General features: G+C 34.8%; 2 protein-coding genes, 2 long non-coding RNA genes, 1 other non-coding gene and 2 pseudogenes across 5 annotated transcripts; 6 read left to right on the top strand and 1 right to left on the bottom strand.

Annotated features, from left to right (window-relative positions):
• Positions 1-20,157: 20,157 nt before the first annotated feature.
• Positions 20,158-23,042, top strand: LOC120143351 (G-type lectin S-receptor-like serine/threonine-protein kinase At4g27290). The gene is made up of 7 exons (XM_039157695.1): positions 20,158-21,388; positions 21,472-21,600; positions 21,664-21,788; positions 21,883-22,093; positions 22,164-22,401; positions 22,493-22,643; positions 22,728-23,042. Exons 1-7 carry the CDS (start codon positions 20,434-20,436, stop codon positions 23,040-23,042), a joined length of 2,124 nt encoding a protein of 707 aa, XP_039013626.1. The 5' UTR covers positions 20,158-20,433.
• Positions 23,043-24,867: 1,825 nt separating this feature from the next.
• On the top strand, positions 24,868-24,946 carry LOC120143472. Its single transcript, XR_005517941.1, has one exon. It is a non-coding gene; the product is annotated as a small nucleolar RNA R11/Z151 (small nucleolar RNA).
• A 2,449-nt stretch (positions 24,947-27,395) lies between these two features.
• LOC120143411 lies at positions 27,396-29,334 on the top strand. Its single transcript, XR_005517932.1, has 3 exons — positions 27,396-27,549; positions 27,703-27,756; positions 28,889-29,334. It is a non-coding gene; the product is annotated as an uncharacterized LOC120143411 (long non-coding RNA).
• A 6,676-nt stretch (positions 29,335-36,010) lies between these two features.
• LOC120143349 (G-type lectin S-receptor-like serine/threonine-protein kinase SD1-1) lies at positions 36,011-44,044 on the top strand. Its single transcript, XM_039157694.1, has 10 exons — positions 36,011-36,440; positions 36,528-36,656; positions 36,721-36,845; positions 36,940-37,003; positions 41,631-41,780; positions 41,851-42,058; positions 42,150-42,300; positions 42,385-42,691; positions 43,614-43,843; positions 43,949-44,044. The coding sequence occupies exons 1-10, from the start codon at positions 36,011-36,013 to the stop codon at positions 44,042-44,044; spliced, it is 1,890 nt and encodes a 629-aa protein (XP_039013625.1).
• Positions 43,185-46,689, top strand: LOC120143410 (annotated as a pseudogene).
• Positions 46,690-49,229: 2,540 nt separating this feature from the next.
• On the bottom strand, positions 49,230-52,902 carry LOC120143444 (annotated as a pseudogene).
• A 4,490-nt stretch (positions 52,903-57,392) lies between these two features.
• LOC120143441 lies at positions 57,393-59,197 on the top strand. The gene is made up of 3 exons (XR_005517936.1): positions 57,393-57,655; positions 58,337-58,478; positions 58,988-59,197. It is a non-coding gene; the product is annotated as an uncharacterized LOC120143441 (long non-coding RNA).
• Positions 59,198-72,089: the final 12,892 nt, after the last annotated feature.

Genomic DNA, 72,089 nt, shown 5'->3' with positions numbered 1-72,089 from the left:
GTTGTTATGTATTTGAGGAATCATTGGAAGTTGATTTCAAGATCGAGGTCGTTCGAATGGAGTTTAAATAGTCGATTAGTATGGCACGAAAATTGAGGTAATACATTAATACCTTTTCATGCTTTATGAAACATGTTGGCATTGGTAAATGCATGAATGAATATGTTTGGTCTCATCTGGGTAGTTAATTAATTCCTACACTCGATCCGAATTCGGTAACTGAATATGGTTCAGATGACTAATATAAGATAGTGGAAGACCGTTAGAATTAAATTACAAGTTCTGTGATTAAGTGATAAAGCAATTAGCTCGTGTATCTATAAATTATAATTTATCTCATTAAAGGTTAAATACCAAAGGTCATTGGATGAGAAATTATGAGAATACTTCAGTTAGGTAAAATTACAAAAATACCCTTATAGCCTAGAATAAGTAAATATCTTGGATTAATTAAGGAATCCAAATAAACATGGATATTGTACTACCACTAAAAGTTATGGAACACATATTAAGTAAGACGACCAACCCTAATGCTATATCATTACGTAAATGACATAGATACCACTTGAATGCTTGTTCGTCTCCTCAAGTTTCGATTGATGATAATTCTGGAAGTACTCAGCTCAACTCAATTTTAGAGTGCATTCGGTACTAAGAAGTGGATATTTGTGAGATAAATAAACCACGAATACCAAAATGACTTTATTATATGAACAAAGTGAACTGAACAGAAGTACAACATGTATCCGAAACTCAGAAGCGCCTGAATTACTCGGGAAGACTCTGAAGTAACTGGGATAGACTTGACTACTAAAAGAACTAAGAAACCTTAATGACTGAAGGTTTAGTAAGTGATTTGGATGAGTCTGTGAACAACAATGAACTTCCATGATGCACTGTCCTTATGGATTATGAACCAAAAATTGATTACGTCGACAATTCCTGATGTTGTTGCAATGTGGAAATAAAATAAAGACCATCAGAATATTTGTTAGTTTCCTTAAGATCTATTCAGCGATGATTCTGAAGATGATATATGGATAAGAATTCTTAGTATTAAAGAGTGAATACCCTGGGGCAATGAATTGACCAGTCGACAGACATCAGTTATGGGAGTTGTTCAGCTTAAGTTGTTCGATAATCTAATCAATCGATATGGATTGTAAATGTCACAAATCTCTGTTTCTCCCTTATCAACTCAAATCTCTCTGGTCATATCCGAGCACGCAGGTAACTTAGATGTAAATGATTCTAAATACCCCATCTGGTTCAATTGGGCTGAAATCCTATGAATTCAATGTATACCCCTGAATACCCCTAATTGTTTGGGTAATAAAATCACTCTCAGTAAATCTGAATCTAGAATTATTCTGTATAAAGGTTCCTGAACACTTTCCTGGTGCACATGAATCATAGTGGGATTCTAAAGTATCAACCTTAAATGTCTGATTAGATCAGTTAGTAATTGATTCCCTTCAATAGAACCTCGTTCCTGGAATCTGATCAAATTACATCAGTTTTATGTTATCCATTCTAATAACTACCTAGTGTCTCAAAGAAATATTTGGATCTCTAGTGTGTTCCACGTGTACTACATGATGGTTTTATATGTTTTGAAATGAGTTTTAACGAAAGTATTGATTTACTGGTTTATGAATCATGGCAAATGGTATGTGATATCTCATTTCAGTTTTCATCGAAAACTGTGAATTGTTCATGATGTATGGAATCATGGAATTTACTGGTTTATGAATTATGGTACTTGGAATGTGTTATCGAGTTTCCTGTTTTCACTGGAAAATATGAATTGGTCCTGATTTATGGAATCATGGAATTTACGGGTTTATGAACCATGGTTTTATGTTTTCACTGGTTATACTCGAACAGTTTTATTGGGATATTATATGGGTAGACTGGAGGTATATTTCTGATCAAGCTGGTAAATATTTACGGACCTAAGGTGATCCTTGGGTAGGCTTTCAGGCCCCAAGGCACTCCCTTGGGTTAATCATGGAACTATTTATGGTGTACATGGGGAAATCAATCGTACGGTTGATTTCATTATCACGGTTATGACATATTACTGGATCACTATCCAGGTATTACGATTTACGGCTAAAACTGATTTCTATTGGATTTTTATATGGGTAGGATTCTGGAGTATGGAGGCACAGCCCTGATCCAGCTGGTAAGTCCTTACGGACCTAAGGATACCCTTGGGTAGGCCCATAGGCCCCAAGGCATATCCTTAGGTTGGTTCCATTTGTTGTGTGCTTAGGGTAACCTTGCGGACCTAAGGATACCCTTGGGTAGGCCCATAGGTCCCAAGTAATATCCTTAGGTTGGCTCCCTTTGCTGGGTGCATAGGGTAAGCCTTACGGACGCAGTTCTGGGGAACAACATAATGTAGTTTGGATGGAGGTTTCTGCTATGGTTTTAAAAGATTTATATCTTTTCACTAGTTTTGATTGGAACTCACTAGACATCCTATTCGACCTCATGAAAACGTGAAACTATGAATGCTTACTATGAATTGAGATCTTCATGGCTTCTACTCGATGAACTACCAGTGGAACCCCAGATTATTCCGAAAACCGGTATACGTCTGATTCAACAAGGAAATTATATAGTTTTCCATTTATATGTATGTCATGTAGCATCAATTGGTAGTATTGTATTACCGAGCTTTCCAATGCTCACTCTGTTACTCACCTTTTCCAGTTAAAAGAATCGTACATGTGCATCTATCGACATAAGTATGAGAGTTTTCCGGCGTTGCTTGCAGAGTATGGTACATATGATTATGGGGCATATAGGTTGTATTTTGTTTTTATATCTGAGTCTGGAAATCTATTTTATTTTTTAATATTGGAAAATTTTACCTTTTTATTTATAAATGATTTTATGATTTTACATGTTTTAATAAAAACATTAATTTTTCTGAGATTTTACGATAGGTCACTCCGGTGGCCCTAATGTGACACCCGAATCGGAACGGGTTGGGGGTGTTACAAATTTACATAATGATTTATAGTAGTTCGACTTCTCAACTAAATCTACATCTACTAGCTAAGCTCCTCACTTATGATTTTTCAACAAATCCACTAATTTGTTCTTTCTTTTTTCAAGGATCAAAGTAACCTTTACAACTCCCTATCTTTTCAATTGACTAAGATAGAACCAAAACCCCTTTTTCAGAAGAAAAAAGATGTAAACAAGAAAAACCCTTACAAGGTAGGTGTTTACAAATTTAAACTCACAAAAAAACTATTTACAAGAGAAAGGAAATAAAGCGTGAAAAGCTCTTCTCTTGTGTTTGATTTCTTGGATAGGTGTTGTTACCCTTCTTCAAGTGTCCTCAACTTGTTTTTATAGGTTGGAATGTGTTTGTGGCCATTTATAGCCATTAGAGATGATTTGGAGACGTTAGGGATAATTTTTCTACAAAATAAAACTGCTCAGGACATGGAGTATCAATACTCTTTCAATGAGTATCGGTACTTCTTTTATAATATTTAAATAAACTAATTGTTACTAGCCGTTGGGCCTGACCAGTATCGATACTATGATCATGGAATCGATACTACTTGTAAAGTAGAATTGATACTATGATCATGGTATGGACACTACTGTGTAAAGTAGTGTCGATACCCCTTTGGGTATCGATACATTTTTGCATTCTGGAATTTGAGCTATTTGGAAAACACATGGTAGTATCAATACTACCTTTAGAGTATCGATATTTCTCTTACATTTGGTATAGGTAACACATGAACAGTATCAGTACTATTCATGCAGTATCAATACTGTAAGAACATTATTAGTACTACTTACCCAGAAAAATAGTTTTTTGCTCAAATTCTATTTTAATGGACTTTGAATTATTTTTGAAAACTTTGAACAAATTCAATTTAAGTCAAAAAAACATTGTCATAATTTGTTATATCAAAACATTATAAAACATGGTTCAACACAGTTAAAGCAGGTTATGGTACTCTTAGAGTTCATTTGGATGGATGGATGGACGGTGAGATTAAAAACAATACAATTAATTTTTATAACGGTTATATTAGATAATTTAATGGTGATATTAAAATTAGTTGTAAAGTGTACCTTTAAATTTAAAGTTGAGTTCTCTCAAGTGCCGCTTTTTTTTCTTCTTGTTCTTTTTATTTTTGTTGGAGGACGACGACACTAATTTTAGTGTTGGTTACCAACTGTCAATATTCATTTTCTTCATTTATTTTTTGCCTTAAATATACAAAAGGTACCCAACGTATGTTTTTTCCAGTTTAATGCCTAACGTTAATTTCGTTCCAGTTTGATGCCTAAAAATTTTAGGTTCCCGGGTTGTCAACAACGTTAATTTTCCCGTTAAGTGACACGTGACACAACAAGGTAATTTTTAAAATTTTATTTAAATTAATATATATATATATAAAAGAAAACACAAAATTTGAAATAAAACCAAAACTTTGAAAATAATCATTTCAACCCCTAAACCCACACCGATCACTGCCTTTTGCCGTCATCGAAGCTCCACTCGACCTCTCATCCCCTCGGCGACAAAAATCCCATGAAATCATGACCGATCGACGATGAATCAACGTTTTATACCCCGTGAACCCTAGGATGAAAATCGCAATCCCACGCGATTCCGACGGCCGATCGATTGTCGATCGATCACTATTTCATGGGGGTTTTGGTCGCCAAGGGGAGAAGGTCGGGTGGAGCTTCATCAACGGTGAAAGTCGATGGTCGATGTGAGTATAGGGTTGAAATGAAGGTTTTCAAAGTTTAGAGTTTATTTCAAAATTTGTGTTTTCTTTTATATATATATATATATATAAGTTTTTAATTTTAAATATTTTTTTTAAAATTACCAGGTTGACGTGTCACTTAACTGTTCGTCACGATCTGACTCAATTTGTGTTACGGAGTGATACGTTAGGCACCAAAATGGAAAGAAATAAACGTTAAGCATTAAACTGGAACAAAAGGCATACGTTAGACACCTTTTGTATATTTAAGTCTTATTTTTTGTCTCTAGCTTTTTTTTTTAATTTTTAGCACATTTTCGATATTATTTATCCTTCGTTGGACATTTTTTGTTTACTTATATCATTATTGGATTTGACATACTCTCGACTGATCAATGTGATGCTTATTTGTTATCCTATTTATATGTCCTACTTTAGACCCTCGGATGAATTTGGATATGTAATATGTGTTCGGAAATGGTTTGTTTACCGATGAAGTCATATATATTCACATATTTATTTTGTTCGATATTTTTTTTGGATGATTTCCTAATTAAAGTACAAGTTACCTTTGTTTAATGATGATTTAAAAATAATAATTAGATGATTAAAATAAAAATTATACGAATAGTCTTACAATTAAAAATGTAATTTAATTGTATATTTTTAACGAAGATAACCGTTTGAGACAAATGAAGTAATAATTTAAATTTTAAGGGATAAAATATTCAAAAAAACACTTTAAAGAATAATTCGGTACAAATAATATAATTCGAGGTAAAATGATACATTTAAATCATATACTAAATGTGTAGTTTACCCTACAATAATCCAGCCAAATTGGGATTAAATGGTTATGATCCATATCATTAAACAGGGTTACAGCGGCCAGCCAGTCAAACCTCTTAACCCTAGCCTTAGCCCTAGCCCTAGCCCAAACATAAGGAAAAACCTTGATAATTTCAAAGTATTGAGGCTAATGATGATTTATAATATTAATCTAGCTTTGAGTATGTTTTACCTCAAAAATCTTTTTTTATTTATGTAAAAAATAAATAAATCGATTCAAACATCTTAATATGATAGTCGATTGAATCTAATTTGTTTATATTTTAAAATTCAAGTTAATTAATAAATATTTGGATGGATGGATGGACGGTAAGATTAAAAATAATACAATTAATTGTTATAACGGTTATATTAGATAATTTAATGGTGATATTAAAATTAGTTGTAATGTGTACCTTTAGATTTAAAGATGAGTTCTCTCAAGTGCCGCTTGTTTTTTTCTTCTTCTTTTTTTTCTTCGTTTTTTTAGTTTTGTTGGATGACGACGAAATTAATTTTTAGTGTTGGTTGTCAACTGTTGATATTCATTTTTCTTCATTTATTTTTTGCTTAAATATATAAAAGGTGCCCAACGTATACTTTTTGATTGTCAATGTATGCTTTTTATGCCTGATATTTATTTTTAGAGATAGTCTCAGTATAGCCCTCTGTATTTTTGCATGTTTGTTTTTCGAACAAATATATTTTTATTTATTTTTTATTCGACAATGCAATTTGAATTTATTCTAATTTGGCCCCATGTTTTATTTATTTTTATTTTAGCACTTAATACTGTAAATATTCATTTTAGTCCTTTGTATACTTTATTTTGTTCTAATTTTGGCATGATAGTTTTATTATTTATGTTTTAGCCCTTCTTTTATTTTTATATTTATTTTTGCATGTTGTTTGCACATTAATTCATTTTAGTCCTAATTAATCTCGTGTTATACCCTCATAAGCATCACTTGACTCGAATCAAAATAAATTGACTAAGGGTAATATTTGATCATTTTAATATTGTCGTAAAGTAATTGTTTTAACGTATAAGAAATTTACTTTCTATAATTTTAAAATGAAAGTCTATCCCATTTAGCGACACAAATTAAATCGATTTCATTTTTAAAATTCAGGGATTGAGAAAATTTTATTACAAAGACAATTAATTAATCGACTAGGTACCAATTTAGGGTATTGTGGGGTGTTAGCCCTAGCCCTAGCCCTAGCCCTAGCCCTAGCCCCAGCCCCAGCCCAAACATAAGGAAAAACCTTGATAATTTCAAACTATTGAGGCTAATGATGATTTATAATATTAATCTAGCTTTGAATATGTCTTACCTCAAAAATCCTTTTTTATTTATGTAAAAGAATAAATAAATCGATTCAAACATCTTAATATGATAGTCGATTGAATCTAATTTGTTTATATTTTAAAATTCAAGTTAATTAATAAATTTTGATTAATTTCGATTGATCAAATTCTTTATTGTCAATTTAAATTGTCCACTTTTGGTGATGAGACCGACTTTCGTTGAATTTTCAATTTTGCATTTTCCTTCCTGTGCAGGTTGTAGTGGAATAGTTGATTCAACACTTATTCTAGAGCACGACACAAGTGACATCCGTAATAAAAGAATTGTTGTTATTTTTGAAGATCCATGTTCGAGCACCACAAATGTCAAGGGTGTGAGCGTTCAATGTTGAAAGGTTGAGAGTTATATTCGAAACAGATATTGTCATATACTTACCCCAGATTATTAAAAAACACTTATTCTAGAGATTTTGTCATAATTTGTTATATCAAAACATTATAAAACATAGTTCAACACAGTTAAAACAGGTTATGGCTACTGTTAGAATTTATTTGGATGGATGGACGGACGGTGAGATTAAAAACAATACAATTAATTGTTATAACGGTTATATTAGGTAATTTAATGGTGATATTAAAATTAGTTGTAATGTGTACCTTTAGATTTAAAGATGAGTTCTCTCAAGTGCCGCTTGTTTTTTCTTCTTCTTTGTTTTTTTAGTTTTGTTGGATGACGACGAAACTAATTTTAGTATTGGTTGTCAACTGTTGATATTCATTTTTTTTAGCTTAAATATACAAAAGGTGCCCAACGTATGCTTTTTGGACATTAACGTATGCTTTTTATGTCTGATATTTATTTTTAGGGATAGTCTCAGTATAGCCTTCTGTATTTTTGCATGTTTGTTCTTCGAACAAATATATTTTTATTTATGTTAATTCGACCATGCAATTCGAATTTATTCTAATTTGGCCTCATGTTTTATTTATTTTTATTTTAGCACTTAATATTGTAAATGTTAATTTTAGTCCTTTCTATACTTTATTTTGTTCTAATTTTGGCATGATAGTTTGATTATTTATGTTTTAGCCCTAATTTTATTTTTATTTTAATTTTTACATGTTGTTTGCACATTAATTTATTTTAGTCCTAATTAATCTCGCATGATACCCTCATAAGCATCACTTGACTCGAATCAAAATAAATTGACTAAGGGTAATATTCGATCATTTTAATATTGTCGTAAAGTGACTGTCTTAACGTATAAGAATGTTACTTTCGATAATTTTAAAACGAAAGTCTATCCCATTTAGCGACACGAATTAAATCGATTTCATTTTTAAAATTCAGGGATTGAGAAAATTTTATTACACAGACAATTAATTAATCGACTAAGTACCAATTTAGGGCGTTGTGGGGTGTTAATCATAGCCCTAGCCCAAACATAAGGAAAAACCTTGATAATTTCAAACTATTGAGGCTAATGATGATTTATAATATTAATCTAGCTTTGAATATGTCTTACCTCAAAAATCCTTTTTTATTTATGTAAAAGAATAAATAAATCGATTCAAACATCTTAATATGATAGTCGATTGAATCTAATTTGTTTATATTTTAAAATTCAAGTTAATTAATAAATTTTGATTAATTTCGATTGATCAAATTCTTTATTGTCAATTTAAATTGTCCACTTTTGGTGATGAGACCGACTTTCGTTGAATTTTCAATTTTGCATTTTCCTTCGTGTGCAGGTTAGTTCTGTAGTGGAATGGTTGATTCAACATTTCTTCGTGTGCAAGTTAGTTATGTAGTGGAATGGTTGATTCAACACTTATTCTATAACACGAACCAAGTGATATTCGTGATAAAACCTTATTCTAGAAATTTCTGTAATTATCATTCAATCCTCCCTATTAACGTTTAAACGGAGTTCAAAGATTATTAACACATTAAGAAATCAAAACATTTGGGATTATATTTACTAAGGCAAAATTATATGTTTAGTACTCTCAATCATCACTTTTGTTTTGATTTGTTCATTCAACTAATTTTTTTCAAAATTATATCTATGTTTAGTTTTAGTGTTAATTTTTTATTTTTTTTAATTATATAGTACTATTTTATAATGACATGTTGGCATCATTGTTAATTTTGTAACGATGGTGACCAAAATGAAATTAAAATTAAATATTAAGTATGATTTTTGAAATAAAAGATAATTGAGTAGTCAAAGTGGAACAAAAATAATAGTTAAAGCATTAAATGTATAGTTTACCCTATTTACTATTTCTTCTTTCCAATCAAAATTGTCATTTATTATTATTTTCTTCGTTTCATCAAAATTGATTATTGGATGCATCTTTTTAATTTTAAATTTGTAATATCACCTAAAGTGTAACATTGGAATGTCGAGACAACCATTAAAATTTAAAATTTGTTCATGTTCATATAGAAACATATTGAATGATATCAAAATAGACATACGTGACAACTACAAAACATTTTATAAAATCGGAGTCATGTTACACATAGTTTAAATCAAATAATAAAACTCAAGTTTGATAATCCAAAAACATAAATAAGGTTTTATGAATACACATGCTCACTAAAGCTCCTCAAGCTAATAACCTGCGGAGGAAAATATTCGAACATTGAACTTGCAAAACCAATCAATATAATCGTTATTCTAGAGCAGTATTAATAATTTTATAAACACAAGCATGCTAGAAGACATGGTGTCAAGGCGTAGGTACATGCATGATCATAATCAAGTGTTACCTACTTAAGGTTCAACTGTTCTATCAATAAAGTAGGAGTCTCATGCTTCCCTTAATCCTCTTCTAAGGGTCTCACCATGAATACACCTCTATTGAGCCTCCAACCACAATTATTGTAATCGATAGAAATTCTCTAAATGCGACACATGATAGACTATTAGTCTCACATAGTATCAGATATTAGAAAATGAAGGAATTTTAGTATCACATAACATCGGTAAATTTCCACTTCGTTGAAGCATTAACTTGGTCTCACATAGCATTTAGCCAAGCTTTAAAGATATTTGATGTACTATATTGATTCAACTATACATGCGTGACTGAGGGTCTAAAGGTCACACACTACTAACAATGTCCCACTAGGACAACTAAGGTTGCCTAGCTACACATTAGCATAGTTCAACATGCTAAAGTGAGGTCATCCCCTTACAAGCTGTTATCTCACTTGTTTTCTCATCTAGAACGTTATGAAAGTGTTTATTAGTTTGTTATTTTGTTAGTTTATTAAGTTGCTCCATTATGGCCATTTAACATTTGTCGGAACCGTCTTTCGGTTGGGCCCAGAATTAGGCTTCGACTTAGGAAAATAGATTGGGAGTCACCACCGATCATTTATTTTAAGAATAAAACGGGTTGATTGGATACCTTATTTCTTACATGATCTGCATTTTACCAAAGACGTGTCTGATTCGGAGTCGGTTACAGTCAAGGAAGGGTTAGCGCCCTTGAAATGTCCTTTCTATACTACGTAATTTCCAGTTGTCTTTAATTAAGAAAATTGAAAGTTTAAATTAAATGGTAAAAGAACGATCCTGATTATTTACTTCTGATTGGTTTTAAAAGTGTACCCTTAAGTAGTCATGAAAAGTGTTAGATGGAGAATAAAATAAGGGAAAATAAAACAAAGAAAATAAGTAAGATGAGACAAAGAAAATAAAAATGAAAATAGGATACCTAAGATAAGTACTATAAAGATAAAATATATGTACAAAAAAATAAAGAAAATAAACAAATGAAACAAAGATAAAAAGAGATAAAATATAAATAAAAAAAGATAAAAAAAATAGAAAATAAATGAAATAAATGAAATATAGGTATAAAATAAAATAAAATAAAGGTAATAAAAAAGAAAGGTAAACAAGATAAATACCATATAAATAATAAACAAAATAATTAAAATAAAATAAAATAAGTAAAACAAACAAAAGGAATATATATAATGATAATAATAATAATAATAAAAAGAAAACAAAATAAAAGTAAAAAATATATATATATGAATAATGATGAAAAAGAAATAATAATAATAATAAAATATATTTATAATTAAATATAATATTTACATAAATAAAGATAAGAAATAAAAAAATAAAGTTAAAATATGGAGGGACCGATCTGCAAGAAAAATGAATCAGGGGGCCAAATCTCTAAGCAAATAGGGGAATTAAAATTGATTTGGGGCTAAAATGAGAGTATTCAAACAACTAGGGACCTGAAGAAGAGTTTACCCCATTTTTCCATAAACACGCGAATCCTCTAGGGGATCCGCACGGGTTAACGGGTTAACCCAATGGGTCATATAAAATTAATTTTTTTTTCTGAAACCTCTCATTTTCACCATTTCAAAACAAAAGCCCTATTTTCTGTTGATATCCTCTCGCCTATTCTTCACAAATGAAGAACATGGGTCGTGCTTCCCAGAATTCGACGCAGCGCTGCCTCGTCGACTGTCGTTGATAGGCACCGACCGTCGGTCATCGACAGTGAACCAAAAAAAATCCATTTTTCTTTTAGCCCTTTATGTCCTCGTTTCAAAAATTAAAGTATTTTTCACAATCAAGCCTCGGGGAACCGTATATCTAAGAGAAAAGATCTCGGTTCCCTTGTGTTCATCGGCCCAAATCTTTGGTTTTCGCCGAACAAAATGACAAGAAAACCATGCATGCAAGGGAAAAGAAATAAGAAATGTATAAACTTCCACCTTTTTATTGCTTCTTGAAACGTTTACAAGGCTCGGGTTTTTATTTTCCTCTCGTATTCCTTGTGTATTTGATGAGTAATTTCGTGTGTAGTTTATGTGATATTGTGTGTTTTTGTGTAAGTACCCCCTAATCGTCCTAGTTTACATATATTTATAGAACAAAAAACATCCCTATTTTAGTGTTTGATTTCGAGTAAAACTTGGTTTGTTGATGTTTGTTGAGGGTTGGTTTTGTACGTGCCATGGAACTCGATCGTTAGGGGTGATGTTATCGTGAAATACGACCTATTATGTGGCTTTGACCTAGGGGCATGCGGCGCTGAGGAGGGACTTGGCTAGGGCTCGAGAATCCTAGCTGGTTGATGCGGGTTGAGTACTTGGATCGCTCTAGTGGATTATCGAATGGGTCGGGCCGTTGGGTCAGCGTGGTGGGTTCATGTGTTGGGCTTGAAGTGTTCTACTGGGCCACTGTTGATTATTATTGGACCTGAATGTATCCAAATAAAACAAGTTAATATGTACTAATATGTAACTTGTATATATAATAAAACAAGTTAATATGTACTAATATGTAACTTGTATATATAATAAAAGAAGTTAATGTAAAATCATATGTAACGCGTATATATAATAATATATATATATATATGCTACATAACGGCATAAAATATACATTATATAATTATAGTATCCCATGATACATTTAAAATATATGGGCGAAAATGTGTGTCGACAGCTACCCCTCTTTGTCCTTTTTCGTGGAACGAAAAATAGGACAAAGACAAAATGACACAAATCTTCGTGCGGTGTAGTTAAAAATTGATTCTGATATTTCAATTAAGAATAACTCCCTGTCAATTTGAGTTGCGAATGGCTTCTTCGTTACGAATTTGAATCCAGCTTGAAATGATATAGAATTGAAGTCGCGATTTAGAATTTGAATCGGATGGTGGCTTCCATTGCCAAATTGTAGTCAACTTCGGTCTCTTTATCGGTTTAAAGACCTTGGTTTGAAAATTCAACTGAAAATAGTTTCTTGATGTGACATCAAGCTGAATGGAATCGAACTTGACAGCTTCTATTGACAACTAGATTTTCTTGACTTAAGTTATGCTGCTTAAAAATGGTTCCTTGTCACTAAGACATGGCTAGCCCAGGTCTTTTCCTCAACTTGAAAACCTTGACTGCAACCAGAAAGTAGTGTGATTGATGTGTCATCGAGCTAAATGGAATCGAACTCGACAATTTTATTGACAGATAGCCCTTCTTGCCTTGAGCTATACTGTAAATGATGTACATTGGGGCTGAGCGTAGTCGAACTCGAATGTCTTTGGTTAGTAGATAACCCTTTTAGCCTTGAGTTATAGTGCAAATGATTTGCCCTCGAAGCTGAGTGTAATCGAACTCGAAGGTATTTGGTTGGCAGATAGCCCTTCTCGACTTAAGCTATGCTACAAATGATGTGCCTTTGGGCTGAGCGTAGTCAAACTCGAAGGTCTTTGTTTGTAGATAACCCTTCTAGCCTTGAGTTATATTGAAAATGACGTGCCCTCGAAGCTGAGTGTAATCGAACTCGAAGGTCCTTGGTTGGCAGATAGCCCTTCTCGACTCAAGCTATGCTGCAAATGATGTGCCTTTGAGGTGAGCGTAGTCAAACTCGAAGGTCTTTGTTGGCAGATAACCCTTCTAGCCTTGAGTTATGTTGTAAATGATGTACCCTCGAAGCTGAGTGTAATCAAACTTGAAGGTCTTTTGGTGGCAGATAGCCCTTCTCGACATAAGCTATGCTGCAAATGATGTGCCTTTGAGTTGAGCGTAGTCAAACTCGAAGGTCTTTGTTGGCAGATAACTCTTCTAGCCTTGAGTTATGCTACAAATGATGTGCCCTCGAAGCTGAGTGTAATCGAACTCGAAGGTCTTTTGGTGGTAGATAGCCCTTCTAGCCTTGAGCTATGCTGCAAATGATATGCCATGGAGCTGAACGTAGTTGAACTCGAAGGTCTTTTTGTGGCAGATAACTCTTCTAGCTTTGAGCTATGCTGCAAATGAATACGATATCCTTCGTCATGAAGTTGAAATCGTGGATGGCCCTTTCATCATGAAATTGATCCTTAAATTGGATATCCTTCATCGTGAAGTTGAAATCCAAGCTTGTATTGTCTCGAGTCCAATATCCTTCGTCGTGAAGTTAAAATTGGCTCTAAATGAAACTGGGAAGCCCTTTCGCCATGAAGTTGAGCTTGGAATTGGATATCCTTCGTTGTGAAGTTGAAATCCAATCTAGAGTTGGCATGATATCCTTAGTCATGAAGTTAAAATCGTGGATGTGTGGGCACGATATCCTCCTTCGTGGAGTTAAAATTGTGGATTTGTGGGAACGATATCCTCCGTCATGGAGTTGAAATCGTGGATGGCCCCTTGGTCGTAAAGTTGAGCCTTGACTTGAATATCCTTCGTCGTGAATTTAAAATCCAAGTATTTTATGTTGGTTTTGAGTTAGATATCCTCCGTCGTGAAGTTGAAATCCAATCTCAAACAAATTGTGTCTACGAAGTTTAAATTAACTTTGATTGAGAAAAGTTATTTGTTGACAGACGCTCCTTTGCTGTGAAGTTGAGAAACCGCCATCAATTTCTGAATGTGCTTTTGAATCGACTATTTTTCATCTTGAAGTTGAAACTTGACACTAAAAGCTGCAAAAAAATTATGTATGTCTAAGATGCATACAACATGAATTAATCATGTTTTATCCCTTGGATAGAGCCTCATTTTTATCTATTGGTCTTGTCCTTGGAATCGACCATGCCCCATTTTCTTCTCAGGTTATTGGTAATGTCACAAGTTCTATCTGATCTCTTGGAGAAATGCTCGAAATTTGATATTGTTCGTTCTTTCTTCAAGAGAGGCAAAATGAGCCTTAGCGCCTTCCAGGACTTTTCACATTTGAGACTGTCATGTTTAAAAATGTTTTTCTCATTTATTTTAATTTAGGGGGAAGAGAAAAAAAGATATAAAAATGTAAGAATTCCTGTAAAAAAAACTTGTCCCATAATTCAGGCTTGCAATCGAATCAAATCATAAACATGAGTTCAAAGAATATCAAAAGAATCAATAGCTCTTTTAATGCTTCCAGAGTTATAGCTCTTTGACAAATATTCAAGTGGATGAGTTGGCTTTAGGTTGACCTACGGTTTCAACCATAAAAAATGTCATTTTTTGGTTATTGCAACATGCTTTCTCTTTGTCTTGGCATTTTAATTGGATGCGGAAAAAATGACGCAACTATAACAAGTGTTCCTTAACTCCCTTAGTCCATTTTTACTGAAACTCCTTATTTAGATAAATTTAATTCGCCATTGTTTGGTTAGCTGAATCCATAAAGAAGGGGCGTTTAACCAATTGCTCTAGAGGGATAGCTCAATATGTAAACACCTTTATTAGGTTAGCTGAATATTATCCATAAAGACGGGGCGTTTAACCAATTGCCTTAGAGGGACAGCTCAAGCTTTATTGTATAGTATAATCACCTTTATCAGGCTAGCTGAATATTATCCATAAAGCCGAGGCGTTTAACAAATTGCTCTAGAGGGACAACTCAAGCTTTGTTGTATAGATATAATATTATAATCTGGGTATACGAGTCCAATTCCTTAAGTTTGTCAAGAAGAACCTGTTATAATCTAGGTGTTTTTGAAAGTCAATGAATCTCATCTTTGGAGTTCAATTTCCAAGCAACTGACTTAAACTAGATTCACCTACTCGATTGTTCCATCTTGTGAAGATCATTATCATCACTGAACGTCTTAAACAAAAATTATAGAAATTTCATATGCAAAAGATGTCCCATGTTGTCCACTCCTATGCACACCTAAATACCAAGCCGCTTTTCATTCTTTTATGAGAGGAGAAGGCTATATCGGTTCTTGTAAAGGAAAGGTATGGTGTTTGGGATTTTCGGGGTAAAGTCCTTGTTTTTTTATTTTGTCAAAGATTTGTAACTCCAATCATTTATAGAGTGTTTAATTCGGTTGATATTCAAAGAATTTAAAGTAGTAAATTTGGTAAATCATTCAACATAAATTCATTTAAATATCCATAAAAAGAAAGTTCAGAAATAAGTTTCAAATATAAGAAAGTTCAAAAACAAATTCAATCAGGATGCTGCAAAATGCAATAAGGCCTCATCAGGATACCCCACTAGTTGGATTTGGGTCTTCTTCTGCACTTGCTCCCTATTTCTCAATCGTTTCACTTGCTGGGGCTCCTTTTGATATACCCTCAGACGAACAAACTTATGCTTCCTCTCGAGCAGCTTCTTGGGAAGATCTCACTTCCTTGAGATTTATCATTTTCTCCTTTCTTGGGTACTGAAAATTAGGCCCAAATTTAGATCCAAAACAATTTTCCTCGGTGGTGATAGTTTTGGTCGGATCCCAAACGATATGGTCGTTGTGATTGGCATAATATTCGTCAAGCCTCCTGAGCTACCTAAAATCCTTCTTGCCTTTACGAAATTTGATATATGTGTTTGAGGTGTCTTCGAAGCTGCGTCTGTCTCACTGATTCTTAAACCCATGAGTCAGTCTCAGACTACATTCACGGAAGCTCTTTTACTTGGATTTCCTTTCCGATCCTCTTGCGCCTTAGGTTTTTCACAGGAATCATCTGTTGAAGCAGTTTGAGGTGTCTTCTTGGCTACATCTGCCCCATCCATTCTCAAACCCACGGGCCAGTCTCGGATTACATTCACGGAGGCCCTTATGCTTAAATTTACTTTTTCATTCTTTTGTCTATTATGTTCTTCGCAGGTATTCTCCATTGAATTGACGACTTTTAATTTTTGGACTTTCATCCCTTTCTCTTCTACCTTGCACTCTTGGATTGCTTGTTATAAAAGATCCTCATGGTTTCCATGAACCTTAGTTGGACAAACTGAGGTTCCATCCTATTTACCCAAGGAATCTCTGTGTAGGTTCATTTCTCATTCAGGGGCCACTATGGCTGGATATATCCCGGTGTAATCAATCCGGTTGTGAGCATTTGTGAACGTAATTTTTCAAGCGAAAAGTGGAAGGGAGGGAACTGAAAACCCTGCACTTTGTTTTTCTTATCATTTAGCCCCCATGACGAGAGACTACTTGGCAATGACTTCATAGATAGAACTTGAGTGTCCTGACTTGATGATTAAAAAGGGGTAGAACCTCTAATCATGAGAGATTGATCTATCTTGGCTTTATTGGTCAATATTCAGTCATATTCTATGACCCTCTTCTTTGAGTGAAGCTTATCTCTCACAAGGGAAAGCTCATCCTCCATGGTTGGCCCAGTGGAACCTTCTATAACCACATTTGGTTTTTGGGGCGGACCTGAAATATCTGGCTCCTTAACAGGTCCTTTGGTCATTATCGTTTCAGTTTCAGCACCAGCATTCATAGTCCCATCCAAAATGGGATCCACTAGTGGCTTCTCTCCATGGATCACAACATTTATCATATCCATTAACTTGGTCATCTGTTCTCTGGACTCATCCTGAAATCTTCTTTTTTGATCAATCATCTCTCGTTGGGTTTTTATGAGTTACTCTTGAATTTTCTCGATCTTACTAACACGCGCTAGTAACTCATTCATCATTGTGGATCTTCAGACACACTTCAGGTAATCTTCAATTTGCTTTCAAATCATGTTTGTTCCATTTTTATAAGACGTATCTTGTTAGTTAATGTGGATGTAATGAAAAAAAAGGGAAAAGAAAAAAGAAAAAAAATGCGGAATATGCAATAATGTATGATACATGAAATGTTCGAGGCATTGATCCAAAAAAATGTGCCTGCTATTATAAATAATCCTTATTGGGGACAAAAGTGTTACATCTTTAAGAGACAAAAAAACATTTTGATGGTATATCCCGAACAGCCTCTGACAAGTTGATTCGTCTTCTGTCTTCACTTGTCACCGGTTGAATACCCTATCGAACAGTTCTGGCCTCTATGAGCTACTTTTCGTACTTGTCCCAAGAAGTCTCGAATGGTTGCATCTCCGGTTTTCACTCTCTGTTGAGTCTGTTCCCTAACAGAAACGCCATTGAAGCCCTCAATCGTTAAGAGCTATCTGAAGTTCATTTGCTTGTTTCTTGAATTTGTCAGCAATGGCATCCAACTCAGCTAGGGTTTCGCTATCTTGTTCTCGTAGTCTTCGAAAGGACTCTTGGGGTCAGTAACCTTTTTCTTGTCATACCTTTACAACTTTTGCCAAAAAGTTTACTTTTGACAAGCACGGTGTAACCCGGTCCATTCCGAGTCTTTTCTGACCATAGTTGGACTTCTGAGCTTTTCATCTCTTTGTATTGTAACTCGGTCCATTTCGGTCCATTAATGCGAATAAAATAAAATAATAATAAAATATATATTTGTAATTAAATATAATATTTAAATAAATAAAGATAAGAAATAAAAAATAAAGTTAAAATGTGAAGGGATCGATCTGCAAGAAAAACAAATCAGGGGGCCAAATCTCGAAGCAAATGGGGGAATTAAAATTGATATGGGGATAAAATGAGAGTCTTCAAACAACTAGGGACCTGAAGAAGGGTTTCCCCCATTTTTCCAGAAACACGCGGATCCCCTAGGGGATCCGCACGGGTTAACGGGTTGACCCAATGGGTCATATAAAAATTAAAATTTTTCTGAAGCCTCTCATTTTCACCATTTCAAAACAAAAGCCCCCTTTTTGTTGATATCCTCTCGCCCGTTCTTCACAAATGAAGAACATGGGTCATGCTTCCCAAAATCCGGCGTTGCGCCGCCTCGTCGGCTGCTGTTGATCAGCGCCGACCGTCGGTCATCGGTGGCGAACCCAAAAAAAATCCATTTTTCTTTTAGCCTTTGATGTCCTCGTTCCAAAAATCAAAGTATTTTTCACAATCGAGCCTCGGGGAACCGTAGATCTAAGAGAAAAGATCTCGGTTCCCTTGTGTTCATCGGTCCAAATCTTTGGGTTTTTTTCCGAGTAAAACGACAAGAAAACCACACATGCAAGGGAAAAGAAATAAGAAAGGTATAAACTTCCACCTTTTTATTGCTTCTTGAAACGTTTACAAGGCTCGGGTTTTGATTTTCCTCTCGAATTCCTTGCGTATTTGCTAAGTAATTTCGTGTGTAATTTCTGTGATATTGTGTGTTTTTGTGTAATTACCCCCTAATCGTCCTAGTTTACATTTATTTGTAGAACAAAAAAATCCCTATTTTAGTGTTTGATTCTGAGTAAAACTCGGTTTGTTGATGTTTGTTGAGGGTTGGTTTTGTACTTGCTGTGGAACTCGGTCGTTGGGGGTGACATTGCCGTGAAATGCGGTTGATTGTGTGGCTTTGACCGAGGGGCATGTGGCGCTGAGGAGGGACTTGGCTAGGGCTCGAGAACCCTAGCTGGTTGATGCGGGTTGAGTACTTGGATCGCTCCAGTGGATCATCGAGCGGGTCGGGCCATTGGGTAAACGTGGTGGGTTCACGTGTTGGGCTTGAAGTGTTCTGCTGGGCCACTGTTGATTATTATTGGACCTGAATGTATCCAAATAAAACAAGCTAATATGTACTAATATGTAACTTGTATATATAATAAAACAAGTTAATGTAAAATGATATGTAACGCATATATATAATAATATAATATATATATGTATGCTACGTAACGGCATAAAATATACATTATATAATTATAGTATCACATGATACATTTAAAATATAGGGGCGAAAATGTGTGTCGACAATATTAAAGGGTGTTTTAGACATTTCTGCCTCTAAAGAGGTGTCTATATGTTTCATGAATTACGACAATTATTATTTATGCTGAGCACTTGCTATATTATTTGCTATATTATTTGCTAGTCCGATGCCTGACTCGAGTTCATTTTTTTAGCGATACTTTAGTCGCTCCCACTACGCTCTCTCTCAATTCACCCTTAAATTGGAAGGACGATTTGTATGTCCTTGATTCATTAACGTTCCCGTAGAACACAATTCCTCTATTACGTAATTTGATTGGTTACTTATACCATTTGTCGATACATTCTCTACAATAATCCTTTGTTTTTAATTATTTGATGTGTTTGACTGAAAATACTTGAACGTGTTACGTATAATATGGTTACTTTTTATTTTAAACTCAAACAATCAAACTATATGACACTAATACCTGTTATTTCTTGTTTTGACTATAATCGAATTTTTAATTTATCCCAATGAAGCACGCTCACGAGTTGGTTCGGAAGTTAAAATGAGTATTTTTCTTTCCAGGTCAGTCTTACTACCAAATTCTCTTGACTTTGACCTCGTACAGCAAGCGTAAGTTATGATTTTGCATGTGAAAATGTAAATTGTTTTCCAAGTTTCCGGCGGGTAAATTGATGATAAATATAATTCCATGCATGTTCAGTTAATATTTTCCTATATTTCATTCCTTTCGTAATGAAGACACTTGCTTTGATCTTCTTTCAGTATTGCCTGTTTTCAGGCTCATACTATGCTTCTGCTGTTAATACCTTAGCTCCATCTCAATCACTCAGAAATGGCAGCACCTTAGTTTCTCCTGGTCAAATATTCGAGCTAGGCTTCTTTTCACCTGTTAACTCCAACAAATATTACTTGGGAATATGGTATAAAAGGCTTCCTGATACTGTTGTATGGGTTGGTAATAGAGAAAATCCAGTTATAGATTCACACGCGTTTCTTAATATTTCCAGCACTGGTTATCTTTTCATCTTTGATGGACAAAACACTATGATCTGGTCCGCTAATTCGTCTAGATCAGCAAACAATCCGGTTGCTCAATTGTTGGATTCGGGTAATTTGGTTGTTAAAGATGAGGATACCGATGAAGGGACAGAAAGTTACTTGTGGGAAAGTTTTGATTTTCCAACGGATACTCAATTGGCAGGGATGAGGATAGGAAGGAACTTGAAAACCGGCGTAAATCGATATTTGAGGGCACGGAAGGGTGTTAATGATCCATCACCTGGAGATTTTACTTATGGAATTGAGCATAATGGCTTGCCTCAGTTTCTTCTTCGTGAGGGGATGAAGAAGAGGTTTCGAGGTGGTCCATGGAATGGAATTAGCTTTAGTGGTCTTCCAGCACAGGTAAGCCCTCTTATTGTATATGTTTATGTTGTTAATACAGAGGAAGTTTACCGTTCGTATGAAGTGGTGGACAAATCTATTATCACGAGATTTACGGTGAATGAATTGGGTTTGCTTGAACGCCTCGTGTTGTATGAGAACTCCAGTGAATGGACCACCATGTTTACAGTGCAGAATGATATGTGTGATGATTATGCACGGTGCGGCCCTAATGGAGTTTGTAAGATTAATCAGAGGCCAATCTGTGAATGCTTTGAAGGGTTCGTTCCGAGATCGGAACGCGAGTGGCGAGTACTCAATTGGACTGGTGGATGTGTGAGGAGCACCCCATTAGACTGCCGGAAGAGAGAGGGATTCCTGCAAGTTGAGAATGTGAAATTGCCAGACCTGTTGGACTTCAAGTTAGACGAAAGGTTGAACCTCGAGGATTGCCGGGCAGAGTGCTTGAAGAATTGTTCGTGTACAGCATATGCTAGATCGAATTACAACGGAAGTGGATGTTTAATGTGGTTCGGAGAACTGACAGATATCCGAGAGTTCGTTGCAGAACAATTCGAGCAAAATATCTATGTCAGGTTGCCTGCTTCAGAAGTAGGTAAGTGGATTTTGTGTTATTCCATTTTGTTAACTGCTGCATTTTGAGGAAAATAATGGCTGACTTGATCTTCTGTTGTAAAGGGACAGATGATTCAAGTTGGAGAAGTAAAAGAATAGTGATTATAATGATCACATCAATGGTCGGTGGGCTGCTTACTTTACTTTTGGCATGCTGGTTCATTGTTTGGAAGTATAGGAGCAAAAAAAAAGGTAATTAAACTTTATCATTTCTCTTAGATCTATAGAATCTAATACCTGTTCTTTCACATTCAGAACTACATTCGAACGAAGAAGATCTGGATTTGCCGTTATTCGATTTTGTTACGATTGCATCCGCAACCAATAACTTTTCCGACTCGAATAAAATAGGAACAGGCGGTTTCGGACTTGTTTACAAGGTAATTGGCTGAGCTAATATCTGCTTCAATGATTATATATATGATTCATTGAAAGGGGACTTGTATCATAATTCCTATGCAAAATAACATGCAGGGTGAACTATTTGAGGGACAAGAAATAGCAGTAAAGAGGCTCTCTAGCAATTCCCGGCAAGGTGTTGAACAGTTCAAGAACGAAGTTGCAATGATATCTAAGCTTCAACACAGAAATCTTGTTAGGCTTTTGGGATGTTGCATTAAGAGAGATGAAAGGGTGCTTATCTACGAGTTTATGCCTAACAGAAGCTTGAATTACTTCATTTTCGGTTCGTTTTCATTTAATTTTTACTCAATTGATATGTCAGTACATGGTAAAGAAAAATAAAACTTCTGCAGATGAAACCAGAAGAAATGTGTTGACATGGCCGAAACGTTTCGAAATCATAATGGGAATTTCAAGAGGGCTTCTTTACCTCCACCAAGATTCGAGATTGAGAATCATTCACAGGGATTTGAAAGCCAGTAATGTGTTGCTGGACAATGAGTTGAACCCCAAAATTTCAGACTTTGGGATAGCCAAAATGTTTGAAGGTGATCAAGTTGAAGCCAAAACTAAGAGAGTAGTTGGGACATAGTAAGTCTAATGTTGTTGCATGAAATTAATAGATTGCTCGTTTTCATCACTTTGTTCAAAAGCTTACACTTTGCTTGATCATTTGTTTCAGTGGTTATATGTCGCCGGAGTACACAATCGATGGGAAATTTTCGGTTAAATCAGATGTGTTTAGCTTGGGGGTGCTTCTGCTAGAGATTGTGAGTGGGAAAAGGAACAGGGGCTTTAACCATCCGGATCATTACCACAATCTCTTGGGACATGTAGGTCGTCTTTCTTGCATTGTCATATGATTTCGTCATGTCATTAGCCTTACGATATCGGATTAAGAACTCGATTCATTGCAGGCATGGCTGCTGTGGAACGATAAGAAGACCATGGAACTAATGGATCGTTGTTCAGAAGATTCATGTGTTGAAGAACAAGTGGTTAGGTGCATTCAGGTAGGCCTGTTATGTGTTCAGAAACACGTAGAGGACAGACCAACGATGCCGTGCGTGGTTCGGATGTTGGATAACGAAGAAATCGTGACGTCACTGCCTCGACCGAAGGAGCCTGGCTTCTATGTAGAAAGAAGTTCCGGTGATACAAATGCTGTAGGTTTGCACACACAACCTTCAACTGAATATGCACTCACCTTGACTGAGGAAGAAGGTAGATAAAAAAGATTGAAATCAAATTATTGAATGAGAAGCCTACTGCTTCGAAGTCAAATGATTTGAGATTGTTTAAGCTTGCAAATTATCGAACGTAAAGCCTACTGCTTCGAAGCCAATAATTTGAAATTGTTTATGCTTTAGGGTTAGCAATTCCTTGGAATTCCATGTATAACCTAATTTTTATATTTTACAAAATTTATCAATACTTCTTTATTAAATTTTGCCCATCAATGAAATAATTAAGGGTAAACTATGCTAGTGGTTCCTTTTGTTTTAGGTCTAATCTACTCTAATCAAGTATGTTTGGTCCTTTACGTTATCGATCTGGTTCGGATATCTCGCCGTTAACTTTTATTAACCCATTAATAAAAGTTTAAGTTGATAATTAATAAAAGTTTAAGTTAATAATTAAAAAATAAAAAATGAAAACCACGTAGGTGAGTTGGCATGCGGATGTCTTCATCTTCTTCTTCATCAAAATAATGGAGTCCTAGCTCTTCCCCTACCTCCCAATATCACCACCTCATTATACACGTTTTCTGTCCCTCTCTTACCCCTCGACTCCGCCACCGCTCTCTTCAGCGGCCTCCTCACCCCTCTCTTCGCCCTCCCCCTCTTACTCCGGAGCTCCTCGTAACCATTATTTTGAAAATCGGACCGGACTGGTCGGTTTAATTCAACCGGAAATCGTTGTCTAATTCGGTTCAATCTACACCAGTTGAACCGCTATTAGTGAATCGGCCGGAACCGCTGAACCATTCAAACCGGGCCGATTGAAAACGAGCCAAGTCGAACTCGAGTATTGATGAGCTCGACTCGAACTTGAAAACTTTAAAAGTAAGCTCAACTCGACTCAAACTCACGAGCTAAAAATTATCAAGTTCAACTCGAACTCAAAATATAATATTGAAATTTGAACTCGAAAATGCTTGAACTCAAAAAAAATTTAGAAGCTCGATTGAAGCCTAAAATTCGAGCTTGATTGAAGTGAAAGAATAGTTCACTCGATGCTCACCAAAAGGCTCTATGATTTTGAATGTCAAATTACCTCTATTATTTATAGAAGTTAGTTTGGATACTCTTCTATGTTTCTTAGCCATGTGAAATTGTTTTGTTATCATATTTTTACTCTTTAAACTTTTGGGATGTTCTTCTATGTTTCTTAGCCATGTGAGATTGTTTTTTTTTAAATTAAACTAAACAATATTAATTTGTTATAATTTTTTTAGTCCCAAATTTATTTTTTAATTATAGTTATATAATTATATTTATTATTTAATATGTTTTACCTTAATTATTATGTTGTAGTTAATTTGAATCATTTTGTTTCACTTGATTTTATGGTTTTTAACTTATATATATGTTATGACTTGCTTTGAATATGACTTGTAATATAAAAAATTATTTTTTATTAAATATTTTTGGTATTTTTATTTAATTTTTTAAATAATTATAACGTCGTCCGGTTATTTCGACCGATCAAATCAATTCAATCGATTGAACCAATAAATTAATAATTTAACTAATTCGTTAACCGATCCGATTTTATAAACCATGCTCGTAACCCTCTCCACCACCCTTCCCTTCTCTTTACTCTCTTCCTCTGAATAGTCATCATCACCGTCGTCATCTCCATCGCTGTCATCTTTATTGTCGTTGTCATCCTCTTTGAATCGTCTCTTCAGCTCCATGACGTCATGCGAGCTAAGCTCGTTACCACTATACTCGTGATTCGACTCCCCGCTCTTGCTGCTTGTTCTCTGTGAATTCTTTGGAGATCCTTCTTCTCAGACTAACCCCTGGCAGTCAATTTGTTTTCAAATTATTGAGGCTTGTTTTAAATTATCTTAGCGGATTTCAGTGAGATTGTGCTGTCAATGATGTGATTGTTACACACACTGAGGCCTTTCCTTTGTATGATTTATAATATTAGTATAGCTTTGAATATGACTTACCTCAAATCTTATTTTATTTATGTCAGAAATAAATAAATTCATTCAAACATCTTAATATGATAGTCGATTGTTATATTTTAAAATTCAAGTTCATTAATAAATTACGATTAATTTCGATTGATCAATTTCTTTATTCTCAATTTAAATTGCCGACTTTCGGTGATGAGACTGACTTTTGTTGAATTTTCAATTTTGTAACACCTATTATTAATAAAATATAAAAATATTTTCCTTCTTGTGCTTTTTTTTTAGGAAAAATGATATCTAAGGTCTTCCATTTTTTCACTCAATGTGGCCCTCTAATTTAAAAAAAAGATTCAATGTGTCATTTGACCAACGTTTTTTGTCATTGATCGATGGAGTCGTTATTTTGTGCTGACGTGACCCTTTTTCCTCTCAATTTGACTCTTCAACTCAAGAAAATAACTCAATATGACCCTCATATTTCTGTTTGATGCTATTATAAATGATAAAATTATATCATTCGTCACTCAATTATCTTTCCTCTTCTATTTTAGTCACTAAACTTAAAAGTTTTTAATTTAATCACTTAACTTTTGAATTACTCATGTTTTGATCATCATGTTTATTTATTAATATTTATGTATGATGTGACATTTATTCTTATTATTTTATTAATATATGATTAAAATATTATTAATTAAATTAAAATTTTAAAAATATATTGAAACAAAAAATATTCTCAAAATTATAATTAAATTAAAAATATTCTATATGCTTTATATATTTCCAAATCTTCATTCTCCTCCTTTATTCTCTCATTTCATTTTTCCTCCTTTTCAATCAAAGATTTCTTCTTTTTCTTTCATTACCTGATCAAATAGCTCATCCCATTTTTTCAATTTTTTTACAAGTTCAATCTAGGTTCACCGAATCTGGTAATGAAAGAAAGAAAGAAAAAATCTTTGGTTGAAAAGAAAAAAATACCACATCATACATAATGCCACATCATACATAAATATTAATAAAATAAATCATGATGATTAAAATAGGAGCAATTCAAAAGTTGAGTGATTAAATTGAAAACTTTTAAAGTTTAGTGACTAAAATAGAAGAGAAAAATAAGAGGCCATATTAAGTGTTTTTTTAGCTGGAGGGCCAGATTGAGAGGAAAAAAAGATTTAACCTGCTTAACGTGGCACGTCAGCACAAAGTAACAATCTTTTCGATCAACGAGTGAAAACGTTGGTTAAAGGACCACATTGAATTGTTTTTAGAGGGCCACATTGAGTGAAAAAAAAGTGGAGGGCCACATTGATTTTTTTTTCAAAAAGTGAAGAGCCTCATATATCCTTTTTGTTTTTTGTTTTTTATAAAATTCGTGTGCATGTTAGTTATGTAATAGAATGGTTGATAAAATTCTTTTTGTTTAGGTTTTTAGGGGTTATCAGTGTACTATATTTTTTTAATTTGATTTTTTTATAAAGATTGTAGGACAAATTTGTTCTTATCGGGGCATTCTAGTTTTGTCGCTGCTCAGGATTTTAAAATTAAGTTTTAAAAAGATATTATTAACATATTAAGAAATCGAAACTTTTGGGACTATACTTATGAGGTAAACAATATGTTTAATACTTTCAATTATCAATTTTGTTTTAATTTGTTCACCCAATTATTTTTTTTTCAACTCGAATTAAGTTCTAGGTAATTACACGATTATTCATTATGTTCCAAAATAGTATCTTATAATTGAGGGATCATTTCTGTATTTTATCCAAAAATAGACACTGAAATTAAACCAATAAATAACAAATTTAACGAAATATAAAGGCTTAAATTACAAAAAGGGTACTCAATCTATGCCATTTTTTGCTTTAAGTACTTCAATTATTTTTTGATCAAATTAAGTCATTATATGTTATATGTGACCACTTTAAGTACCTATACTAATTTTTGGTCAAAACAAATTCCTAAACTATGACTTTGTTTACTTTAAATGATATGTCAATATCTTATTGGTCGAATAGTATTTTTAACTGAGAAATTATATGACTTCAAATGATTAAATATAAAAATTTAAAGGCTTAATTTGACCAAAAAATAATTCATGTATTTAATACATATATGTATTAAATCAATACATAACAAGTCTTTTAGATGTATATTTTAAAGCTAAATTATTAAAATAATACTATTTTTTCTTTTGTATCAAATAGAACACATTTATCTTTATTTCCTAGAATAGCATCCATTTTAACTACATGCAGGATTAAAATAAAAAAACAGAAAATAATTAATTTTTTTAAACTCAACCCATAAACATTAACCTTTAATTCAAATCCCACCGACCCTAAGCTTAAAATCTTGCCTCCCGGTACACCCCCAAATCGTCCACTACCTTAAGGACTCGAGCACAAAGGGTCAGATGAGGAAGAAGTTAACCCCTTTATTCCCCTGTATTTGAAATTGTACATTGTCTTTATTAATGTAGGCTTCTACCGGTGCTTGTTTGTTTGCAGTTAATGAATTTATTATTTTCCTTTTTGGATTCGAATCACTCTCAGAGTACACCACTGACTGGGTACTTCAGCAAGGTATCGTGTTTTTAACCTTCAAGAATTCACATGTTTAACACTAACTTTGTAGCTCTTTTGTGTTTCCTTTCATCTATTGTATTCAAATATACAAGGGACTCTGGATATCTTGTTATCTATATTAGTATGTTTCATATTCAGTTTTCTTGCTAGGTTGTCATATGTTTGCTGTTGCGGAAGACATTGCCATTCCTGCTGTATGTTAAGGTATGTTAAATATTTTATTTAACTTGATTGAGGAACTTTTCCTCTTTTCGTATATGTTGTTAAAACAGGAATGATATTTTTTCCCGGTGGTATTACATGCACTTGTGAGAATAAACATTGCCAAAATAGTATTCTAAGAATGAAATGAAATTTTGTATTGCCCTATAATTGTGTTTCAAGTTTTCAACAAATGACCATATGATATTAATACATTGTTATATGCTTTGCCATTTGTCCATTACCGATCAAATTTGGTTGTGCCCTTGTTTTGAGCGGTAGTTTTGTCTCTGTTCTGATTTTCTGTTCTTTATCTTCATTGAGCAGTTGAAGATGTAAAATTTTCTGTTTTCTCTTTTCTTTGCCTGTTTGATTTAAGGGTGTAATAGAAGACATCAATCTTACCGATAGTAGTCGTGACTTTCTCCTTAGACCTCTAATTTGGCTATTTGCATATCTAACTCTATGAGAGTTCTGGGACCACAGCAGTAGCTTTAGATACTTCATTATGTTTTTCTGCATGATATATTTGATTTGTACTCATCATAGGTTAAGACAGAAATCTGTAATCTTCTATCTTGCCCAATTAAAATTAAAGTTATTAGAGTTCTGACTAGGACTGCAAACTGATTTCTTATGTAAAGAGTGTGAGCTAAATGAATTAAATTGTATTCTGAACGTGTAAAAAGGTTGAGAAGAACTATTATTCATTTATCTGAGTGAAGGCTTGAAAACTTCTACTTTAATACATAGAATTTGGTCTACTTGGGTGTGGTTTAGGAGAAAAACAGCAGAAATCAGGGGAACTATGGCTGAAATAGGTATGAATAAAGTTGAAACTCTAGAAAACATAGGATTATAAACTCTCTAGTTTTTAAATTCTATTAACTAAAAGAAAACAATGAATTTGGCGTTAAATTTATTTTACAGCTTATTATATTAGGGTTACAAATAAAGTTTTAATCCAAGTCCTAGATTTAACCCTAAGGATAATTTATAATCCTAGCCATATTTCTATAAATATAAAAATTAAGAAATACGACTGAATAACAAAATAACTTAATAGTAGTAGCTTCTGTGTCACTATTTATAATTTAGTTCACGATTTATTTCTACAGTCATGTAAGTTCTGCAGGCTGTTTCTTCTGTTATATGTTCCTGACTGGTGGGAAATGCATGGTTGGATCCAAAGTGCATGTTCCCTCAGTGACAAAGAATTGATATATCAGCTTGCTAAGTTTGGAAGGCAATGCTTTGAATTGCTTTACATATGCTTGTATCTTTGTTGGGCTTTTTTTTTTTTTTATGTAGATTGAATCTCGCCTGTAGCACTAACATGAAACTAAGTTACTGGCAATCTAGATAGATTGGGTTTGTGCGGCATGAAATGGAATTTAGGCAGCACCTATCTTGAAAGGGGTTATTATTGGGGGTATTCTCTCCCCTTGTTTTATCCAATTCATTTGGAGTTCCAAGCTAATTGGGCACTCTAGAAAATAGTGGATCATTTTAGTTGATTGTTGGCTAACTGATTCTATCAAGAAATTTATTTATAGGTGCAATTTCCTCTTTCTTATGGGAGCATTTTTCACCTCGTAATTTTTACATTTTAATCCTTCGATGATATGTTGAAAAATTTACAGTATCTGTTATGTAGGGTGAAGTTTAAAAGACTGTCAAATTGGTGTTTAATCATTTGCTTGCTATTGGATTCTTTAGATTTATTGATTGAATTAGTGGAGTAAAAATCTGTTAGATTGGTGTTTAATCCTTTGCTTGCTGGGTATATTAGATTTCATTTGCCTCTGCTATTTGGCTGCATCAAAACAAAAATATTTAGTTGTAGGGGATAATATTTTAGTTTGCCTTTTCCCAACGATGATAAGAAGCTTCCGTTGGAACAGGCAGCAATCCTATGAGTTCTTTTGTCATTTCCATTCATCTCTTAAATTCTGTTTTCTTTTACATATTGGAAGTTGGGGGAATTTTGATGTATCTGATCTTTATGTAAACTGTTTTTGACTAACATTTTTATAAGCGGTCATTTAATCAACATAGATTTGTTTATGTAGTTTTGATTGATTGTTCTAGTTCTTCTGCAACAGCTCTATGTCATGGATGAATACGTGGTTAAAATCTTCGTTGAAGAAGGGCTGGAATCTTCATTACACGGTTTAGACACTGAGGTAGGTGTATGTGCAAATTTATACTATTAGTGTCCATGGATCTTTTACATACTGTTAAGTTTTTTGTTTCCTTCCATGCAGCTTGAATTCTACAACACTCTTTGTGAAGTTAATTCCCGTTTGAAAAACCACATTCCTACTGTATTGGCTAGTGGGATTCTGCACTTGGAAAATGGATCTTACAAAATTGATTCTTGGGATGGTAAAGAAGTTCCTGATGTGCCTGCAAAGTGCAATTTGATTCTTGGGTGTACGTAGCGAGAAGTTGGGAAAAATTGTCATTGGATATTAGAGTTATAAGTGGGAAACGTGAAAATACACATGCAACTAGTTTGCTTTTTTATTTCTAGTATATGTAACACATATGTATACATTTGTATGTATTTTTGTGATATTAATGTTTTCCACTCTTTTAGTTTCAAGTGACTTGTTTTTATTTAACATATGGAATATATGCTTTGATTTTTAGAATTGATTATTACTGTGGGTGTAAAAAATGTCTTTAATGGTGTTTTATGCAACTCATGCAACTACTCCTAATAGTACCATTTGCGACATTTTTGGATGAAAATGCCCCTAATAATTGGTTTATTTGGCATCGTTTTTTAAATACAATGCCGCTAAATACACAGTCAATAGCGGCATTTGTCTTTACACAAACGCCGCTAACAATTGCAGGGTTCGTTCTTGTAACACTTCTTGTGGCGTTTTTGCAAGCGTTGGGAAAGTTTTTAGCGTTACTTATAAATAGGGTTGCACATAATTCGGATTTCAATCCGATCCGGATCGGTTTTTATCCGATCCGGTTTTTTCCCATAGAAACAAAACCGGTTTATAAAATAACCGGTTCGGTTTCTAACCGGTTTGGAGGGCCGGATATCCTAACCGGTGTAACCGGTTTCGGTTTTAAAAAAACCGGTTTTTTTAAAAAACCGGTTATAAAAAACCGATTTTAATATTCCAGATTGCTCATAGGGAACCGATTCCCCCCCAATGGGGTACCGATTCCTCATTGAATGGTTTGGCTCCGAGATTTCCAGAATGCTCGGAGGGAACCGATTCCCCCATAGGGGTACCGATTCCCCCCTATTCAACGGTCGAAATATTTGAATTTTACACTTAGGGAACCGATTCCCTATGAGAGGGTACCGATTCCCCCACGCTCTAAGCATTTTTATTAAATGTTTTCACACTTAAACGGCTATATTATCTTCATTAATTATCACTAACGTTCAGAAGTGATTCAAGGTGTATTTAAGCAAGCTTAGAAGTCATTGATCAAAGACAAGAAACATCAAGCAACTAGAATCAAGAGAGAATCAAAGAGAAAGCATCAAACCTCAAGTTCGATAAATTCAAATACTTAATTGAAATACTTAATTAACTCAACATAATTGAAATACTTAAATACTTCCAGTTTGATAAATTCAAATACTTAAAAACTTCCAAGTTCGATAAATTCAAATACTTAAAAACTTCAAGTTCGATAATTGAAACAAAGTTACGATAATTGAAATAAAGTTATAAAATAAACTACATTGCCATCTCTTCTTCATCATCTTCGCCTTCTTCGTTTGGAGGGGATATTCCAAGTTCGACTTCTTCAATGTAAGTTTGCTTCCAAATCGGCATCATTGCATCTTCTAGGGTGGTGATATGTTGCTTACGAGCCGCTCCATCCAAATAATCCTTTAAACAAATGCATACTTCCACCGACTCGGGACTTAGTCTTGATCTCCGTTGCGATATAAACCCTGCCACTAACAGAAAAAGCGGATTCCGAAGCTACCGTAGAAGCTTGGACGGTTAGTAAATCACGGGCCATGGCGGCTAGAATCGGAAATTGTGCTTCCTTTTCTTTCCACCAAGCCAAAATATCCAAACTTTCAAACTCTTCAAATGTCATTTTTGATAGAAAATCGCATGACATATAATTTCCCAACTCGCTACTTGGGGTGGTAGTACGTGATCGTTTGGATTGGGAATTTACAAGAGTGTTAAAAAGATTCAAATTTATGTTACTTGGACGTCTACTAGATGATTCCGCATTCATTCTCATTTGATCGTGTATTACACTACTTGATCCGTATTTATTTAAATAAATTGCAAACATGTCTCGAAAACATTTGTTAAATAATTTATTTGGTTTTGGACAAAGTTGGGTTCATCATCGGTTAGATTAAAGCAAACGCAATTTGTTCAATTAGTGTTTCAACCCACCAACATTTAACGTTGGGTTTAAAGCGGCGGCACAAGTAAAAATGGGGGGAATCTCCTTAAAATATTTTAAAAGTTTTTCCTTCATTGCAAAGCCAATTTCTTGAAAAACTTCGGTTTCAAATTCAAAGTCATTTAGTCGGGTAGCCACAAAAATATTTGATTAAGAACCAACGGGCTAGTAGGGTAATAAACACCGGATAAAAAAGTTGTTGCATTTTTAAAAACCTCAAGCAAATCGGTTATTTTGGCTATAGTTTCCCAACTCGAATCCGGATAAATGTTTGGGACATGACCCCTCTCGAAAAGCCGATCGTGAAATGTTTGCAATGTTTCCCTTTGCCTTAAGGCAGTATGCATCATCATCCAAGTTGAGTTCCAACGAGTTGGACAATCCAAATTAGGACCCAAAACTTTTTTATTACAGACTTACAAAATCGTTTATAATCATTTAGTCTTTTGTTGTTGTTACAAAGAATCGATTTTATCATTGTTTTAAATTCTAATCTAATTGGCTCAATAACCTCCAAACCGGCTTGCACGGATAAATTAATTATGTGTGCAACGCAACGGGTATGAAAAAACGCACCGTCTAAAATCGGTGAAAGTAATATTTTCAATCTTGGAACCGCGTTTTGTATTATTCGATGCATTATCAAAAGATATAGAAAAAACTTTATTTTCTAATTATAAAGACAAATTACCCGTTTTAAAAGTGTAAATAAATTAGCACCGGCTCACCGAATAATTCAAACGCGATTGCGGCTCACCGAATAATGAGGGAACTCCAAACGTCACATGTAAGCGACACACCATAACGGTGTTCTTGGAATCCTAAAATCATTTTTTCCCTCGCCGTACGCCACATTTTTATAGCATCTCTTCTAAGGGTAGTACGACTTACTTGAGTATAACGTGGTTGCATTAGTTGTTGAATTGTTGTCGTGAAATCTTCATCATCAAAGTGGTCGAACGGCAATGCTTTTGTAATCACGAACTTTGTAAACGCTTCTCGTAATTTTTCGTTGTCGTAAACAAAACACCACCTTGCGGTGTAAGATTCGATTGACTAGGATCCGATCTTGAGCGAAGTGCCTTGCATGATTTTGTCAATGGTTCTTCAACGTTGTGTTTCCTTCCGATGCAGAAACTTTAGACAAAGTTTACAACGCGCCCTCCTCGAGCCATTTGACATCTCACATAAATCGTAGTGATCCCAAATATCTTTGTTCGAGTGTGTTCGATCACTCTCACGACTTCAAGGTTTCCCCCGACGGAAGATTCAGCAGTTACTCATGATGAATAAAAAATTACAAAACTAAGATTTGAGAGATTTAAGTGTTGTGTAATAAGATTTGAGAAAGTTGTAATCAACCAAATACATCCCCAACCTATTTATACATGTTTAGGGTGGTAAAATGGTAATTTTTTAAAGAAAAAAACGTCAAAACGGTCACAAACGGCTATATTACGGCTAGTTTTTTAAACCCAGACCGGTTTTTTTTTCGGATAAAAACCGGTTTTTTAACCGGTTTTTTCAAACCGTTTTTTTATCCGGTAAAAAAACCGGTCTAGGTTTTTTTCTCCAAACCGGTTAAAATAACCGGTTTTAAAAAAATCCGATCCGGTTAAAAAAAAACCGGTTTTTCCCAAAACCGGTTTCGGATATTTTTTTCGGATATTCGGATATTCGGATTTTTTGTGCACCCCTACTTATAAATGCTACTATAGGATTAAAAACGCCGCTAAAAACTTGTTTTGCTATAGTGTGAATATTTGTGGGTGCGATTGATTGTTGTAAAGATGAAGGTTTGAGTTTGATGATTGGAGATTAGGATTTGTATAAAGATTTTATTTTTATTTTAATCCTACATGATAAAAAAATATTGATAAAATATGTCATGTCATAGGTAAATAATAATAAAATAAGTCATGTCATCCAATTTGAGAGTTGAGTGATTAAATTAAAAAAATTTAAATTTTAATCACCAAAGTAGGATAGAGAAGATAGTTGAGTGATGAATGGTGCAAACAATATTAATTATTTAATTAGAAAGAGTAACGCTTGATTTTTTTTGTATAACCACCAATTTCGATCAATTGATCGACTAATCTGGATCGGGTATTGTAGAGGCAAGGACGACCCTCCAAACCCAGTTTACTCCATTCGCAATCGCAAGGTTTCGAACCCCTGACATTGCTTAAGTGATCTAGTGCCTCATCCCACTAGTCCAATTGGTTGTTGGAGGGGGTGTTCAAATTCGGGTACCTGGATCCTCGGGTACTTGATTGATCGACTCGTATCCCGGCCTGAATGTTACGAGTACTGCTAATCAGATACCCAGATTTTGCAGGTACTCGTAATTCGAGTAACTGGTGCCCGATTTTTATCATTGCATATGACATTAGCTTCATTGCTGTCAAACTGGCTTAGACTATGAAACTTAAGGAGATTTTGGTGTCCATAGTCCTGCATATTTAGGTTGTAATTTGTGAGGGAAATGGATTTCTAGTAGGGAAATGCCGAAATGGGTTTCTAGTAGGGAAATAGGTTTCGGATACTCAGTAATCAGGTACCCGAAAAAATTTAATTTTGTGATCTGGGCCCAATCTTAAAAATGTTAATCTATGTCTGGTATTTTTGAACACCACTAGTTGGTGAGTAATGCTTAATTTTATACTTACTTTTTAAAGTTCAATTACCAACATTTTATCAATTAAACAATATAATACTACTACTTTTTATTTTACACTCAAAACAATCAAACCATAGGACCACTAAGTAATACCTATTATTTCTTGGTTTGACTATCATCGAATTTTTAATTTATCCAAGTGAAGAACGCGCACGTGTTGGTTCTGAACTTAAAAATGAGTATTTTCGTTCCCAGACAGCTACCAAATCCTCTTGACTTTGACCACGAACAAGAAGTATGATTTTGCATGTGAAAATGTAAGTTAATTGTTTTCCAAGTTACCGGCGGGTAACTTGATGATAAATATAACTTCATGCATGTTCAGTTAATATTTCATTCCTTTCTTAATGAAGACACTTTCTTTGATCTTCTTTCAGTATTGCCTGTTTTCAGGCTCATACTATGCTTCTGCTGCCGATACCTTAGCTCCAGCTCATCACTCAGAAATGGCAGCACCTTAGTTTCTCCTGGTCAAATATTCGAACTAGGCTTCTTTTCACCTGTTAACTCCAACAAATATTACTTGGGAATATGGTATAAAAGGCTTCCTGATACTGTTGTATGGGTTGGTAATAGAGAAAATCCAGTTATAGATTCACACGCATTTCTTAATATTTCCAGCACTGGTTATCTTCAAATCTTTGATGGCCAAAACACTATGATTTGGTCCACTAATTCATCTAGATCAGCAAACAATCCGGTTGCTCAATTGTTGGATTCGGGTAATTTTGTCGTTAAAGATGAGGATACCGATGAAGATACAGAAAGCTACTTGTGGGAAAGTTTTGATTTTCCATCGGATACTCAATTGGCAGGGATGAAGCTAGGAACTTGAAAACCGGCGTAAATCGATATTTGACGGCACACAAGGGTGTTAATGATCCATCAACTGGAGATTTTACATATGGAGTTGATCATAATGGTTTGCCTCAGTTCTTCTTCGTAAGGGGATGAAGAAGAGGTTTCGAGTTGGTCCATGGAATGGAATTAGCTTTAGTGGTTTTCCGGTACAGGTAAGCCCTCTTATTGTTCACGTTGTTTTTGCTAATACAGAGGAGGTTTACCATACGTATGAAGTGACGGACAAATCTGTTACCACGAGAATCCGGTTTGCTTGAACGCTTCGTGTTGTATGAGAACACCAGTGAATGGACCAACATGTTTACACTGCAGAATGATATTTGTGATGATTATGCACGGTGCGGCCCTAATGGAGTTTGTAAGATTAATCAAAGGCCAATCTGTGAATGCTTGGAAGGATTCGTTCCAAGATCGGAACGCGAGTGGCGAGTACTCATTTGGACAGGTGGATGTGTAAGGAGCACTCCATTAGACTGCCGGAAGAGACAGGGATTCCTGCAAATAGAGAATATGAAATTGCCAGACCTATTGGATTTCAAGTTAGACGAAAGGTTGAACCTTGAGGATTGCAGGGCCGAGTGCTTGAAGAATTGCTCGTGTACAGCATATTCTAAATCGAATCACAACGGAAGTGGATGTTTAATGTGGTTCGGAGAACTGATAGATATCCGAGAGTTCGTTGCAGAACAATTAGAGCAAAATATCTGTCCGGTTGCCTGCTTTAGAAGTAGGTAAGTGGATTTTGTGTTATTCCATTTTGTTTACTGCTGCATTTTGAGGAAAATAATGGCTAGCTTGATCTGCTGGTGTACAGGGACAGATGATTCAAGTTGGAGAAGTAGAAGAATATTGATTATAATGATCACATCAATGGTCGGTGGGCTGCTTGCTTTACTTTTGGCATGCTGGTTCATTGTTTGGAAGTATATGAGCAAAAGAGAAGGTAAATAAACTTTATCATCTTCTCTTAGATCTATAGAATCTAATACCTGTTCTTTCACATTCAGAATTGCATTCGAACAAAGAAGATCCGGAGTTGCCGTTATTCGATTTTGTTACGATTGCATCCGTAACCAATAACTTTTCCGACTCGAATAAAATAGGAACAGGCGGTTTCGGACTTGTTTACAAGGTAATTGCCAGAGCTAATATCTGCTTCAATGATTATATATATGATTCATTGAAAGGGGACTTGTATCATAATTACTATGCAAAATAACATGCAGGGTGAACTATTTGAGGGACAAGAAATAACAGTAAAGAGGCTCTCTAGCAATTCCCGGCAACTTGGTTTATTTCCCAACAACTAGTATCAGAGCTTTTGGGTTGTGAATTTTGTCAATTTTTTGGGAGGTTACTATTTGGGTTACTATTCACGTGAATAGTGAATTTTGTGAATAGTGAAATTTGATTGGCGATACGAGTTTGTCGACGGAGGTATTCTAATACACGGCGGTTCGCAAAAATTGTCAGAAAACGATCCAAACGAAGCCAGATTCGAGTGGGAGCGATGGCTGCAGACGAAGGGAAGGTGAAAATTGAAAAGTTCGATGGTGCGGACTTTGGATTTTGGAAGATGCAAATTGAAGATTTTCTATACCAGAAAAATCTATATCAACCCCTCTTAGGAAAACAACCAGAGGGCATGAAGAATGAAGACTGAGCTCTTCTCGATAGACAAGCCCTCGGAGTTATTCGACTGACGTTATCCCGCAATGTTGCTTTCAACATAGCAAAGGAAAAGATCACGGCGGGTCTTATGACGGCTCTCTCCAGTATGTATGAGAAGCCATCGGCCTCAAACAAAGTTCATTTGATGAGGCGATTATTTAATTTGCGGATGACGGAAGGGGCTTCGGTGGCACAACACCTAAATGAACTCAACACAATCACAACCCAGTTGAGTTCAGTAGAAATTGAATTTGATGATGAAGTTCGAGCTTTAATTCTCTTATCATCTTTACCAGACAGTTGGAATACTACTGTTACAACAGTCAACAGTTCGTCGGGAAACAACAAATTAAAATTCGACGATGTTCGGGATCTGGTACTGAGTGAAGAAATTCGACGGAGAGAATCGGGTGAAGCATCAACCTCCTCAGCCTTGCACACGGAGTCCAGAGGGAGAACTTCAGAAAGAAATTCAAATCGTGGCAGATCCAAATCCAAAAGGGAGAAAAATCAAGAATGTGGAAGAAAGATTTTACCTGTTATAACTGGGGCAAGAAGGGTCACTTTAAAAGAGATTACCGAGCACCGAAAAAAATACCAGCGCACAGGAATCTACCAACGTGACAGAGGAGACAGGTGATGCCATGATTCTAAGCGTCAACAATCCGATTGAATCATGGATCTTGGATTCAGTGGCATCTTTCCACTCCACCCCATGTCGAGAAATCATGGAAAATTATGTCAGTGGTAATTTTGGGAAGGTTCATCTAGCTGATGATGAAACCTTGAAGATCGTCGGAAAAGGAGACATCCGACTAAAGTTGTCAAACCAGACCACCTGGACGCTGAAAGGAGTGAGACATATTCCTGGCCTCAAAAGAAATTTGATTTCTGTAGGACAGCTTGATGGTGAAGGATTTAGCACAACCTTTTCAGGCTGTGAATGGAAGATTACCAAAGGAGCACTCGTCATTGCTCGTGGTAAGAAAACTGGTACTCTCTATATAACCTCAAATTTAGAGAATATCATTGCAGTAGCAGATGCTGATGGAAAATCAAACCTATGACACCAAAGGCTTGGCCATATGAGCGAGAAAGGGATGAAGAAACTTTTGTCAAAGGGGAAGCTGTCGGATCTAAAGAATGTAGACGTCGGACTATGCGAGGATTGCATCTTTGGCAAACAAAAGAAAGTCAGCTTTGCAAAGATTGGTAAGACACCCAAGGCTGAAAAGTTAGAGTTGGTTCATACTGATGTATGGGGACCATCTCCAGTTTCATCTCTTGCAGGCTCATTATATTATGTCACTTTCATCGATGATTCTACAAGGAAGGTGTGGATTTATTTTCTGAAGAAGAAATCAGAAGTCTTTGATACCTTCAGAAAATGGGAAGGCCATGGTGGAAAATGAGACTGGTCTGAAAGTCAAGCGGTTGAGGTCTGACAATGGAGGAGAGTACAGAAATAGGAGATCAGAGATTTCTGCGCAAATAATGGGATCAAGATGGAGACAACAGTTCCCATGACACCGCAGCAGAATGGCGTAGCAGAGCGCATGAACAGAACTCTGAATGAACGTGCCATAAGCATGAGAATACATGCCGGATTGCCCAAATTTCTATGGGTTGAAGCTATCAACACTGCAGCTTACCTGATCAACCGTGGGCCCTCAGTTCCTTTGGATGGCTGAATACCAGAGGAAGTTTGGAGCAAGAAAGAAATAAACCTTTCACACTTAAGAGTGTTTGGTTGTATTTCTTATATACACATAGACTCTGCTGAAAGAAGTAAACTTGATGCTAAGTCCAACAAATGTGCCTTTGTTGGTTACGGCGGTGATGAGTTCGGTTACCGGTTTTGGGACTATGAAAATCGGAAGATCATCAGAAGCAAAGATGTCATTTTCAATGAGAATGTGATGTACAAAGACAGGTCAATTGTAGAATCAAACGGCTCCAATACCAAAGCTGAAACAAAGGAATTTGTTAAGTTCGAGGAGATTTCTGGAAATGATGTTTAGATCAGTCCTGAAGTAGTTCAAGAAGAACCAGGCACACCGGAACTAAGACGCTCCTCCAGAATTCCTAAACCAACCCAACGGTATTCTCCTTCTTTGCACTACTTGTTGCTGACTGATAATGGTGAACCAGAGTGCTATGATGAAGCAATGCAAGTGGAGGATTCAGTCAAGTGGGAGTCTTCCATGAAAGATGAGATGGACTCACTTATGTCAAATCAGACGTGGGAATTAGCTGAATTACCACTAGGCAAGAAAGCGCTTCACAACAAGTGGATTTACAGGATCAAATAAGAGCACGATGGGAGCAAACGCTACAAAGTGAGATTGGTTGTCAAAGGTTTTCAGCAAAAAGAAGGTATTGACTACAATGAAATTTTCTCTCCAGTCGTGAAACTGTCTACAATCAGACTGGTGTTGAAAATTGTAGCTGCGGAGAATTTACATCTTGAGCAGTTAGATGTAAAGACAGCTTTCCTTCATGGTGATTTGGAGGAAGAAATCTATATGAGGCAGCCAGAAGGCTTCATAGATGCAGACAAGAAAAACCTGGTATGCAGGTTGAAGAAGAGCTTGTATGGTTTAAAACAAGCTCTTAGACAGTGGTACAAGAAGTTTGATAGTTTCATGAGTAGTAGTGGTTTTACCAGATGCCAAGCAGATCATTGTTGCTACATCAAGAGGTTCGACAATAACTTCATTATTTTATTGTTGTACGTTGATGGCATGCTCGTTGCAGGCTCAGACATGCAAGAGATTATAAACTTGAAGCAAAAATTGTCAAAGCAGTTTGCTATGAAGGATCTGGGCGCTGCAAAGCAGATTCTTGGGATGAGGATCAAGAGAGACACAAAGTCGGGGACTTTGATATTATAACAGGCTGAGTACATCAACAAAGTACTCTCCAGGTTCAACATGCAAGATGCTAAACCAGTAAGTACACCTTTAGGTGTTAATTTCAGACTCTCCAAAAAACAGTCACCAAAGACGGAGGAAGAACGTGCACACATGGTGAAGGTGCCGTATGCCTCAGCAATTGGAAGTCTGATGTATGCCATGGTTTGTACCAGACCAGATATTGCTCAAGCAGTGGGAGCTGTTAGCAGGTACATGAATAATCCGGGCAAGGTATACTAGGAAGCAGTCAAATGGATCCTCAGATATCTGCGGGGTACCACAAACAAAGCACTTTGTTTCAAAGGTGGAGATACGATACTGACAGGCTATGTAGATGTTGACTTAGCCGGAAATGTTGACATCAGAAGGAGCACTACAGGGTATGTCTATACTCTAGGAGGAACCGCAGTGAGTTGGGTTTCTCAACTACAGAAGATAGTTGCTCTCTCTACAACTGAAGCAGAATATGTCGCTGTTACGGAAGCTAGCAAGGAGATGGTTTGGCTCCAAAGTTTCTTGGAAGAGTTTAGGCAAAAAACAAGAAAACAATGTCTTGTATTGCGACAGTCAAAGTGTTATACATCTAGCAAAGAATCCGTCTTTTCATTCCAGGACAAAGCACATACAATTGCGATATCATTTTATCCGGTCTCTTCTGGAAGATGAGATTTTGAAACTTGAAAAGATCAGTGGAGCTCAAAATCCGGCAGATATGTTGACAAAGACGGTGACTACAGACAAACTGAAGTTGTGTTCAACTTCAGTTGGCATGCTAGAGTAACAAGACTAGAAAAGCTGTTGCATTGATCGAGGTGTGAAGACAGATTAAAATCAGTCTTCAAGCGGGAGATTGTTGAAAGTATTAAAAGGTTTTCAAGTTTGGTAACCAACTTTGAAAAAATGGTTTTCAAAGTTTGGTAAATGTTTCTTTGAAAAATAGTTTTTCAAAGTTTGGTAGATGTTTGTTGAAAAATGATAATGGGATAATCATAATTAATCCCTAGGTTTTAGGATATTTACAAGATTAAGTCCTTAAGTTTCAACTATAAATACCTTATTTCATTTAGCTTCAAAACGATCCCAAAAATCATTTCTTTCTCCCAATACTAAAGAGCTTTCTTGTGAGTAGTGAGTGTTTTGTAAAACACCTGTAAATTTTCTCTCTTAGTAAAAGATTTGTAGCAGTCCGGAGACGTAAGCACAATTTGCTGAACTCCGTTATCAATTTCGGGTATTATTTTTCCGCTTTTATTTCGTATTCTCACTAATCTGACTATAGGGAAATTACTTGTTACTCGTTTATTTCCTAACATCTAGCAATTCCCGGCAAGGTGTTGAACAGTTCAAGAACGAAATTGCAAGGATATCTAAGCTTCAACACAGAAATCTTGTTAGGCTTTTGGGCTGTTGCATTAAGAGAGATGAAAGGATATTTATCTACGAGTTTATGCCTAACAGAAGCTTGAATTACTTCATTTTCGGTTCGTTTTCTTCTAATCTTTACTCAATTGATATGTCAGTACATGGTAAAGAAAAATAAAACTTCTGCAGATGAAACCAGAAGAAAGGTGTTGAAATGGCCGAAGCTTTTCAAAATCATAATGGGAATTTCAAGAGGGCTTCTTTACCTCCACCAAGATTCGAGATTGAGAATCATTCACAGGGATTTGAAAGCCAGTAATGTGTTGCTGGACAATGAGTTGAACCCCAAAATTTCAGACTTTGGGATAGCCAAAACTAAGAGAGTAGTTGGGACATAGTAAGTCTAATGTCGTTGCATGAAATTAATAGATTGTTTGTTTTCATCACTTTGTTCAAAAGCTTACACTTTGCTTGATCATTTGTTTCAGTGGTTATATGTCGTCGGAGTACACGATCGATGGGAAATTTTCGGTTAAATCAGATGTGTTTAGCTTGGGGGTGCTTCTGCTAGAGATTGTGAGTGGGAAAAGGAACAGGGGCTTTAACCATCCGGATCATTACCACAATCTCTTGGGACATGTAGGTCTTCTTTCTTGCATTGTCATATGATTTCGTCATGTCATTAGCCTTACGATATCGGATTAAGAACTCGATTCATTGCAGGCATGGCTGCTGTGGAACGATAAGAAGACCATGGAACTAATGGATCGTTGTTCAGAAGATTCATGTGTTGAAGAACAAGTGGTTAGGTGCATTCAGGTAGGCCTGTTATGTGTTCAGAAACACGTAGAGGACAGACCAACGATGTCGTGCGTGGTTCGGATGTTGGATAACGAAGAAATCGTGACGTCACTGCCTCGACCGAAGGAGCCTGGCTTCTATGTAGAAAGAAGCTCCGGTGATACAAATCCTGTAGGTTTGAATACACAACCTTCAACTGAAAATGCACTCACCTTAATTCAGGAAGAAGGTAGATAAAAAAGATTGAAAGCAAATTATTGAATGAGAAGCCTACTGCTTCAGTGTCAAATGATTTGAAATTGTTTAAGCTTGCAAATTATTGAACGTAAAGCCTACTGCTTCGAAGCCAATAATTTGAAATTGTTTATCCTTAAAAGTTTGTCTTTTTCTCTTTATTATTATTTTTTTTAATTTTATAAAATAATTAGAAATGTTTTTTTATAAAATTAATATATTTAATTAATGTTAGAAATATATTCTTAATTTTTTGGTATAATATAAATATATTCTTATAATAGTTTACAACTTATATTGTAATTAATATATAATATTCTAAAAAATGTAATTAACTTTTAACTATAGTATACTATAAAATATAATTAATGTTAGCCTTGGATCTCCCTTTAATGGTCCTAAGTTTGAATCTTCATACTGACTCTAATGAAAATATTTTTATTTTGCTAACATAAATAAAATAATCTTAAAAGTACAGTGGTCAAAAATGTATTTTACCCTTGAAAAATCTAATATCCCGCAAAAGCACAAGCGAAGAAAAAAAATGACGACAGTGGGAAAAAGAAACAAAAATGACAGAGAACAAAACGACCACCCGCGGGGTTTAAAGAACGGCAGCGGAAAACGCCGGACGAGTGGCGATGGCGGAGGCTACAGTCCAAGGAAAGAAACGAGAGCTTCATTTGAGAGAATAAAAAACGGGTTAATTTTTTGTCTACCCTAATACTATTATTTGTTCTATTCAATCGATCAAATTTTATATTTCCTATTACTTTTCTTTTCGATTAAGACCAAATATTCTTCTTTCTTTGTTCCTAGATTATCGTTTCACTTATGTATGTCTTCATTTATTTTCAGATTATAAATAAAGATCATGACTCTTGCTTTGATCTTCTTTCAGTATTGCCTGTTTTCAGGCTCATACTATGCTTCTGCTGTTAATACCTTAGCTCCAGCTCAATCACTCAGAAATGGCAGCACCTTAGTTTCTCCTGGTCAAATATTCGAGCTTGGCTTCTTTTCACCTGTTAACTCCAACAAATATTACTTGGGAATATGGTATAAAAGGCTTCCTGTCACTGTTGTATGGGTTGGTAACAGAGAAAACCCATCGATTCACGTGCCTTCCTTTGTATTTCCAGCACTGGTAATCTTTTTATCTTTGACGGACAAAACACTACTATCTGGTCGACTAATTCATCTAGATCAGCCAAAAATCCAATTGCACAACTGTTGGATTCTGGAAATTTAGTTGTTAAAGATGAGGATACTGGTGAAGATACGGAAAGCTACTTGTGGGAAAGTTTTGATTGTCCATCTGACACTCAATTGGAAGGGATTAAGATAGAAAGGAACTTTAAAACTGGCATAAATCGATATTTGACAGCATGGAAGGGTGTTAATGATCCATCTCCTGGAGAGTTTACTTATGGACTTGATAACGACGCACCTAAGCTTGTTGTTCGTGAAGGAACGAAGAAGAGGTTTCGAATGGGTCCATGGAATGGAATAAAATTTGGTGGTCATCCATCACAGAAAAGCCATATCATTAATCATGTTACTGTTTTTAACACAGAGGGGGCTTACGATATGTATGAAGTGACAGCCAAATCTGTTATCTCAAGAATTACTGTGAATGAATCCGGTTTAGTTCAACGCCTTGTGTTGTATGAGAACACCAGTGAATGGACTGTCATGTATACATTGCAGAATGACTTGTGTAACGATTATGCGCGCTGTGGCCCTAATGGAATTTGTAAAATCAATCAAAGGCCAATCTGTGAATGCTTGGAAGGGTTTGTTCCGAGATTGGAGCGTGAGTGGCAAGTACTCAATTGGACTGGTGGATGTGTAAGAAGGACTCCATTAGATTGCCAGGAGAGAGGGGGATTCTTGAAAATTAAGAATGTGAAATTGCCTGACCTATTGGAATTTAAGTTGGATGAAAGGATGAACCTCAAGGACTGCAGGATCGAGTGCCTAAAGAATTGTTCATGCACAGCATATGCTAATTCGAATTACAATGGAAGCGGATGTTTAATGTGGTTTGGAAATCTGATAGATATCCGGGAATTCATTGAAGAACAAAGGGAGCAAGATATTTATATTCGGGTAACAGCTTCAGAAATAAGTAAGTGGATTTTGTGTTTATCGTTCCTTTGTGTTTATCGTTCCATTGTGTTTTCTGCTGCATTTTGAGGAAAATAATGACTAAATTGATTTGTTGGTAATGAAGGGACAGGTGATTCGATTTGGAAAAGTAGAAGAATAATCATTATAGTGGCCTCATCAATGCTTTTCGGGCTGATTGCTTTAGCTTTGGCGTGCTGGTATATGATTTGGAAGTATAGGAGAAAGAGAAAAGGTAAATGAACTCATCAACACTTTCTAGTATTAAATTATTTCTGTTGTGGACAAAATGGGATGCCATTGTGGTTCTGGATGTAATGGATACTATTCCAGTTGTTAGTATTGCATCTCGTGCCTAGCATCTTCTCTTAGATCTATAGAATCTATTTCACATTCAGAATCGCAAGCAAACAAAGAAGATATGGAGTTGCCATTATTCGATTTTGCTACGATTGCATCCGCCACCAATAACTTTTGCGACTCGAATAAAATAGGAACAGGCCGTTTTGGACTTGTGTACAAGGTAATAGCTAGAGATAATATCTGCTTCAGTGATTGCATATTTTTCATTGAATGGGGACTTGTATCATAGGTCTTATACAAAATAACATGCAGGGTGAGCTATTTAAGGGACAAGAAATAGCTGTAAGAGGCTTTCTAGAAACTCCCAGCAAGGTGTTGAACAGTTCAAGAATGAAGTTGCAATGATATCTAAGCTTCAACACAGGAATCTTGTTAGGCTTTTGGGCTGTTGCATTAAAAGAGATGAAAGGATGCTTATCTATGAGTTTATGCCTAACGGAAGCTTGAATTACTTTATTTTTGGTTTGTTTTTCTCTAATCTTTTATCTTTTTCACTCAGATTTCGAAATCTTTACTCAATTGATATGACACTATATGGTAAGAAAAATATTTTTGCAGATGACACTAGAAGAAAGCTGTTGACATGGCCAAGCGTTTCGAAATCATTATGGGAATTTCAAGGGGGCTTCTTTACCTCCAACAGGATTCAAGATTGAGAATAGTTCACAGGGATTTGAAAGCCAGTAATGTGTTGCTGGACAATGAGTTGAACCCCAAAATTTCAGACTTTGGGATAGCTAAAATGTTTGGAGGTGATCAAGTTGAAGCCAGAACTAAGAGAGTAATTGGGACATAGTAAGTTTAATTTTATTACATGAAATTAAAAGATTGCTTGTTTTAATCACTTGTTTTAAAAGCTTTTACTTTGCTGGATCGTTTGTTTCAGTGGTTATATGTCTCCGGAGTATGCGATTGATGGGAAATTTTCAGTTAAATCAGATGTGTTTAGCTTGGGGGGTCCTTCTGCTAGAGATTGTGAGTGGGAAAAGGAACAGGGGCTTCAACCATCCGGATCATTACCACAATCTCTTGGGACATGTAGTCATCTTTCTTGCATTGTCATATGGTTTTGTCATGTCATTAGCCTTCAATATCAGATTAAGAAATTGATTCGTTGCAGGCATGGCTGCTGTGGAACGATGGGAAGGCCTTGGAGCTAATGGATCGTTGTTTGGAAGATTCATGTGTTGAAGCACAAGTGGTGAGGTGCATTCAAGTAGGCCTGCTGTGTGTTCAGAAACACAGAGAAGACAGACCAACGATGTCATACGTGGTTCGGATGTTGGATAACGAAGAGATCCCGATGACACTGCCTCAACCGAAGGAGCCTGGGTTCTACGTAGAAAGAAGTTCCGGTGATACAAATGCTGTAGGTTTGTATACACAACCTTCAACTGAAAATGCAATCACCTTGACTCAGGAAGAAGGTAGATAAAAAAGATTCAAAGCAAATTATGGAATGAGAAGCCTACTGCTTCAAAGTCGAATGATTTGAAATTGTTTAAGCTTGCAAATTATTGAATGTAAAGCCTACTGCTTCGAAGTCGATAAGTTGAAATTGTTTATGCTTGAAAGTTTTAGTCTTTTTCTCTTTTATTTTTTAAAATTTTATAAAATAGATTAGATTTTTTTTTATAAAAGTAATATATTTAATTAATGTTATAAATATATTCTTAATTTTTTTGGTATAATATAAATATATTTTACAATAGTTTATAACTTATATTTAATTAATATATTTTTATAAAAATGTAATTAACTTTTAACTATTATAGTATACTATAAAATATCATTTTTTGAAGATATATCACGTAATTAACTTGAGGAAGTGATTAAGCCTTGGATCTCCCTTTAATGGTCCTAAGTTTGAATCTTCATAGTGACTCTTATGAAAATAATTTTATTTTGGTAACATAAATAAAAGAGTCTTAAAAGTACAGTTGTCAAAAATGTATTTTACCCTTGAAATATCTAATTTCCCGCAAACGCACAAGCGAAGAAACAAAACCGACGACAGTGGAGAAAGAAACAGAAATGACCGAACAAAAAGGCCACGCGCGGGGTTCGAAGAACGGCAGCGGAAAACACCGCAGGCGCGGCGGTGGCAGAGGCTACAGGCCAAGGCAAGAAACGAGAGCTTTGTTTGAGAGAATAAAAAAGGGTTAATTTTTTTTATTCTCTCAAACAATCAAATTTCATGATTCCTAATACTTTTCTATTCAATCAATCTATCAAAATTTCAGATTCTTATTACTTTTCTTTTCGATTAAGACCAAATATTCTTACTCTATACTATTACAGTGAAAGGAGAAAAACGTGTTGCTTCTGGACTTAAAATGAATACTTTTGTTCCGAGGTCGCCCGCACTAGTTGAAGATCACGACCGCTACACAAACCTCTTGACTATTGCCATAGGCTTAAGCAAATGTATGTAATTTTTTTCCTGGTTTTGGGTGGGGAAATTAATAATATATATTCTTCTTTCTTCGAGCCTAGATTATCGTTTCACTTATGTATATCTTCATTTATTTTCAGATTATAAATAAAGTTCCATGAGTTGAAACATATGCATGAAATATTTCCCATTTTTTTATTTCTTAATGTGGACTCTTGCTTTGATCTTCTTTCAGTATTTCCTGTTTTCAGGCTCATACTATGCTTCTGCTGCTGATACCTTAGCTCCAACTCAATCCATCAGGAATGGCAGCACCTTAGTTCTGCCTCCACCAAAGGAGCCTGGGTTCTACGCAGAAAGAAGTTCTGCTGATACAAATGCTGTAGGTTTCCATATGGAACCTTCAACTGAACATGCAGTCACCTTGACTCTGGAAGAAGGTAGATGAAAATATTCTTAGCAAGTTATTGAATGTAAAAGCCTAGTTCTTCAAAATCGAATGATTTGAAATTGTCTAAACTTGAAGCTTTAGCGTTAGCAATTTCTTAGTAGGCTCAGCGAATCCGTTTGAAGAGAATAAAAACATATATCAAGTGTTATAAATAAAATAAAATCTATATTGAGATAAATTATTTTTTACCTTTATTATGTCTTTAATTTTATAAAATTGATCATTACCTTTTATTGTATTTTGTCTGTCAATGAGAAAACGCTATAGGGGAAATTATTATTATTATTATTATTATTTTGCTTTTTTTGTTTTGGTTTATAACGCTTTCTCAATTTAACAAGATGGTATTATCAACGTTATCATACAGAGGAAGTGTTAGTGTCGATTATATAGTAACTGATTTCTTCATTCTTTAATCAGACAAGAACAAATCAATGACAGGACTTTGACAATGAATTGAAAAAAATGGCTTATATATTGAAGAACTGTAAATTATTAATCAGGTGTTTAATTCATAGTTTAATTCATGAAAGATTACTTCTAATAATGGTATAATTATAATATAACCAGGTATATTGTATTTGTCTATTTGATTTATTTAATTGAATGAAAGAATTTTATTCTTTGGTTGATAATGGAGGTCATTGCTTCCTCTTAAATTCTCACCTTTTGATGTTAAATCAATTAAAGGGTAAACAACAAAAATAATCACTAATCTTTGAATAAATTTTCATTTTCCCTACTAAAATTTAAGCACTAACAAATTAATCACTAACATCGATTTATAACAAATCAATCACTCGTTAAAACCGTTAATGTGGGTGACAAAAAACTGATGCAGCGAAGGTGACTATCACTTGGACCATATGTCTACTGGTAATGCACTTATGGAAGACCTTCGTTTAATTGTCTTTTAGTTTTCTGAAAGCTTCAAAATCTTTCATCTCTGAATCAGTTCTTTTCTATCGGCGATAGTTGTTTATGTTAACAAATTATTCTTTTCTCAAGATTGAAAAACACTAGTGTAATAAATAAGAGAATGATTCAAAATATAGTTCAGTCAGCCTCAGGAAAATATTTGATGATTGCTACTCTAAATAAACAAAAACAGAAGCAAATTGCTCCTTGGACAAAATGGAGCTTCCATTGTTGCAGTGGAGATGGTAAGGGTTATGTTCACTGTTAAGATGCTAATTAAACTTTAATAACTCGATCACTAATCTTAGCACCTGATTTTTCAAGCTTTCTTTTCTTGCTCCTTTTCTTCAACAGCCCATCGTCCATCATCTTCATCCTGACCACACGTTTAGCCTTCAATACCTGCCAGTTTGCATAAGATACTAATTAACCTGACCTGCATAAATATCAGAAACTAACATGTAGAAAACCAACTCTTTAGTGTAATGCCTTAAAACAGCCAAGTACTCAGTCCTTCAAATACGGTTCATATTCGCTACATTGCACACCTCCCTGGACACATATTTCATACATGCATGGTAGACATAATAGCATCAACAAGTTGACCAGAGGCATCCTTTCGCAACAGCCAGTGTTCTTTTATTTCTCTCTCAAGTTGATGCAGTAAGACAAGAACTTCGATACCTAAATGTATATTATTGCACAGTTCTAGGGGGTAACCGTATATTTTCAACTTAAGAGCATTAGTTGGAATTGCATAAGCAGTTCAGACAAAGCCAATCCCAGGAGGTTTAAGTTCTGACAGATGTCTAAATGAATAGCTCTGCAGTTTAAGCAGAAAAACTACGTGAGGAGGGGGGGGGGGGAAGAAGAATATAACAGATCATACCTTTGTGAAATCAGACAGGACTTCATTCTCTTTGCATTCAAATTCTTCCAACTGCTTTCCTAGTTCTGCTTCTATTTCATGAACAAGATCCATATCATTCTGCAAATTACATTACTGTAATAAGCAACTCAAGAAAATGAATATGATCTTACATACTTAAAAAGCCTCTTTATTAGATCAGAAAAAGGATAATCCATAATATACATAAGAACGATATAAGCAACACAAATGAATTGGCAATGAGGAGGGTGATAGAGAAAACAGAAGGTGATGCTGTTATCAATAAGTTTTAAATCTGAAATATGAGAGGAGAGACAAGGCTTTATTTATTGATGGAATTCGAACTCAAATTGGTTTCGGTTAACTAGCTTGTAGCTTCCTTATCTAACAAAAGTCTTTAAGTTATAGAATTGATCACATATTACAGGAAACGTGCGGAATATCAACTACGGATTGTTTTATAGATGGCAATCCTCTAGGGCATATAACACATGCAACAGAGCATGCTATCCCCTTGAACAAATAACTAGATAATTCTCATTTCTAAGGTTTGTGTTCTTCAAGATTTATGGGAAAACCTTTCTACAATGATCTTCAGGATCCATAGCCCTCAAAAACCATATTCAATTTCAACAACCACTTCATAGTTCATACTCACCTCAGTAAAAAAGCTCACAGCTAATCCTCCTCTACCAGTCCTTGCAGTTCTCCCCACACGATGAATGTAATCCCTAGGATACCTGCAACAGGTAGCAGCTAACATTCTACCCAAACATACTTCAGAGACACCAGGCAAGAAAATTCTTAACTAGTAGAACCTTGGAAGATCATAATTGATGACAAGATCAACAGTAGGAATGTCTAAACCGCGACTAGCAACATCAGTGTTCCAGATTTAAAATGCTGCACTGCTGAAAGTCTTAGAGCCTGTGATTTCAATGAATGCAGAGCTGCAGCCTCCACTTCAAGCTCTTCTAACAATAAACTTAAAAGATGACAATCTCTGTTCCAAATTTTCAAGAATAAGAAATGTCAAAACAGAAATTTATGAAGAAACAAAAATTTTATAACTTCAAAATAAATTCTGATAAAGCTACCAAGGAGAAAAGAATCACAACTAACGTAACATCTACAAGGTGGAATACTTTATTTTGTACACACTACACAGCTTAACCAACTGTAGCTATAATAATAATAATAGTAATAGTAATAAGATGACAAACTGATATAAAAAGGAAAAGAACCAATCTACTCAAAGCTTTGATACCTGCATCTTGAGGCAAATATCATGGCGGAGCGGATATTCCTGTCTTCCATTTTAGACAAAATGTGAACAAGATAAGCATCCTTCAGTCTTAGGGATGAAAACATACTGCTGCTTAAGCGTTTCAACTGTCCTGAAGCCTTCATAAGCCTCATAGAACTAGGCCTTGTTGGCAGAAAGCTCAAGCAATGTTTGCAGTTCACTGGTCATTGTTGCAGAAAATAACAAAGTTTGCCGATTCTTTGGCAAGCATTGGAAAACCACTCTTAGTTCCTCCTCAAAGCCAGCATCCAAAACTCTATCCTCTTCGTCCAAGACTAAAAACTGAAACAAAATAATAACATAAAAGTAATACGTAAAGAAGGAGCAATTTCAAAACAAACATATTCATTTATTTAGCATGAAGGATCTGAAGAAGCCAGTGATCAAATAGAGAATCTCAACATCCTTATCCTGCTTTTCCGGCTCAATGATGGTTGTCAAGGGTGGTTACGAATATCATGTTCCAGTTACCCACATTCAACAATCTTACTCTAAAAAGTTCAGCTTATTTTCTGATGGAATAAACTCCATTCTGAAGAGATATTCAAATCTTCCCGTAAACTAATAATAAGCAAAAGAATACAGAATCATTTACACTCAATCCCAAAGTTATGTAATAATAGATGAGAAAACCTTCTCCATCCCTCAGTCCATATATATCTCAGCTTCTTATTCTCAGCTTTTGAAGATCCTTGACTAGAAAATTACTCAACACTATTTATATTAAACTAATACAAATGCAAGAAAATATTAAACCTAACATCCTATGTTGTCCTAGATTTCAACAATTAGTCCACCAAGTGCGTGAATTTGCAAGACAGAAACCCATACATAAGCAATGAATTCAAATGCTTTACCCGACATCCCAATTTTTATCAAATGAAACACAAATTTGTCACAGCTTACCAGCCACATCATCCCCATTTAGCCAAATTACTAGCTAATTGCACGTATTATCTAAAAATTAAATCAATCAAGTTACATTCTTAATTCCAAATCACACTCTAGCAAACAACTCTCATCAAAATCGCTTCTGTCACTCATGAAAATAACAATGAAGAAGATGAGGGATTTACCTTAGTTCTTTGAAAGACTTTAGGAATATCAGGATTCTCTTTAAGCAGAACTTTGACTTTTCCAGGTGTAGCCACGACCACATGTGGCCTCGAGACCAAGGCTTAAGCCTGCGTAATCATATCTATTCCACACACCACAACCGAACACCGCAGGTGCAAACAAGACCCCAAAGCTCTAAACTGCTCTGCCAACTGATAAGCAAGTTCCCTCGTCGGATTAATCACCAGCGAAAAAGCCCCATACGGATCCCCCGCTAAACGGTTCAATATTGGAAGGGAAAACGCCGCCGTTTTCCCACTTCCCGTCTGAGCTATCCCTAGCACGTCAAGACCAGCAAGTATTTTAGGTATGCAGTGGGTCTGAACCGTCGTTGGCTCTCGCATACCGAGTTCTTTGCAAGTCTGGATGGCCTATTCGGCTAGGCCCAGGTCGGAGAAAGCAGAAGTCGAGGCGGCGGCGGAGGATGAGGAGGAAAACTTTTCTAACTGGGGAGTATGGGAGTCATGGTTCGGGTAGGGTTTAGGGGTTTCAGTGGCTTTGGGTCTTCGGGGTTTGGAGAAAAGTGGAAAGCTTTTGTCAACTAAAGTGGAAGAATTTTCTTGTTTCTCTCCTCCTTGCTCCATCCTGAATTTACTGTTCGGAGAAAGAGAACTTGAGGAGGAAATAAAGGAGAGAAAGAAAACAAGAAATTATTATGTAAATTTGCAATATCCCTCGCTGTGACTTAAACAAACAAGACGAAAGAAAAGCCTAAAACGCCCAATTGTATGGTCCAATGGGCTAATGCGTACGACCCAGTTGCCCAGTTCGACTTAATTTACATTTGAGTCCATAATTCCAATTTGTATGTCGGCCTAAACTTTATTAAAATTTTAAAATATATTTTTATTTGATTTTAATTATAAAAATATATAAATATTAATTATAATATTATTTTAAAATTAAAAATATTTTTTGGATCCTAATATGATTAGAAGATAGTATATGTGATGTTTAAGAAAAGTAGAATAATATTAGAATTAGCCTCTCAACGTTTACTAGAATGATTATTTTGGGTCCTATTCTTTTAGATTTTAAGTTTAAGGGTTACAGTGGGTGTAAAAGCGTGCAAGGGTCATGTTGATTTTTTTTAAAAGTACGAGAGTTTTACATACCTTTTATCTAATACTTTTTTATAGAAAGTATTTTAAAATAATGTTCAAAAAATGATAGAGAAAAAAATTAAATGTTAATGAATCCAATTCCATATTGTTCATTATCGTTCCTCATTCTAAAATCTAAAGCAAACATTGATTTTCCTTTTCTTATGAGCATGTGGGGTATTTTATATCTAAATCTCTGACCCCTTGGTTCTATACTAAAAAAAAGCCGAGAATGTGGGATGACGCGCGACCACGAACGCGCCGACTTTAAAATCGTAGGCAAGCGTGCGGTGAGATTGGTCGGCAGAGGCACCACCGCCTTTCGATAAGAACAAGAATTTTAATTTGCCGACCAAAGTTCAAGAGATCAATATGACTTTGTTCCTGTCCAAACAAAATGATATCTATATACACACACGCACGTAGGCCGATTGCATGCATAACTTTCCTTTGTGATTCGGTATTCCAATACACTCTATGACGCAAACCTCAAGATCATTCGTTTTGCGTAAATGGTGAAAGGTATATACGTAAAACTAACTCATTCCTTTCATTTTCGTATTAATATTGCCACTCACTCCTTTTGTTTTCTTTCCATTTCTCTACTTCATTTAGCTTTATTTTCATTCGTGCAATGGTTTTTAGATATTAAAACAAGACCAGTTGAGACGGTGGAGGAGTCACAGCTTGGTTAAAATGGACACGTATATATATCTTAAATTCTGAATTTTTTTTCGATTAGTTACTTATTTTATTGATTGTGTTCACCCTGAAATTTTTCATGGCCACCCTAAAATCTAAATTTTCTTTAATTAAATACTTATTTTACAGACAGTGACCATCCTGAAATTTTATTTATACACATCTCATTTAAAAATTTTATATTATTAACATATGTGTGTATACCTTAAAAATATTTTTGGATCCGTTATTGGTTTGAGAGATTTCATGTACTTCCATTTGACTTTGCATGTATTGATAGATTTTATGTTAGGGAACGAATTTTTGAAAAGTTAGGAGATGATGAACTTATAAATTTTTAGGGATCAAAAATATATTATCAATATATATATATATATACATGTTAATTTAAAATTTTCAGAGGACGATTGTTTCAATCCTTCGATCCATTCACGTGCATGATGCTTATCAAATGTAATATTTAGAAATTTAATAATGGAGATATAAAATTTCAATATTCTTTTATTTTAAAGAAAATATACAAATTAGCTTAATAGTACATTCTTTTATTATAAACCCGAGTTAATGAGTAGTTTTTACTAACGTGGACTGTTTAATAACGCGGGAACTGAAGAGAAAGGATTCAGCAAGGTATGTGAGGAAGAGAATCAAAAGGTTGAAGGTAGACATGAAAGAGATGAGCAAAGAGCAGGAAAGCGTTAAAGAAGTGCAAAGGCAAGTGGAGGCAAATCTCCGAGCATTCCAGGAAGAATGCGATAAGCTCCGAGACGAAACATCTCAAATTATCCGACAATCTGCCCATACTCGGATTCGTCTCGCTCTGATGTTCAATATCCTAAAGGCACGAGAACAAGGCGATCTCGCCCAGGCTGCCCAATTAACTCGGTCACTTCGGTAAACCCTAATCCTTTCCACTTTTCTTTTCCCTTTTTCAATTGGTAGCTTTTACCTTGTTACAAACAATTTATTTTTCCTTCTTCTTTTTTTTGTTTTTTTTTAAGTGAAACATTTGGCGGAGATGAAGCAGCTGTAGTCCAAAGATCAAATCCGAGTTTTCTTTTTCCAAGTAGATGACGTGTATACAAGCGCGTGGTTGAGGGCACAAGGTGCGCGACCGTGCAGGGTTCAAAAAAATAATGGTCCGAATCAAATATATCTATTAGTTGTTGTCATTAATAAGTATAAAATAGGGATCTCGAAATCGAATATATCTATCAGTTGTTGCTATTAAGAAGCATAAAAATAGAGATTTTGAAATCGAATTTATCTAAAAAATAGAATCCTTTATAAGAATTATAGAGGGCCCTTTATACCTAGCCACGTGTATAATTCCTCAATGTTATTTCCATGATTATAATATTTTCTTGATGATGCATTATTGTAAATTTTACATATATTTGAAGGCCAAGTTCAAGTATCATTTAATAATAATATACACTGGTTTTCTTATTCGTGCAATGCAGATTGGTTGTATCAATTAAAAAATATAATATTAAATTATTTCATACAAATATTTAGGATTAATACAAAAAAAAGTACTTGAATTATACCTCGTAAAATGTTTTAGTGCTAAAATAATTTTTCGCTAAAAATAGGTATTTAATGTTTAAAACAATATAATTTTAGTTGCTTAAATGTTAACCGCGGTTAAATATCTCCGTTAAGTGACATGAGTCACGTTTTGATAATTTTGAGAATTTAAAAAAATAAAAATAAATAAAAATATTTTTTGTTGAAAAAAAAGAACATAACAGCTCTGTGTGTTCTACCCCTTTCCCTTTTCCCCTTTCATCATTCCAAAAGTCATTGGTCGATCAATGTTAATCGTCACCGCCACTGTCATCATCACTGACGTCGACTCCCGATCAAATCCCCATTAGCCTTTTGTGGTAATATGCTACTATTTTTCGTGGAGAAACTTTTAAAGGTTCATCAGATTTTAAGTCATTGTTGTCGTTATTCGTCCATTCCTGCCGATTCTGACTTCCATAAGCCACACACCACCACCATTCGAACCACCATGCTATTCCGATCAAAATTCAACTGTTCGACGACGACGACGACGACGATGGACGGAGACCATTTGTGTTAAGAAATTAAAATTAGGGATTTGGATATTGGAGATTTTAGATTTAGAGATTTTGGGTGACAGTAAGGACGACGATAGATCAATGGATGCATGGCGATGGGTGGGTGGGTGGAGATAACCGGCAACGGTTGGTAATGAGACTTAAAACGAGATATTTTTTATAATTTCAGTAAAAGTTAGTTCTTTTTATAAATAGATTAAACTTTTTTCTTTTTTAATTAAAATAATATTTTTATTATTACAAAAATTAAAAAATAAACTGTAGGTACCTAAAGTATAATCAAGAAAACGTTATACATATTTTTAACTAAAATTATTTAGACAGTTAGTTTTTTTATAAATATATTAAACTTTTTCTTTTTTAATTAAAATAATATTTTATTATTAAAAACCAAAAAATAAATTGTAGGCCCCTAAAAATATAACCGATAAAACATTAAACACCTATTTTTAGCGAAAAATTCTTTAGACACTAAAATATTACATAATTAGGCCTTATTCGTATTAAACCAAATATTTATTTTATAATTTATACATAAAAATGATTTTCAAAAACTTTAAGACATATTTTCAATAGGTAAAGATGAATATTTAAATAAAAGAATTATAATTTTATAATTTACTCTATGAGACTTTTATAACATTATTCTTATCTTCAAATGATTGAGTGAAGAATGAAAAATTCATATTCAATATAAGTTATTTGTAATTTATGTCGGAAAAAATAAAAAATTTATATTTTACATTAATGATATCAAATGTGAAAGTGTGATGTTATACATAATTTTAAATATACGTAAACACTAGTCATAATTTTTTTTACTAACTTTTCTTTTTTAGGTATATCCATTAGTATCTGATTTATTGATCGATTAATTTAAATCAGATGTTGCAGAGTAAGGGCGACCCTCCTAACTCAGTTTGCTCTATTCGCAATTACAGGGTTTAAACTGTTGATATTATTTAAGAGATCAAGTGCCTCATCCCATTAGACTGACTGATTGTTGGTTTACTGACAACTTTTCAAATAGTAATTTTTTGAAACGCAAATAGTAACATTTTTTAATTAATTCAATAGTAATCTATATATAAAAAAATTGTTACAAACTTTGTACATGTATATAAGAATTATCATAATACTATAATAATTTTGCAATATCGTGATTCTTTTGGGATTTCACAAGGGTAGTATTTGGGTTTTAATTTCCTTATAACCTAAACCCCAGGTTTAAAAAACCCTTACAGCACAACAGAAAGGGGTCTCCCTTTATCTGTTTATCTGTCTACGGTTCGATCCCCTTTTGCTCACCGGACTTGGCACTGGTGCCCGCTCTGCTACAAGATGGTGTTGGGAGACGGCCATTGTTGTGCTCTCCATTCCGTAATCCATCAATTCAGTGTCAGTTGCGAGGGTCATTTATGTCATCGTTTTGATCCTTCTTTTGTGGTTTAGTTTCTGTCATCGTTTTCGAAGATACAGAAGACCTCGCAATAACAGTACTTTTTCTCTAACCATAATTCCCTCTTATTCCGTTTTTACTTTGCTAAATTACTTTTTTAATTATATATATGTTATTACAATTTAGTCATGTTGAAGCGGGTTGATCTTTGATTTTAATCATTGAAATAAATAACCGCGTTTCTTTTTCTTGGATTTGTTCTTTGTACTTGTTTGTTTGGTTTCCGTTAAAATAAGGTAAGTTTCAAACTTTTCATCCCCCCCCCCCCGATTTTGGTTAGGAAATCAATAGTCTACTTTGGAAAGCTGAATATAACTAAACAGTTGTTACCGCTAATTGTGTTTGGTAAACAGAGCTTGTTTTATAATTCCTTTTATTCGAATCAAATACTTGAATGAGAAAAATTAAAAGGCTTCAAATTGACAGTTTTTTTACCTCGTGGTTTATGAAGTCTAATTTCTTATAAACATATGCGAGAATTAATGATACGAATTATTAATTTCTATCACCACTTTATATTCGTTCTGTTAAATGAGTTTTCTATTTTATTTAATTCTTTACGGGACAATGATATATGTGATGTAGCTCTGGGTGCTAAGATTTTTCTGGACATATTTTTGGGTTTCTCCATTGTTTATTTTTAGTAATATATATTGCTGTGATAACGATAGTCATTTATGTTGTGCGTTTGGCCGTTTGGGTGGCAATTTAATACTAGGAAGCTACTGAAAGGGCAATGAAAGCCCTGGAAATTACTTGGAGGATGAGTGTGAGTGAGAAATGATGATATTGGCAGTGGTAGATGAGAATCGATGTGAACTTTAAACGAGTAGAATGGTAAAGCCCTGTCAGCTTTTGAGGTAAGCCTTTCTCCTTTCTCAAATATTTACAGTTTGGTTGGAGTTCGGTTCCAGAATTTTGCTACTAAATTTTGAATTTGAGCTACATTTTCATTACCAATGTATATGTGTTATATTCAACCAAATTGTTAGGACCTGAATTCCTATCCATCTAGACTAAAGTAATTTATCAAATAAATTGAATATAGTTCTTAATTCTTTATTGGTAGGCATTTCTTTTTCTTTTTCTTTGTTTTTACTTCTGTATTCATTTTCAAATTGAACCCCATTATTCGTTTTGTTTCTTTTGTTGTTAAGGAAATCTGTTTGGCTCTTTCATATGTTAGAAGTTTCGGTTTTAATGAAAAAGATTGTTTTTAGTAAGAACGTACTAAGTTTACTTACAATTCAAATTCTTATTGCTTTAGTTTTTTTATACTTTGTTGCTCGTCCATTTTAGCACAATACTCGTATCAACACAAACCGATACTAACTTGGGTATTGGATCTGTGTTGATTTCCTGGGACAAGGTCTTTTGACTGAAAGGAGAAGAACAGTTTAAAAAAAGTAGATCAACGGAGGCAAGCAGAAAGGTGGCAGCAGAAAACAGATTGATAAAAGAAACTGAAGAATTAGGCCTATGCTTAAGAGTATGGCCCAAAATATTTATTATTGTTTAGTCTATAAAGCCAGTTCAAAACCTTTTTAATTCATTATTATTAGTAATGGATCAAAGTTACTTAAAATTGGCTATAACTTATAAATAAATTTAATAATAAAATATTTTAAAAGCAATTTTTTTTCTAAAACTCATGAAAAAACTAATGTATTACATTTTACTTAAAATATTTAATATGTAAAATGAATCCTTGCACCCGTATCCTTCTCTAGGATCCTTAGGTTTCAAATCCTCGTGTCTTAAGTTGAAGTCAGTTGATGAGTCAAACGATTAGAGACGTATCTGCACCTGACACTGGTATTCAAGTTTGAGCAACATAGCTTTGATAAGCCAAATATAACATAAATACTTATACAACTACTCAAATGGAAAGGGTAATTAAAAATAAAAAATAAAAAATGCTAGCTAGTATGGCTTAATGTTTTTGATGTATATGTTCTTGGGCAAAAAGAGGGTAAATGTTGCATGTGCTGCTAACAATTTGGAAATGAGAGAAGCTATTGGCATCATTCTATTTATATCTTAAATATAAACCTTAACAGTTGTTTTTGGTTTGCTAACTCATGTGTTGTTTTCTATTTTTATAGTTCCAGTCTTATGTGTTTAAACTTCGACCACAACTTGAATAGTTATGGTTTTAGTTGTTTTACTTTACTTTTGGATTTGAATAAATAAATGTGGTATTTTTAATCCACAACTTTGAGGTGTACACAATCTATGCCAAAGACCATAGTCACAACAAAAATTGGGCTTCACTTTTGGGGGCTGTGGTTGTAGATTACGAGGGGATATAGCCACAACAAAAGCATTTAAGGTTGCAACTTTTGTTGTTACCTAATATGAGATCTCTTCCACTGAGTGAAGGTGTGGGTTTGAGAATCCTGAACTACATGCATAGTAATTTGGTTAAACACAATTCTAAACTTGTTGTGGCCTGGGGGCTTCTATGTTGCTTTTGTGGAATTATTTTTGGAGGTTGGACACTTGGGCCTAAGTTGATATTGGAATTTAGTTATTTTTGAGCTTTGCTAGAATCCAAATACTCATTGCCTCGTATGTGATTTAGCTACTATTTATCTTGTTGAGACTTTTCTGTATTTTAAGTTTTCTAGATCGTTGAAACGTAGATTGGACTTCTGTTTGCGGCATTTGTTTATCTGTGTTATAGTTCTGACTTAGATTATGAGTTGAATTGGGAGTACTTTGATAGGGTCATATTGTTGTGCTAGTTGCATTCATGTATATGTGAAAACCATCTCATGAAAATTTATTCTTTATCTACATATTTGAATGTGAATGTAATGAATTTCTTGATCACTTAAAACTGAATTCTTCTCGCTCTCTCTTTATGTTTGCCTTTGTTATTTATAGGTTTCATTGTGTATCATCTCTTCAATATGAACTGTTGTTGGTTCCTCTCATTGTATGGTGTGTTGCCCTTGCTTTGTTTTCGTTATCTCTTTAGTTTGTTCTTGCTATACTTTGCTTTGGTCCCTACCCAGTACCCTTTCCCCTTGTATAAAAAAGGTTTTTTATTTGGTAATTCATCACATTTTATTTTGTTGATAATTTTGAAGTTAAACTATTACAGAACATATTACAATTTTGTAATGGTTTATGTAATATTTAACATTAAGGTAGCTTAATTCTATAGTCATTTTCTCAGAAAAATCCAAGATAATTCGTCTCAATTATTTTTGCAAAATGAATATATTTAATATCCGTTGGCTCTCATCTTGGCTGTAAGGGAGCAATCAATGAAACTAGGGTTGCATTGGGTCCAATGTACTATGTGAACCGAGAATTTTGACGCAATTATATAGATCAAATTTTACCATTTAATTTATTTTTTACGTATAAAGATTTCTTAAAAAGAGAAACTCAAGCAGTAGTTGAAAATAATTAAATTTATGAATATGCACAAATTCAAAATTTTCAAGAGTATAGTTACATCAAATTAAAGTTTATGTATATTTAAATTCAAAAAAAGTTTAAATATTGAATTGTTTTTAAAATTGATACGCAAAACTTAGTAGGTAGGCAATCGAAACCCTAACGTCAAAGGATAAAATAATAAAAGGTAGCTTAGTCGGGGAATCGACCAGCGTACGACAAGAGGAAAAGTAAAACAGGGCAGGTGTGGATTAGAATAAAAGCAAGGCGATCGAGAACGAACGATCTCGGCAGCAAAGGGGCGAATACCGCGCGAATTTTAGTGGAAATCGGTTGCTTTCCGTGTTCGAAATGCGTACAGAGACCATTATAGAACTGATGGCCTACCAACTGTCGATATTGCATAGGACCGAGCCCTACCTGCTTCAAATAATACAAACTTATCAGTTACGTTATTTATGGATTTAATATGTTACATCTAATCCATTAAATAAACTCAATGATTAAAAAAATATTTAGACTCAAATAGTTACTCTCTGTCGATATTGCATAGGACCGAGCCCTACCTGCTTCAAATAATACAAACTTATCAGTTACGTTATTTATGGATTTAATATGTTACATCTAATCCATTAAATAAACTCAATGATTAAAAAAATATTTAGACTCAAATATTACGATATAGAGTGTGGTTAAAAAATTTTAAATATAAATTATTTTATAATCATTCCATAATATTAATATTTTTTTTTAAAATATATTAATATTGAATTTCATCAATTCGATGCTTCCAATCAATCAATTAGTTTTGTTTTATATTTTTAACAGGATTAAATATTTAATTGGTATTTGAATTTGATGATTTCTCTAAAATTAACATTTTAAAAAATGTTTCTAAGTTAGTACATAACTTTAATTTCATTCCGTACTGTGCCACTTTTATTAATAATATTTGTTTTTAACTTCAATTTGAATGTGATATTAATTTACAGCGTCGTATTATAAATCATTAACATCGTTAATAATAAATAATATATGTAATTAAAATTCAAATGTTAATATAAGAGGAAAATTTCTTTAATTACCTATTTAGAAGAAGAAATAGAGCTGAAGCAAACTTGGCGGTGAGGAGAGCTCATGGTAGGGTGTTGGATGGTTTCAAGATTAGAGTTTTCCATGATAAGTATTCTGATAATCTCAGTAAGAAGGTCGTAGTGGATAGAAGCTTTAACAAGGTTTGGAAGTGTAACATCCTCAATACCCGGGTTAGTGATTAAATTGTAAAGTTACAAAATTTGGTGATTAAAGTATATAATTGAATAGTATTGTAATTTGGTATAGGATTAAATCGCAAGGAAGATGGAATTGAAGGAAAAATGGTCATTTTCAAGGGAAAAATTAAGATTGCTTATATTTATACCAGCTACACGTGGAAGAGAAAGAAGAAAAACACAAGAGTTCCAGACTCCTCTCCTTCTCCTTTCTTCTCTGTGCGTGTGAGCCAAGGTAAAGGTGAATTTTTTTGATTAAGGGATTAAGTTTATTAGATTTAGATGTTAATTTAAGATCTTAAATTCTATATGGAGGATTGAATTTTTTAAGTTTTAGAGGTATTGGATGGATAATAATTAGTTTAAGTATGTGTATGCAAGTTAGGGATATTAAAAGAGGTGAAATATGAAGTGTTGAGAGGATTATGAAGGGATATTCGTGCTCAAAATAACATTTATGGGCTGTGTGCATCGATACACATTCAATGTGTACCGATGCACTCTCAAATAAATGAACATCGAATGCAATTAGTGCATCGATGCACCCCCTTAAAATACAAACATCGAATGAGATTTGTGTATCGATGCATAGATAGTGCATCGATGCACACGTTAAGGGATGCATCGATACATTGTGTAGTGCATCGATACATACCTTCATTAAGAGATGAAAATAACCTTTCTTTTAGCCTAAGAAATGATAGTTTAGAATATATTAATTAGTATACTGATATGTATCAATGTATTACTATGTAGATACGGAACGTAATCTTGTTCCGGAACAATCGAAAGATTAGGATCGAGTCAAGCAAGCAGGGTTAAGGTGAGTGCATATCCTAAATGGAAATTGTATTGAGATAAGACTTGCGATGAGTCTATCTCGTTTAGTTGAACTTATAATTTCATATTCATGCACATTCATATTTATATATGTGTTCATGTTATGGTAATTTCATACATGATTCATTTAGGCTTTAAATATGAACTTATATGAATGAATGCAATTATATGAGAATCCATTCAGGTATGGGAAATAAAAGAAATGATCATGTGTACTCATATGAAGTGAATTATGTGTTTATGTGAAAAGTGATAGAGGAGTTATGAAAATGAGAATTTTATTTATAATTAAGCCCATGTTATTTAATACGAGAGCTGTAGGTATAATTGGCATGCCAAGAGTCGAGTGATTTTCATTGGTCCTTCGGGACATAGTGGTCATTCGGGACAAATATTCAGTGCCCTTAATGGGATTTTATTCGAGCTATGGTGACAACATTGTACACAACCTCAGTGTACTCGCGTACCTTATGTTCTCAATAATGTACATGGACAATCCAAAGATAAATTAAAGTGAAATTAGCATAAGAATATATGTTTTATATGTGTATGTCACCATCATATATGTTATAGTGTAATAGATGCATGCAAATTAAAATATCACGATCAGATGGTAAGAATGCATGTTCATGAATGCAGTATTATATCTATATATTTAGATTATGCCTCACTAAGTCTGTGACTTAGCGTGTAAGTGATTTACACGTAGGTACCAAGGAAGCAAAAAGTCAGATTTAGGAGTGGCAAGGATAGCATCACTACTAGAAGATCAGATCAGAAGTAATTAGCAAAGTATGTGTTTTTTGTATTTAGTGTATTGACATGTAAATAGTTGTTAATTACGAAGACTCTGATCGGGTTTGTATGGATTTGGTCAACTTTTTGTAAGTCAACAACTTTTATTGTAATGAAAGTTTCAAAATTTCTTTGGTTTTCTTTAAGAGTCAAAGTTTGAAAAGTTAATGTGACACCTCAGACTCGTATCCGGGTAGGGTACGGGTTAAGGTGTTGCATTTAATGGTATTAAAGCTATGATTTAGTCGATTCTTGGTATAAACCGAAGTCTAGAGTGTCCCATAAGGTATACATGAGAACAAAATAGTGAAAACTTCCGATCTGATTTAATACTAAGTATGTCGTTTTGTTGATAGAATGATATGGGTATATTTTTATAGATGTCCGGACATGGTAGCTCTAGAAGTGAAGCGGGAGACGATAGGCCCGCTGAAGTGTCTGTAAGTGATCAAGATGTGTTCTTCAGAACATTGGACGCGAAATTGGTGCATTTTCAGCCTTTTGTTACTTCAACTCCGAGAATGAATGTTGCAAAGGAGTTAAAGGGTTTAGGAGCACCAGAGTTTAGAGGTGAAGCCGAAGAAGGTCTTGTTGCTGCGGACCTTTGGCTTAATGACGTGAAAATTATGCTTGAGGGACTTCATTGTTCTGATGCTGACAAGATGGATGGATTAGTCTCTTTGCTCCAAGGGCAAGCCAGGATTTGGTGGACCAATGTTACATTGAGAATGTCTGGTGATCAAGTAACTTGGTCTTTGTTCTTAGAAGAGTTCAAGCATAAATATATCGTAGATCAGTTTATCCGACAGATGAAGAAAGAGTTCATGAATTTGAAGCAATAGAATCGTACAGTGTATGAGTACGAATGTGAATTCAACAAGTTGAGTCGCTTCGCTGCCGAGCTTATTCATACAAAGAAGGATGCTTGTGAGTGGTTCGTGGAATGTTTACGTCCAAGATTGAATGAAATGTTAATTGTGTTGAATTTATCTTCGTTTCAAGAAGTGGTGAACCGTGCTAAAGCTCTGGAAAGAGCTCAGAATGAAAGGTTCAGAGATTCTCAGGCTCAGACATAAAAAAGAACAAGTGCATCGTCGAGTTTGGTACTACTAAAAAGGGGTCGAGATGCTGGTCCTCGACCTCAGCCTAGATCAGAGTCAGTGGCATCCTCCGCGTGGGGAAATCTAATAAGGGGACGACAAACTTAGTCAGTGGGATCCAGAGGGGGGAGATCTAACCCGAGCCAAGTCAGACAATGTCCATATTGTGGAAGGAACCATTCGGAGATATGTAGAATGATTTCTGGAGCCTGCTTTAAATGTGGGGACACCAGACATTTTGTTCGGGATTTTCCTATGATAGCTGGTGAATCGGTACAGCCAGAGAGGTATACCTCGACTATTCAGAGGGGAAGATATAGCAGTAGAGGAAGAAGTCAGTTAGAGTCCTCGACTCTACAAGAGATACACTCCACAGCTCGGGTGTATAATCTCAAGACTAGCGAGGATAGAGATGACCCGAAGATTATAACAGGTACCTTTCAACTGTATGACAAGAATATTTTTGTATCGATTGATTCGGGGTCTACTTATTCTTACATTTGTAGTAAGTTAGTGAGAGAATTGAATATTTAGTTAGAAGCTACTAGCAACGAGGTGATAGTGACTAATCCATTAGGGCACAGTGCTCAGGTCAATATGGTTTGTCGAGGGTGTCCCATACAGATTCAGGGGATTGAATTCCCTGCTAATCTGATGAATTACCTTTTGATGAATTTGAGGTGATATTGGGAATGGACTGGTTATATTTTTACTACGCTAATGTTGATTAGAATGAAAAGAGCAACATTGAGAAGTCCAGAAGGTATAGAAGTCGTTGTATTTAGTGAAGGATGGAACCCATTGGCTAATGTAATATCAGTGATGTCAGCAAAGAAGTTATTGTTACAGGGATGTCAAGGGTTTTGCTAGTGTGTTGGATGTTAGAGCTAAAAGAGAAGGGGATTGAAGAAATTCCTATAGTCAAAGAGTTTTTCGACATATTTCCTGTAGAGTTACCGAGTTTACCTCCAGACAGAGAGTTAGAATTTCAGATTGAGGTAATGTCGGTACCTATCTCCATGGCACCATATAGAATGACCCCATACAGAATGGCCCCAAAAGAGTTACAAGAATTAAAGATCCAATTAAATAATTATTGGACAAAGGGTTTATTAGACCAAGTGTTTCACCATGGGGAGCTCGAGTTTTGTTCGTCAAAAAGAAAGATGGATCCATGCGTCTTTACATTGATTATAGGCAACTTAATAAAGACCCTCAAGAACAAGTATCCCCTCCACAGAATTGACGATTTATTGATCAGTTAAATGGAGCTTCAGTGTTTTCAAAGATTGATTTACGTTCTGGTTACCATCAATTGAAAATTCAAGATAAAGATATTCCAAAAACGGCTTTCAGAACGAGATATGGTCACTATGAGTTATGTGATGCCGTTTGGAGTTACGAATGCACCATATGCTTTCATGGATCTCATGAACCGAATATTTAAACCTTATTTGGATCGATTCATAGTGGTATTCATTGACGATATTTTAGTATATTCCAAGTTAGAAGAAGATCATAGTTCGTATTGAAGATCGTTCTACAGACTTTGAGAGAAAAGAAGCTTTATGTTAAACTCTCTAAATATGAATCCTAGTTGAAGGAAGTGACGTTCCTTAGACATTTGATTTCTCCAGAAGAAATTCGAGTGGATCCCCAAAAGATTAAAGCTATTTAGAGTAGGAAGTTCTAAAGAATGTGTCAGAAGTCTGGAGTTTTCTGGGGTTAACTAGCTATTACCAAAGGTTTGTTAAAAACTTTTCGATAATAGCATTACCTCTAACCAAGTTATTGAGGAAAGAGGTAAATTTTTCTTGGACTCCAGAGTGCCAAGAGAGTTTTGAAAAGCTAAAGAAGATTTTGACAGAAGCTCCAGTGTTGATTCAACCCGAGTCTGGCAAGAACTTTGTAGTGTACAGTGATGCGTCTCATAACGGTTTGGGATGTGTGTTACTGCAAGAAGGAAAGGTGGTGGCCTATGCTTCGAGACAACTAAAACCACATGAGAATAATTATCCAACACATGATCTGGAGATGGCTGTGATAGTGTTCGCTCTTAAGATCTGGTGTCACTACTTGTGTGGTGAACGATGCTACTTGTATACGGACCATAAGAGTTTGAAATATTCGATGACTTAAAAGGAGTTAAATTTAAGACAGAGAAGATGGGTGGAATTCTTAAAGGATTGAGATGTAGTGATCGATTTCCATCCAGGGAAAGCAAATGTGGTAGCGGATGCCTTAAGTCGAAAGACGTTTGCAGCCTTATGAGCTTTGGATGCCAGACTATCGTTAAGAGGAGACGGTGCCATATGTGGAATTGACTCTCAAGCCATCATGGCTAGATCGAATTAAAGATTGCAAGTTAGAGATGAAAAGTGTTTAAAGAAGCTACAACAGATAAGGAATGGAGAGGTTACAGATTATGAAATGAAAGCTGATGGGAACCTATATTATCAAGGGAGCCTAGTGATTCCAGATGATGATGAGTTGAAGAAAGACTTGTTAACGGAAGCTCATTGTAGTTCATTGACTATGTATTCGGGAGGAAATAAAATGTATATGGATCTCAAGAGTCGATATTGATGGCTTGGAATGAAGAGAGATATTACGGAATTCGTATCCAAATGTTTGACGTGTCAGCAAGTCAAAGCTGAACATCAGGTCTTGACAGGATTATTGCAACCAATGTATATTCCTCAATGGAAATGAGAGAATGTAACAATGGATTTTGTAACAGGGTTACCTTTGACTCCGAATAAAAGAGATTCCATCTAGGTGATTGTAGATAGATTGACTAAGTCAGCTCATTTTATTTCGGTATGAGTTGACTTTACCATGAATAAGTATACCGAGTTGTATATCAGGGAGATTATACATCTACATGGTATACCTGTTTCTATTGTTTTGGATCAAGATCCTAGATTTACTTCACGGTTTTGGAAATCATTACATAAAGCGTTGGGAACTCGGTTGAACTTTAGTACAACGTTTCATCCTCAAACCGATGGGCAATCTGAGCGAACAATCCAAATTTTGGAGGATATGTTGAGAGCTTGTGTTATTGCGTTCAAAGAATCATGGGAGAGGTACTTATTACTTGTCGAGTTTGCATACAACAATAGTTATCAATCAAGTATCAAAATGACACCTTATTAAGCTCTTTACGGAAGAAGATGTCATATGCCTCTAAATTGGTTCGAGCTTAAAGATAGAGAAGTTCTTGGTCCTGAGTTGATCCAGGAAGTGGAAGAAAAAGTCCAAGCGATATAAAATAACCTCAAAGTTGCATCTGATAGACAAAAATCTTATGCATACTTAAAAAGAAAAGAAATTGAGTTTCAAGTGGGAGACAAAGTGTTTTTAAAAGTGTCTCATTGGAAGAAAGTTTTAAGGTTTAGACGTAAGGGAAAACTTAGTCCTAGATTCATCGGACTGTATAAGATCATTAAGAGAGTTGGACCAGTGGCATATCAACTGCCTTTGTCACCTAAGATGGAAAAGATTCATGATGTCTTCCATGTCTCAATATTTCGGAAGTATCGATCTAATCCCTCCCATATTGTGACTCCAGAAGAGATCGAGATTCAATCATATTTAACGTATGAGTAAGAACCGGTTCAAATCTTAACTCATGAAGTTAAGCAACTAAGTAACAAGACTATTCCATTAGTGAAAGTATTATGGAGGAATCACAAGGTAGAGGAAGTAACATGGGAGCGTGAAGAGGATATGAGGAATCAATACCCCATCTCTTCGTGCAATGAAAATTCGAGGATGAATTTTATTAAAAGGGGAGATTTGTAACATCCTCAATACCAGGTTAGTGATTAAATTGTAAAGTTATAGAATTTAGTGATTAAAGTATAATAATTGAATAGTATTGTAATTTGGTATAGGATTAAATCACAAGGAAGTTGGAATTGAAGGACAAAATGGTCATTTGCAAGGGAAAATAATTAAGATTGCTTATATTTATATCAGCTAAACGTGGAAGAGAAAGAAGAAAAACACAAGAGTTCCAGACTTCTCTTCTCCTCATTTCTTCTCTATGCGTGTGAGCCAAGGTAAAGGTAAGAATTTTTATTAGTTGTTTATTAGCTAAAATTTAAGTTTGGTTTTGATCCTTAGATGCTAATTAAGCTTAAGGAAAGCTTAATTTTCTTTAAAACAACAAGATGAAGGGTGTAGGAAGAATTAAAGATCAGGAGTTCTTGAATAAAATTTCGAAATAAAGTTCATAATGAGAATTGGAAGTTGAATTTGACTTGTCACCAACTTGATTAAGGGATATGAAGTGTTAGAATTAGATTTAGAACATGTTAGAATTTGAGTGAGATTCTTAAATTCTATATGGAGGATTGGATTTTTTTATGTTTTGGAGGTATTGAATGGATAATAATTAGTTTAAGTAGGTGTATGCAAGTTAGGGATATTAAAAGAGGTGAAATATAAAGTGTTGAGAGGATTATGAAGGGATTTTCGTGCTCAAAATAACATTTATGGGCTGTGTGCATCGATACACATTCAATGTGTACCGATGAACTCTCAAATAAATGAACATCGAATGCAATTAGTGCATCGATGCATAAGGAGTACATCGATGCACCCCCTTAAAATACAAACATCGAATGAGATTTGTGTATCGATGCATAGATAGTGCATCGATGCACACGTTAAGGGATGTATCGATATATTGTGTAGTGCATTGATACATACATTCATTAAGAGATGAAAATAGCATTTCTTTTAGCCTAAGGAATGATAGTTTAGAATATATTAATTAGTATATTGATATGTATCAATGTATTACTATATAGATACAGAACGTAATCTTGTTCCGAAATAATCGAAATATTAGGATCGAGTCAAACAAGTAGGGTTAAGGTGAGTGCATATCCTAAATGGAAATTGTATTAAGATAAGACTTGCGATGAGTCTATCTCGTATAGTTGAACTTATAATTTCATATTCATGTACATGCATATTTATATATGTGTTCATGTTATGGTAATTTCATACATGATTCATTTAGGCTTTAAATATGAACTTATATGAATGAATGCAATTATATGAAAATTCATTCAGGTATGGGAAACAATGGAAATGATCATGTGTACTCATATGAAGTGAATTATGTGTTTCTGTGAAAAGTGATAGAAGAGATATGAAAATGAGAATTTTATTTATAAATTCATTTAAATATCCATAAAAAGAAAGTTCAGAAATAAGTTCCAAATATAAGAAAGTTCAAAAACAAATTCAATCAGGATGCCGCAAAATGCAATAAGGCCTCATCAGGATGCCCCATTAGTTGGATTTGGGTCTTCTTCTGCACTTGCTCCCTATTTCTCAATCGTTTCACTTGCTGGGGCTCCTTTTGATGTACCCTCAGACGAACAAACTTATGCTTCCTCTCGAGCAGCTTCTTGGGAAGATCTCACTTCCTTGAGATTTATCATTTTCTCATTTCCTGGGTGCTGGAAATTAGGCCCAAATTTAGATCCAAAACGATTTTCCTCGGTGGTGATAGTTTTGGTCGGATCCCGAACGCATATGGTCGTTGTGATTGGCATAATATTCGTCAAGCCTCCTGAGCTGCCTATAATCCTTCTTGCCTTTACGAAATCTGATATATGTGTTTGAGGTGTCTTTGAAGCTGCGTCTGTCTCACTGATTCTTAAACCCATGAGTCAGTCTCAGACTACATCCATGGAAGCTCTTTTACTTGGATTTCCTTTCCGATCCTCTTGCGCCTTAGGTTTTTGTAACACCCCAACCCGTATCCGACCCGAATACGAGTCCGAGGTGTCACATTGACTTTTCAAATCTGGACACTTAAAGAAAATACCCCGGGTAATTTAAAACTTTGTTTAAAACAAAATACTTTAATTTACATCAGAGAGACCACAAAATACAAGTTTGATCAGAGTATTCATAATTAACGACTTATTACATGCCAACACTTTATACACGCCAAAATACATACTTGTTGATTACTTCTGATCTGATCTTCAAGTAATAATACTGTCCTTGCTACTTCTATTCTTGCTCTTCACGTTTCTTGGTACCTACGTGTAAATCACTTACACGCTAAGTCATAGACTTAGTGAGGCAATAAATAAACATTTAACAACAAATTCATGAATGTGCATTCTTATCATTTGATCATGACATTTCAACATGCATGTATCTATCACATGATAACATATATAAGCATGTCAAGCACATGTAGCACTTACCTTCTTGTGCCACTTTCACTTTAATTTATCTTTCAATTGTATTGCCCATGTATATTATTGAGAATAGAGGTATGTGAGTTCATTGAGGTTGTGCACCAATGCTGTCACCAGCTCGTATAAATTCCCTCATGGGGCACCGAAACATTAGTTCAGTATTCATCCCGAAGGACTGCTATATATGTCCCGTAGGACCACTACGTCCCGAAGGACTACGTCCCGAAGGACTACGTCCCGAATGACTACGTCCCGAATGACTACGTCCCGAAGGACTACAGAACCCTCGACTCTTGGCATGCCAACTATACCTATAGCTCTCGTATCATATACTATGGGCATTTATGATGAATACATTTCTCATCACTTGTTCTTTCTCTTCTGTCACATACCACATGTATGTGTAACCATGTTTTTCATATCATATCACATGTATCACATTTTGCATATTCATATGTCATTTCATATTCACATAGTTTTTCTCATTTCACATGGTCATGTCTCATAGCATAATCATGTATGCATGTATATCATGTAACATTTATAATAATCTATACACATTTCATGTATTCATGCACATATAAAAATCATGAAATCAAATAACAATTTAGGAGTCACTTCTTACCGTAGTAACTCCATCACTGGCTCATCGCAATCCAATGTTCGTTCAATAATATACCATAAAAATTGCACTCACCTTAGCCTTGTTTGATTTGAATCAATTCTAATCCTTTGATTATTCCAGAACTTGTTTAGGCTCAATATCTACATAAATATAACATTTCAAAACAACTATCAGAAGCCTAAACCTTAAACTT

Source organism: Hibiscus syriacus, unplaced genomic scaffold (assembly GCF_006381635.1).
Source record: "Hibiscus syriacus cultivar Baekdansim isolate YM2019G1 unplaced genomic scaffold, ASM638163v2 tig00110847_pilon, whole genome shotgun sequence".
NCBI classification, from domain to species: domain Eukaryota; kingdom Viridiplantae; phylum Streptophyta; class Magnoliopsida; order Malvales; family Malvaceae; genus Hibiscus; species Hibiscus syriacus.
This window is presented reverse-complemented; position numbering and strand designations above follow the sequence as displayed.

Bases quoted from the DNA above. Each gene is read 5' to 3' on its own strand.
- LOC120143351 (XM_039157695.1), top strand. From the start codon at position 20,434: ATGATCTGGTCCGCTAATTCGTCTAGATCAGCAAACAATCCGGTTGCT. The intron at 21,601-21,663 runs GTAATTAAACTT...TTTCACATTCAG, and splicing joins GTATAGGAGCAAAAAAAAAG to AACTACATTCGAACGAAGAA. The intron at 22,402-22,492 runs GTAAGTCTAATG...CATTTGTTTCAG, and splicing joins AAGAGAGTAGTTGGGACATA to TGGTTATATGTCGCCGGAGT.
- LOC120143349 (XM_039157694.1), top strand. From the start codon at position 36,011: ATGTTTACACTGCAGAATGATATTTGTGATGATTATGCACGGTGCGGC. The intron at 42,059-42,149 runs GTAAGTCTAATG...CATTTGTTTCAG, and splicing joins AAGAGAGTAGTTGGGACATA to TGGTTATATGTCGTCGGAGT. The intron at 42,301-42,384 runs GTAGGTCTTCTT...GATTCATTGCAG, and splicing joins ACCACAATCTCTTGGGACAT to GCATGGCTGCTGTGGAACGA.